We start from the raw sequence: 72089 nt of genomic DNA, 5'->3' as shown, positions 1-72089 counted from the left end.
TTTAGACTTTATTTGTATGACTGCACTTGGAAACCTAAGTAGGATTTCTAGATATCTTCAAACATAGCTCTCTCTCACAAACACACACACGAAATAGCATATAAAATGGCCTGAAATAGACTGTAAAATGGCCGATTTGATACTCAATTAAAGGCAAAAATGACACAAAAAATTAATTTAATAAGAAATAAAATGTAATATTTCCAATGTTTTCTTAAAATTGTTATAAAAATCGTATTACATTATTAACAGGATTAAAATTTATTAAATGCTTGGAATTTTCTTTAAATAATTTTTAAAAAAGTTATAAAAAATAAATTTTATAAAAGTTATAATCATATCTTATCAGTTGAATTTTTACAGAAACTTCCTTTAAATATAGCCTGGAAATATCATTCATCAGTTTCTTTTGAATTTTTCAAAATATCTCTAGATAGATGAGCAATTGTTGCCTATTTAGACTTTATTTGTATGACCGTACTTGGAAACCTAAATTTCTAGATATCTTCAAAAATAGGGAGCAATTTGAGCCCGAGACTCAAATTTACAGCATTGCCATATTTAAAGGTAAAGCCGTCTCTAAACATTCTGACGATCCCTAGGCCTCTGAATTATTGGGCGAAAGACCATCCATCTCAGCTTTGGCTCCACTCAGTGATGGCCTTCCACTCGCACACCACCATCGAGCAGAGTCGCTCATATTTCGAAGAAAAGCATTCAATCACAAAGCCCCTCACCGGGCCGTACCGGAAAATACTTTCACCGAGACTCAAATTGCTCCCTTAAGGCAAAAACCTTAAGAGAGCGAACTCAAACTTTCGAATCTCTGCGTCCCAGGGGAGTAACAGCAACAGCCGAGCCTCAGTTAAACTTCATTGGAACAGCATTGCCATCCATTACCCTCAAAGGGTATTCATCCAATTCTACACCTACCAAGATTTTAGTAATACAGAGCTTATAAGTATTTTACCAGAAAAAGTTACCATAAGGTGTTTTTAACCTTATTAAATAAAAATCTCAGGATGAGATATAAATGTAGAAAGTATTTTACCTTGGGTATAATAAATGTTAAAGATACCAATCTATTTTAAACCTGGTTTTCCTCCATTTCCCAAGTAAGCAAACAGACAAGTAAGTCAAGTTTGCGACTGTAAGTATTGCAAGTCTAGATGACCCCACACGTATAATAATACTTGCAGGCGCAAACTTGACTTACTTGTCTGTTTGCTTACTTGGGAAATGGAGTAAAACCAGGTTTAAAATAGATTGGTATCTTTAATATTTATTATACCCAAGGTAAAATACTTTCGACATATATATATAAGTTCTTCTTTTAATTTAAAAAAAAAAAAAAATATATATATATATATAATATTTATATAAAAAAGATCTTTTAGTTAAAAAGAATCAGCGAAGTCCGTTTTAGGACTTCCAGGGTAACGGATGGCAATGCTGTAGCCAATGAAATTTTAGCTGAGGCTCGGCTATTGCCGTTACCCAGTCATGATTAGAGCTTTTAGCTCAATAACACCCCATCCACACAGATTTTCTCCATTCAGATGAATGGATAAAGAGTCAAGGACTCAGTCGATCTCCCAGTTCTTTTCAGGACCTGTAGTGCTTCTTTTGATTTAACCTTTAATCTCTCTCTAGATATATGAGAAATTTTCAAATATTTATATTTTGAACAAGGAGAATATTTTATTGTACTATATATTCATATTCAGACTTTATATGTCTGAATATGAATATATAGGATATATTCAAAAATTGATATCACTCTCTTTCTCTCTCTCTCTCTCACACACACACATGCGCGCGCACAGCGTATAACGAGAGTTACGTGCACACCAACCTTACTTCTGGTAAAATGGCTGATTTGATATTCAATTCGATGCAAAAATGACACAAAAGATTGATTTAATAATAAATGAAATGTAATATTTTCAAATTTTTCTTGAAATTGTTACAAAACTCTTATTGAATTATTTATAGGAATGAAATGTATTAAGTATTTCAAAATTTCTTTAATTTTATAATACAAATAATACTCATATCTTACCAATTGTAGTTTTAAATAAACTTTCTGAAAATAGAAGAAGCTCAATTAGACCAAAAGTCACCTTAATTTCAAGCAACGAAATGTGATCTCCATGCCCCTCTCAGGGCGAGCAAATAACTCCTAAATCTTTCCCCTTCACTGTATCCCTATCAGATAGGGGAATATAAAAGCATTTTGCTTCACCCTTGTAACCAGTAACGTTATGCGACATCATTTCTGATGTTTCAGTTATTTGATAGACATATCTAAATATCTGATCTGAGCAATTCTTGCCAGCAAATCATGTTTTACTAGCGTTAAGGATTGTAGTGATGATAATGTGAGGATGCAAAGCATGAAGGTGAAAGAGATGTTTATTTTAGCAGGTAAAAATTAGCAATAGTGAACAAGTGTAGTATGCGAAGAAGTAAATGTTATGAGTCTGTTACTATGGTTTCTTATCTAATAAAACAGGCCAACCAACAGAACCCGCACGCTGTTTACACTTCAATGTATTAGGCTAAGTGAGACGAAAAGCAATGATCGCGAATGAGGTACTGGAAGATTGCACAGGAAGTATGGCGTGGACTTGGTGGATGCGAGATTTCTCAAGTGTAAAGTCAGGGAAAGTAGAATGTTTAGGGGGGGGGGTACAAGTGAGCATGGGTCCAGGCAACCTCGAAGTTAGTTAAATGGGACGGGTAATCACGTGATGCCAAATGTAGCACGCCAAGTTCTTATCTGTATTGGGCTAAGCAACACAAGATGCAAAGAAGGTTGTGGGATTAAGGGGTGTTGCAGTTTGTTTTTCCTAATGCCAGAAGTAAACGAAATAAGAGTGAGGAATTTTGGGCATTGGTCAGCCACACTTGGCCAAAAGTGACAGGCATCAGTGAGACTTCGTTGACAGAGGATCAGGTAGGAATAGGAAAAGAGGGAAGTTCGTTCGAAGCCATCTGGTGTGAGATAGAGGCGAAATGAACGAAATATGCAATTGGTTGCTGCCATAATTCAGTGGGTATACAGGAGGATGTAAATGACATGCACTGGCATATTAGCATGATGAGTGCAGGTCGAGTAATTATTACGGGGATTTCAACTATGCGGACATACATTGGGAGAAGGAATGGTCAGAGTGAGGCAAGAAAATAGAATTTATGCATCTGCTGAAAGATAATTACCTAAAGCAGCATTTAAGGGAGTTTGATAGTGCTGTATCAGATCATAGCATCCGGGAATAACAGTTACCAATCTACAGTATTTTTTAACAACATGTACATGATTTACTTATTCTAAATAACTCTGTATATCGTTAGTACTTATAAAACAAAGCTGTACCATAAATTAAATCAGTATTATTGGTAAAATATTGAAAAAATGACTTATCTTTCAGCAGTACGAACCAACGATGTTTCGCCAGATATCCTCGATCTCAAAAGTGTGATTAGTTCTTTCTCTTTTTAAGCATATACTGCTACTCCGCTATTAAATAACATCCATTTCATTAGTAATTCTGATCAGTGTAACAATGATCAAACTAATTTCAGTATAATTTTCGTCCTGTTAAAAATATACCTTGAAAACATACAAAGGTAAACTCCGAAAAAATAAAACGAATTATGGGTTAACTGAATATTTGATCAAAGTCGCTCACTCGCCGCAGACTTCTTATTCTACGACTTCATTTGTCTGAAACTCTGTTTGATTCAGAAATTATAGAAATATATGAGAAATGGAGAAAATATAAAAAGGGGATATTTTCGAGCCATCTGATTTGAACATGAAAACCAGACTGATGAACTCGTATAAAAAGTATGTGCGTTGGATCTGGCTAAAGAATAATCGCATTTTTTTACAGGCAGGCCGATCTGCTAGAATAGTTATAAAAATACTGGTCGTTTCTATTTTTCTTTGTTTCTTTTTGTATGCTTACTGCATTTAATATTTCTATTGTACAATGTGTGCATTGTAAATGAGCATTTTCATATGGTAAATTATTGACACAACAGAAGACAAAAGTGTGGGTGGGTGGGTGGTTGTCCATCTAAACGACTATCGCTTTTTATTTTCATAGGCAGGCTGATGTAGCTATGACTCGGTTGAACACGCAAATGTTTTTTTATAGGTAAAAACATTTGTGTTTGGCAACTTTCAATGCAAATAATGAAAGAATAAAGAAAAAAACCCAGAGGAGTTGAGAATGATGAAAGAAATATGATGAAACGAATATGAAAGGAAGAAAATGGCAAAGGATGCGTAACTAGTCTGATTTGCTGTCCGATCTTCTCTTGTTGAGAATTCTTGAAATTACTGGCAGAAGAATAGAATGAAACGAACAAAAATATTTCAGAAGTGATTGAAACATAAAACAAGACATTTTCGATACTTCTAAAGTGAACACTAAAGAAAGGGAAACGTGTTTGGACTTGGCCGAACAGCAATTCCTTTTCTAATTAATAGTTCGGGCTTTCCACTGTTAGGAATCCATTTCGCGACACAAATACTTCTTAATTCATCAGCCCTGCCTGCTTGTTCAGCTACCCTTCGTGTTTTTAGTGGTTTTAAATTTTTTTTAAATATATCATCCTCGTTTCTTCACCAATTCTATTGTGAAAACATACTTAAGTGTTTTTTATTTTAAAACAAGAGCATATGTTGAACTAAAATAGTTCCAGAATGTCGGATTATTGACTTATAAAAATAATTTACAATTGTAGCACCATTTGTAATAAATATCGATTATTTAAACAATATCTCATCAATTACACTCTATCCATAAGTAAGAAATATTTATTCATGTATAAAGTCCCTATAGTTATAATTATTTGCAGAAATTTATAATTATCCCACAGAAACTAAAACATCCCTAATTGTTTCGAGCAGTGTATAATGGCGCAATGACAAATATAATGTGTTGCGAGACTGGCATATTTTATGATTTTAATGATCGTATTTAATAGTTGGCGTTATTGACTGGCAGCACTTTAGCTTCCATTTTACACGAAACAAAATCTCTTACTGAAAGAGCGTATAGAAATAGAAATGTATATATTTTTACCACTAACATGTCAGAAATATCTTCGGAAAATTATGATAGGAAATTGTGAGAAATAATTTAAAAGGTATATCTGATTTCATTAATTGATGAAAACCTTAAACAATAATGTGAAATCCATACAAATGAAGATAACTATTTTTTTAATAAATCTTAAATAAAATTATAAACAACTTTAAAACAAAGAATTATTTAAACTTATATACGCTTAAGAATTAAAAGTTTTATTAAAATTTTGTTATCGATTAACACACCTATTTAGAAACATTGGAGGGTAATGGATGGCAATGCTGTAGCCAGTGAAGTTCTAACTGACGCTTGGCTATTGCTGTTACCCTCCTGCCATGATCAGAGCTTTAATAGCTCAATAACACCTTATCCCTACACTTTCCTCTACAGATATAGATAAAGGGGAAGATGAAAAGCATTCTTGCTTCGTCCCTTTAAGCCAGTCCTTATAAGGATAAGGACAGTTCCTAGAATTTTTTTTTAACTATAAAAAAATCACTGTGCACTGCTTCTTTCTATTTAATTTAATTTGTAAATATAATTCCATCATAAAATATACAGAAAATGAGTAAATCAAAGCCAGCAATATTAAAGAGTGACACATACTCAACATTTAGATTTAGATATGATCACTATCATCCAATGGTGTGTGTGTGGGGGGGGGGTAGGACTGATAAAGTTTTAAAGTTTGCGATCAGCATCACTTTCAATCAAGATGCTTCGGGAAAGAATATCTGTAAAAGATCCTTGGGCGTTATTAATCGCCATTTCAAAGCAACTCTCTTATTGGAAATTGAATGTCAATGGAAGGTTTGAAGGAATCCGAGGAATGAAGGCAATTTCTCCGATACCAGCACCTGTAAATATGAACAGCTTCTATGATATTCGGTCTAAACGATTTTACTTGAAGCACACTTCTATTGTAAAGATTGGGGGGGGGGGGGGGAATGCAAATATCAGAGCAACATAATAGAAACATCTATTTTCAATTTAATCTCATGACCAGTCAATTCGGGTGGATTAAATGAATTTAAAATTCCTTCGGAAAATGAACTGCATCATCTACATCCACAGGAGTATCTGCTGATTTGTTAAAAAATAATAATAATAAGATTTATGTAATCTTATTAAATGTGTATCCATAATGGAAGATTGAGGCTTATTATGATTATGATATAAAAGACAGAATTCGCAAAATAATCAAACTGTGTGCGAGGTGACAACAGAGCATTTTAATACGAAGTTCGTAAGTTCCATATATTCCGGTGATATTTTGAAATATTCTCTTATGTACACCATGGAGTTCGCATATTTATGGAAAGGGGAGGAAATAAGAGCATGAAATAAAAAATAATAATATGAAAGATAACAAGTAATAATAACGAAATTGTAATACGATAACGGACAGTCATCACTGCTACAAGCCGTTTTCAATCATTCGGGATTCAAAGGCAATTCGAAATCAGGTAGAATAGAAGTTAAGAGCACTTACTGCGTATAATCTTCGTCTTCATTTTTAGCATCTAAGAAATCTTTTTTTTTTACTTTATTTTTTATCAAGAACACTTTACGTTACCTTAGAGAATTATGTCAGCAGTTGAAGCAAATGTTTAACAATTAATCATGAAAAGGAAAACTAATTCTTTTTGCGATAAAATGTTAACAATTAAATACATTGTTTTAGTGTTTAGCATTTGCGTATTGTTTACTAAATTTTGACGTTTATGTCCACGTCACTGTTCCACCTGAATTCAAATTCTGTAAGAACAGTCACCTTTCATTAGGTGAAACCTTTGTCAGGACACATTTGGATTTCTAGTTCAATACCAACGGATACATTTATTTTTATTTTTATTTTTATCACCATTTTCAGTAGAAATATGGGTGTAGACTAAATTAATCAGGTCATTGTATAGTCTAAATACGAAATGAAATAATCCAGTATTATGAAGAGAAAGCCGACACTGGAAGCAAATAATAATAATAATAAAAAAAAGTTTTCAGTGGGAAACCTGTTCAAAAGATATTATGTTCGCACTGTGCACAATTATGTGAATAAAGTAATATAAATGCATATAAATAAATACCTGCATTTTATATGCATCTGTAATAAATAATACAGATGCATATAAATAAATAAATACCAGCCAGGATTGGGTACATCGTCTTCCGTCTATCGATTTCGATTATGTGCATCGATTAAAATCGAATTCAAAGAGTCTGTAGTAAAAGTTTATACCTAAATTTGAGTATTTTGCTTGAATATTATTTACTCCACATTCCCGGTTTCTGATAGCTTTTTTCTCACACCCCTCCTGATTGAATTCCTCATTAATACATCCTAACACCGTTCTGTCACTTTTGTTTCATTTAGTGGTCTTTTAGAGTAATAACTCCAAACATTTTGAATAATTTTACCTTCAGCTTTCACGCGGCCTTTGTTATGCACTTGAACATCTTTACTTGTGAGGAATTTGTTAATTCACTAAATAGTTCTTTCGGTTAAACTTCGATTATTTTTATTTCTACCACATCGCTTCAAACTTCTCACATATACCACCAGGGGCGCACAGAAATCTTTACATTACTAATTCCAGTTAATATTGCTCACTGTTAATACGATACTGCCATGGATGCAGCCTGTTCACTCACCCTATTTTTATTCCTCACAGTCCTCATATTGGTCTTCTTTAGTTTCTGATGAAGTGAGTTATTTCTAAGCCAACCCAGATTCATAAGTTAAAAAGTGGTTTGAGCAATGTCTTTTTTACTGCTAGTTTAGTATTTGGTAAATTGATCTTATGTTTTTATTTTATCCTATTAACTAAACTCGATATCAACACTGATAATCAAACGTGGCCTTTTGTCTAGTAGCTGGTTTCGTCAGGAATTGTTATAAATCCGAATACCTATAAAAACAGATGTTGAGATAACCCTTCCTGCGTAGTAGCACTGAGAAAATTCTGTTTGAATCAATGGCAGGTGCCAGAAGAAATATCGTTATAATTCGATCTATTAGCGGAGTAGACGCTCTCCCTCTCTCTCTTTCAGTCTTCGGATTCGGATTGAATTTCTTATTCGAATTGCGAGTTGGTTGATTTTGCTGATTTTAACTCCATATCTCAAAAAATGGATCAAGCAATTATTATAAACAGTATTACGATAGGTAGGTAGGGTTTATTACCACTAGATGGCAGCAGTTATATGCTGTTCTCTAGCTACAGACCATCTGTCCTTTGTTTTCTTTAAAAGAGTTTTTATGACTAGATAAGCCGTAGATATTACCTATTAGCAATAAAGGCACTGGAGATTTTTTTTAAAAATCTTCTGAATCCTGAAAGATAGCCCAACATTATCCGAACTGCAATTAAAAATGACACACTTGATATCGTGCTGATATATCACATGAGTTCTTCCTTTGATCTGTGCGCTATCACGACTAACATAACTTAATTCTGTGTATACAGCTCTTCTTGTCAGCGAGCTAAAAACCTACGAATACATCTATAAACAAGCACTATATATATATATATATATATATATATATATATATATATATATATATATATATATATATATATATATATATATATATATATATATATATATATCAGTCAGTATAGACGACACCCTTTTTCTTGTTAGGAAAGACCGGGATTCGATTCCCGTAAGTAAAGTGAGCAACTTTTATCTGGTGGTCTCTTTCGAATAAAGGTGAATTAGCCGGTCTCATACGAGGTAGAGGGTTTTTAATCACCGGGAAACTCGGGTTTACTCGTTCCCCAGAACGAGCAAACCGACTCCGTGAACACACGTCTCTACAGACATAAGTAAACAACCTATTCCGTAGAATTTCGGTTCCAAATAACCTACACGTTTACGGTGGAACTGTAAACGCGTAGGTCTACGCGTGAGCGTAAATTAGGATTAAAATAGCTATATATATATATATATATATATATATATATATATATATATATATACTTAACACGTAATTATGAATTTTGAGTTGTTGCAGTCCAGTAATGTACTCTAGATGTAAACCTATGATCGGTTGTTTATTTACATAAACTCCAAACTTGGTGAGTCAACAGTTAGGTTTACTGTAAGTACAGTGAATGAATTGAACAACAGGCATTTCAAGTGTAATATACGACTTCAGTAAATTAAATGCATGTAAATAAGAGCATGATCAACTAAGAAAACTAAACAAGATAAACTAAACAGCTAATAATAGAAAAAACTACTTTAAGAGAAATGCTTTAGCATTATTATTGACTCCATGATACAATCTTACTCTTATCTTAATGACTGCTCCGATTAAAAATTGCCTTCTAAACGCTTTAAAAGTCTTAAAGATTCTTGGTATCAGGAATGTGAAAGAGTATTGCAGTATAATGTTTCTCGCCTGATATAGTTGATGGCTACTGATACGAATGAAATATTTATTTCGATGTAAAACTAAACGAATATTCAATAACTGTCTGATATTGAGAAAGATTAATCTAGAGTTGTCAAGGATATTTTAGAAGTTTTCCTCCAGCTAGCTGGAAATGGCAAGACTATCATCATTATCATTAAAGGTAACCAAGAGAAAGAATGATATACTCATTGAAGAATGATATTGAGATAAATGTATACAATGGTTGTTGAATGTATACAATGGTTGTGAGGTTTGAAACATGTTCTTGGAAGGATTTGTCAAATTAGTTGGAGGAATGATGTTTAGAATCTCATTACCAAATATATGCACATGATTATTGATCTTTGAGAGAAGGTCGATTTTGAACAGCAGAAAGAAGATAGGTGGTAGACCAGATCCCTACTGTCTTTCTGTATTGGGGGAAAAATGCGAAGAAAAGAAACTATCTGCCATGGTATTCAGAATTCAACTCAGAATAAAAAAACACGGCTACCAGTTATAGAGGGTGGGAAGTAGATGGCTGAAACGGTTGTAAATTAAAAAACAGACGTAGATAACGTGTTGTCGATGTGCGAAAGCAACAGTACTGTCTTCGTAAAGGTTTTCCATAGCATGTAACCTGTGGTGAGTCGAAAGACTAAGAGATCTTCCCTGGATCTAAAGTGGCAGAATCAATAATGTCGGTCATTGACTAACTGATACGCCTCTAAGTGGTGAAGGAATTGAATTTGTTTATGGTCTGTATTATTATAAAGAGGACTGCAATGAGAACGGTGGACACGCAGGTTTACGGCTGACTTTTTTCCGTTTATAGGTTAGGTTGGATGCGCGCAAGTATCCATTTACTTGGATAAGTGTTAGAGGAATATAAAATAGTATAGAGACAACGCAGGAAAGATATTAGTTTTGGAGAACAACTTTTCACTACAGCGAACAGAAGATATCAAAAGGACCAAATTGACTTTTTTGGAATATTTTTGTTGATGATTCTTTCGATGGCATTTTGCCATAATAGGAAGCATGATTCAATATTTCTGATATGATTGGCTGGTAATTCATTCCGAAAAGAATTATTTCTGGTGTTAGGTTTAGGTGCTGTCACAGTGATGCTATCTGGAAGCAGAAGCTTAGTAGAACTATTGCGCATGACTTTTCTGAGAACGATAAGGCACAGAAAGCAAGTTTTCTGTTGTTGATCCAAGTCTGAATTGTTGAAATGGGCTTTGTTATGCATATTTTGTATGCTTCAGTGTAGATCGCGCATGTAGCTCAGCATCCTGTCCACAAAGCCACCTGCTGTAAGCTGACTTTTTTCTTGAATTGCCTTAGTACACCTGTTGATGAAACATGACTTTGAAAATAGACGGGACTTTCGGTTGGTTTGAGGAATGTTTCATGCCAGTAAGAATAATTTCTATAACTGCTCAGGTGTATCAATTGGAAGGGATAAAGGTAGTTTGACCTTAGAAAGGAAGTCCCCGAAATCTTCTCACTTGGAATCCTTGTAATAGCAAAGGACACGAGGATAATATTGGCTTGGTGGCGACGTTGATGTAATAGTGAAGTATTATTTTGAACACAATTAAATATAATTGTGTTCTAAATTACACATAAGACAAATGACCTCTTCGATATACATAGAAGGAGATCTGGTTAAAAAAATTTCCAAGTATTCTGAGAGGTGAGAAGATTATCGGGTATTCTAGTTGATAGGTGGACTATTTGCTAGTTGTTTCCCATGCGCATAAGACAGTGTAATATTTTAAACGACGGTTTCACAGATGTAAGAGAAAAGTAAATACACTTTAGTATTTCTATATATTTCGTTCAATATGAATGGGCTTTTTTCAAGGAGAAGCCAGAACTGATAACAACAGTTACCAGTTCTGCCTGACTCATTCTCGTATTCAAAGTTTAACAACATTCGGAATACAAGAATGAGTCAGGTATTATGAATATAATATCATGTCTCGATCGCAGCTATACAACGCTATTAGAGTTCGGAGAATAGATATATAATAAATTAATTAAGTAAAAATAAATAAATAAAAATTATAAACAATTAACAGCAATCACTTCTCAAAACTTTGAAATAGGTATACAATCTATCCTATAAGATTAGGACGGTGGCGCAGCGCTTCACACAATTCAAAAAATAGACATCGACTTTGAATCTACTGTAGTGAAGCATCTTGATATGGTTCCAATGAACTCTATGTCTAGTGTCGATGGCATGAGAAGCAAGGCTTGACCTTCAAAATCCAAAAATCTTATATAATCTTGATGTTCTTCGATTCTAATAGTAGCAGAAAATCAGCTGTATGTCTAGCGCCATCGACACTAAACATGCAGTTCACCGGAACTGTAATAAGATGCTACACTGCACTAGGTTCAAATTGGGTGTATGTTCTTTCGTGTAATGCTACGCCTCCGTCCTAATCTTAATCGGACAGTCTGTATGCCTATCTCTAAGTTTCAGTACGTCATTGCTGTTAATTGTTTATCATTTTTATTAATTTATATTTTCTTTTAATTTAATCAGTTAGTTGATCAATTATACATCTATTCCCAGGTCTCTGAACCCTAATAGTGTTGCCTTCTCTTGGACAGCTGCGACCGAGACGCGCGATATTATATGCATACTGTGTTCTGATTCGTTCTTGCATTCAGAATTTAAATTCTTGTTACCAGTTTTTCTGTCTTCTCCCTGAAAGAAGCATACCTTGGTTGGTGGGAATGGAAAAGAAAACTGGCTGTGTCGTTAACAATAAGAAAACCCTAGGGAAAGCTTCTTTTCTTTGGAAATTGGAATGTAAAAAAGTTTGTTTCAAGGTAATCAGTAAAATATATCATAGTTATTAGTAGAATTTCGACTGTTAATCTATAAATGTTACTGATTAAAAGAAGAACAAGCCGCAGAAGGTGGGAAAAAAAGAAGATCTGGCATTATACTGAAAGCAATATGGGATCTCAGAGAAAAAAAGTGTGCCACCCTTGTGGCCGAAGGTATCATACTGAATACAACATGGACAGTTAAGATGGACTTTTGTTGTAACTAAAATTTGAAAGGCTGAGTCAAAAATGTGAGGTCCGCTTTAAAATCATGACGTATATATATACATATGTACATATGAAAAGTAATAATATATGATGCATGTGTAGTTCATAATATACATCATTTATGTTAGTGTTAATGCTATGAATATATTGGGGGGGGGGGGGAATGTGGAAATAATTTTAAAGGCGTTTTTTAATTTTTATTAGTCAGTTTTAAGAGTTTTTTTTTTCAATTGCATCGATACTAGGCCTGTTTTTTTTTGTATTTTTTGTGGTGTGTTTTTGTAAATAGTTGAACAGATATCGAACGCGTAATAAGAAGACTCTTGGATTGTTGTGCATTTATGGAATGATAAGTCTTCTTGCCATCAATGCATTACTATTGAACTGAATGTAGTTCGCAGAGTTTCACCGCAAAAATTTTTCCAAAACCTTATTTTTAGTTAGATGTAAGAAGGTTTGAAATATGACTTGAAATTTAAACGTTAACTTTCTTAACCCTAGCAGAAAAGCAATCCTAGAAATTTAAACAAAAAACAAAATTATCAACAATTCATATTTATTATTTAGAAAAAAAAAAAAAAACACGTCGAATCATATTACTTAGTACATGTGATTATGACATTATAATGCATGGTGAAGTTGTAAACATATACTACGCTAAACGGTTTTATAGGATTGATGCAGGGAAAATATTTCAGTAGTGGGATAGTGGTGGAAAAACAATAGGTCATCCCTGGAAATTGAGTAAGGGGAGACTAGCTATTTTTTTTTTTTTTTTGGTTGGAGAGTGGTGAACGCGTGGAATGCGCTTGCTAGAGTCAGCTGTGAGTACTTCGTTTGTTAATGAGTTCAAGGAGTGTTATGACAGATATTGTGTGGAGAATTTGGGTCTCCCGCGATGAGTTGACTGACTCCTTGGAGATGCCAGTATTATTATAAAATAAAATCATGTAAACCGCTTGTTTTGATTATTCTCGCTATCAGCTGGGGATGGAATAATAAACAAATCATTATCTAGTGTCGCCATCTTTTGAGAAAAATTTAAATCAACAAGAAATATTTTTAATAAAAAATAAATTAAATCACTCCAGCTGCATTCTCGTACAAGTGAACTCCGGTCAATTGAGCCAAATCGAAACATAACAACATAATCTGGTTTAATTAAGTGTCTGCTCCATTTATATGCAATTTCAAGTCAAAAATTAAAAAGTGTATGCATATAAGACAAAAGACAATTTTTTTCATTTATTTAGTAGACAGATTACTGACTTTTAAATAAAACTTAAACAACTGGCTTTAATTAAGTAGTCTGTAGAGTTATTTTTTTTCTTCATTAAAGCTGATCAAAATTAGAGCAGGTAGTAGATAGAAATAAACACAGACAGATAGGCAGCACAGGTGAACAAAGATTCCAATCGAATATCGGGGAAATCGGAGAAAGTAGTCAAGAGAAAAGGATAGGTGAAAATAGGATACTGTATGGGGTACAGCATGGTTTTGTGAAGGGTGGATCATGCCTCAATAACTTGCTCACGTTTTAAACACAGTCACAGTGACGGCTGAACTGAATAAGGGTAATGGGTTTACAGTGATTCTGCTGGATCTTGCTACGGCCTTTGATAGGATAACACATGGAATTCTAATCAGTAAACTGCAGCATATGGGAATGGATATAGGGTTGGTGAGATGCATAGGAGGGTGGTTGATAGAGAGATATCAGAGAGTAGTTTATTTAGGGGTAGAGTCCAAAAGACGACCTGTGACTAGTGGTGTGCCGCAGGGTTCTGTTCTTGGACCATTACTGTTTAATTTGTTCGTTAATGATATAGGAAAAGATCTAAGAGGAACTGTTCATTTGTTTGCTGATGATGCAAAGTTGGGTAGAGCAATAGTGAATGCACAGGATGTCAAAGTTTTGCAGGATGATTTGGATAGTTTGGAGGACTGGGCTAAGGAGAATGGATGTCAATTTAATGTGGCAAAATGTAAGGTTATGCATTTTGGGGTGAAAAGATTAGCACCAATATACCACAGTGGTGGAACCGTACTCCAGGAGATTGACGAGGTCAGGGATTTGGGAGTGTTGGTGGATAGGGATTTGAAGTTTAGGAGGCACATTGCAAAAGCGGCTAAATCAGATCATCAAATCACTTGGTTACTGAGGAATACTTTGACGAGCAGAGACAAGTAAGTTATATTCCTCTGTATCGAGCCTTGATAAGATCCCATCTAGATTATTGTGCCCAGATATGGACTCCACGGTTTCTTCTTGATGGAGAGGATCCAGAGACGAGTGACCAAGATGACAGCAGGTATATGGAATGAAACTTATAAGAACAGGTTGAAGATTTTGGGGTTGCAGAAATTGGTTGATAGCAGGAGAGGGGGGGATATGATTGAGACATTCAAATTACTGAAGGGTTTCTATAAGATTAATTCAGAAGATATTTTTGAGAACAGGACTGGTGTCGGGATAACTGGGGGCCATCCATGGAAACTGGGCAAGAGTGTGATTAGCAAGGGTGTTAAAGCTAGAATTTTTACTTGGAGAGTGGTGCATGAGTGGAATAATCTGCCAGAATCTATTGTGGGTGCCATGACTGTGAAAGAGTTCAAGGCGAAGTATGATAGATACTGTGTGAATGTTGAATAGTTGTTCTTGACATGTTGTTAGGGCCTCACTCGATGAGTGAGTCTATGGACTCCTTGGAGTTGATTGTAATAATAATAATAATAATAATAATAATAATATTTTTCAGATAATCTAAATGAGGGTGTACTATGCAACTGTCAAGAACCAGTATTTTCTCCATTTCAGTTCTAATTCTATATCCCATCTGGAAAGCCAATTCCTAAAAATAAAAATAAAATAAAAAATAAAAAATAAAAAAAAACGGACCCCATCCACGGATTTTGTTGGCATGGCAGAACTGGTAAACACTCGATTTCAATCCCTTTAAAGCATCGGTGCTGAACCTTTTGCAATATTAACAGCTTTTATTTATCAGTTCCTGACATATTTTAGCAACATTGCACTGTTCACGATCCCTCTCTTTCTTTGATCCAGCAGTGATGGTTTCTTATGTTTATAATATAAGAAACCATCCTGTGCGGCACTATAAAATTGCTCTGTTTCATCCGCATTGCAAATATGCAAATATCATCAGCACTAAATTTTTCATGCAAGATTGGCAATTTTGTCATTCTTGGTGTGTTAGTTTTGAATTTAATGCCAAATCGCGATTTTTCCATCATGACAACGTCCATCTGTTGATATGAATTCGCTGTTATCAAACATGTTGATTAACTAATACTGCCTTTCTTTTCACCACCGGCCACTTATACGAAAACCTCATCCAGTCATAACAGAGAACCATTGATTGTGAGCCTCCTCAATATCCGCGTCCTTAACTTCATGCTGTTTTATTTTCTGGGCCAACTTTAAAGCCAATCCTCATTCTTAAAGCTTTCGTTGATAGTGAGTGCAAGCTAACAGTGAGCCAAGGCATTTCAGGGGAGCGAAGGAGGGAGGGAAGACAATTGCTGCCATGTTGTGACCATAAAAACCTATCATTCGTATTAAGGCCTGTAATTACTGATTCAGCGTTAAAAAGTCCAGTTTCAAGATAAAAACTACTTGTTCTTGCCAGAGAACGATTATCTCAGAATATAAGAAAGGTCATGAAAAAGTAACTCTACGTGAATGCAAAGTAGATGCAATGGTTACTACTCTATACTCTGAATCCAAGTGGAAAATGAAATGTCGATGTCAAAGTTAAGTACCCTATGAATTTGTCAGCTTTCTTGGCTAGTGGTTAGAGAATCTGATCAAAACCAACATTCAGCAAGTTCGAATCCTATTCTAGGCATGCATGTGTTGTGATTGTCTTGAGATGGGAGATAAATTTCATCGCCCGGTGTCATTATCGCCGTGAATATTGGGATACTCAAATTGCTTTAAAAAGTGCTATATTTTCTCTTTAGGGCAGGGTTTCCTGAATGATTTAAAAATGCAAAGAAATAAAATAACAATAATAATACTTAAAGATAAATGAATAAAATAATAAAACTTTAATAAACATTCCTTACCCCTATTCACAGTATTGTAGGTTTGCAAATTTTCGTCGGTGGAAGCAGTATAACAAAAGGAAAAATATGAAATCCAGGTTTCCCAGAATCTTTCTATATACCTAGGATTCATTTCCTACTAGCCTGTTTTAGATCTCTATCAAGAACAACCTTTTCCATTTTATTTATGTTAGCTGCTTTCTGTAATTTACCCAACAAATTACATTGCTTTTATTTCGCGAACCTTTTGAGGGATCATAGGCACAAATAGTTTCATTGTAAACTTCCTCATTTTGAACTTCGCTCACATAAATGTTCCTGAAATTAACTGCTAAACGTACGTGATCTGCCTTGATCACTATTGGTCATTTACAACATCTTATATTTATTATTTTGCTGGATCTTAGCTGTTTAGTTTTCTTCGTCTCAGTAACACCAATTTCGTCCGCCTGATAGTTCCTTCGTTCTGCCAGTTTGATTTCTTTTTGGTTAATATATGTCTAGTGTTGATTCGATCTGTAATCCTGCTAACGTTGAGTTTGTATTGTATATAAATGTCCAAAGTCCTTCCGTAAATACAGAATTGCGTGTTTTTTTTACACTGAAGTCTCATTTTCCACGCATCAACCCAAACTTTCCGTGAAAAAAAATCATCTTATGTATCATACAAGATAATTCTTCAAGTTAAGTTTACAAGAGTTAAAAAATTTGTTAAATATTATTAAACACACACACACACAAATATTTTAGCTACTTCTACTGCTCTTATTTAAATTACTGCTAGCATTTTCTGCTTTTTGTTTTCTCAGAGTGATGACTTTGTATGTAAGAGGGATGGCGAAGATTTCATAAGACACATTTATGTATCATGCACGTCTAAAAACTGAAACCGCATATTAATTCATGTATTTGCAAACTTGAAGGCATTTATTATTACAATAATATCGATTTCTTTAAAAAATATACAAAAGAGAATTTCAGAAATATCAGGGGGATTTCCACGAGGCCACAGCCTCATTTTGAACTGAGTGTTTCACTGATTTGCCTCATATGCTGAAAACAGTAGGTATTTAAATTTGGGAAGTATTTGCTGTTTATTGTTCAAAGAGCTGTTCTAGGTAAATTTCTTTACAATGTATCATCCATTTTTCGATAACCATGGAGAACAGGTTCTGATGACTCCTTCTGACCAAACTCTGAACCATCGCTGCCGCTCTTCCACGTTGGATAGCCGTAAGTAAAAAACGAACGATACTCAGGATTCCATTCCACCATCTTTTCATACATTTGTATTCCGGTAATTTGTTCTGCGTTTCCGCCATACTCGGGAGGCAAGTGAGAAGGAGGAATGTGCTGATGTAAGGAGTTCCAATCGATTCCGTGAAGAATTATCTGCAAAAGAAAAGAAATAATAATTCACATTCAAAGTAAATAAATACCATAGGCAGAAAAACATACACTTGAATAAATAAAGAAATAATAAGTGAAAAAAATGACCGCGCAATTAGTATTACCAATCGCCATCACAATATCATCCATTTTCTGATGTGTAACCTTAAAGGATATATATCCTATTATGATAGCACTACATGATTATGCCCATATTACTAATATCCTATAAGTATTCTTCCTGTATCCTGTAGCATTATTCCTTTATCTAGTATCCAAAGAAAAAAATAGCGTTTGCAGGACATTTGATGAGGGGTTCTTCTGGAGAGCTTCCCAGAATAGTATTGCAGGGGATGATGGAGGAAAAGAGAGGAAGAGGAAGACAACATCAAAGATTGCGCGGGCAAGAATCTTATAGAAGCCAGAGATAGAGAGGCATGAAAGCGGACTGTTCATCAGCTGCAACCCTCTTAAAGAGGAAGCCACAGGATTAGATTTAGATTCTTCCCTGTAAATTAACCTATTACTTATCAGCACTCTATTATTGTCATATCTAATAGATCGATCTTCATGTGACACTTTTGATCAGTCCACTTAAATCCTTGTCTTCCACCTGAATATTTTCTATTGATCTTCATTTACTGCATGTTTCAATCGAGAGCTTTTTTCAAGATAATTATTCCAGGTGACTAGATTATCTTTATCTTCAGTTGTAATGTAACCCTTTTCATATTTTATCAGTTATGAAATACTATTATCTTCAAAAATATGCTTCATCGTTGGTCTCCAGAACGCGTAGAAAGGCTTGTGTTCGCAGCACATGTTAATTTATTTTCATGGAATCGATGACAACACAATGATAGCAAAATAATATTTATTTGATGATATTTCGCTGGTATATCCAGCATCTTGAGAGCACAAAAACAGTTTGCCACAGTACGCAGAACAAACTAGTTGGTATAACAGTGGGACCGCCCTCAATACTGTGATAATAAATTTGCTTGAGGTTTTGGTACGCTTTCTTCTTTTCCAGGATCGATTTTTTATTTATTTTTGTCTAGGATGGTGTTCTTATTTTTCTATCTCTCAGGCACCTTCATTACGTGCCTCCCTAGCTGAATCGGTCAATGTTTACTTCAGAGTTTGCCAATGAGTCTCTGAAGTTTGGTCCTTGTTTTAGAACTGTTTCATTTTTCTTCAGTAACTTTTGCATAACTGAACTCTAAAATTTCACTCTAAAATCTGTTCAATTCTAATTCTTTTCAACTTTCTTATATGTGGTATCCATTTTATACTACTTTGAAATAAGTGATGATCACTTCCAGTTTCAATTCTCCTGCATACTCTTTTGTCATGAACCAGCATAAAGATATCACTATCGTCAATAACACAATCAATGAGGCTTTTCTTATCCCTTGTTTCTTCTCATGTAAACTTCTGCATATCATTATGTTGGAACATCATGCTGGTTAGGACTCGTCAATCGTAAACGGAAATCCAGAAAGCACATATTATTATTAGCCTTCTACGTTTCTCCAAATTTTCTCGAACATTTTCAATGTCTGGTATTCATTTCTTACTCTACTGTTTGGATCTCTAACATGGACCTATTTTTCCGTTTTCTTAATGTCAGTTATTTTCTCTAATAATTTTCTCTATGTGGCCATAAGCATAAATAAACTTCACTGTCCATTTCCTAATTTTGACCATAGAAATCTACTTGAAATTAGCTTTTAATTAAGGCGTTTATCTCCATGTTTGGTGATGAATATTATCACTAATACTTCCTTTCCTTGATCATTATTGCACCAATATAACATCTTATATTTATCATTTTGGAGTACCCCAATGGATTTTAGTTTTCTTTTCTGGGTAATACCAATTATATCGACGTGGGTACTTTTCCAGTTCTTCTCTAGGTTTGATTTTCTTTCAATCATTGCTCCTATATTCAAGTATGCCAACAGTGTGTCTGCTCCAATAGCTGACTTTGCTCTGTTCTCTGGCGAAAAACTGAAGGCTTGATTAACAATGTTCAGCAGTTATGAAATCACATTTTGTTCTATCATTATATTTATTTCTGGAATTAGCAAGAAACAGGATACAGTCTGATAGGTTAAGTCACGAACTTAAATCCCATCTTCGTTGTTTGGTTATTTAGTAGATACCTACGAACGGCGCGCACTGCGGGAATATGAGAATTGAGAATTTGAAATCATGTCAGAAGCCTGAGAAGTTTCTTTACATTGCCTTAAAGGCTATGTAGGGATCACTTCTTGCTTTTATGGCTCTGAACCCGTATTGTTCTGAAACAAATATGAATAGGCACTCAACATATGATATACTACATTCCATTACCAGAGTAAATGGAATGGCACATTTACTGCTGGATAGGTATTTTTTATTGATAACATTCCCAAATTCTGAACGTGTAGTTAACTTCATTGTTGTTTTTTGTTTTGCGAGTTCGAAATAGAGCGTAGCTGTCAGTTTGAGACCGTTTTGGGAAAAGATACCATGGTTTAGATTAAAACCATGGTATCTTTTCCCAAAATAGGTATGAGAGAGAGAGGTATAAGTATATCTGTTTATTGCGTTCATTTTCCTACTACGTATCATCATCATGAACAACCATGGGTCCAATGCCCGTAGGTGTGTGCTGCCATCTTGATATGATTCTTCCATTGTTCTGTTTTGTGCAAGATGACTCAATTTGTGTATAGAGTTTCTGCACCATTTGACGATGTCATTGCCCCATTCCCTGTTTGGTCTTTCTCTTTTGTTCTTTCCTTCAATCATTCCAAACAGCGACGCTTTTAATTTTCTCTCATCATTCATTCTACATATATGGCCAAATAGACGTAGTTTCCTTTTGATTATTTTATGGATCAGGTTTTCTTTTGGTTGTATTCGTCTGTAGATTTCCTTATTGTTCACTTTCTAGATCCAGCTTATTCTCAAGATCTTTCTAAAGCACTTCCTCTCAAATGCCAATATCCGCCTTTCAGGAGTACCTAGGCCTCGCATCCATAGAGCATGCTGCTGAAGATACAGGTTTCTACAGTGCGCAGTTTAGTTTGCATCTTTATAGCTTAGCTCTTCCATATTTTGTCCATGGCTTTTAAAATAGTTGTTGCTCTCCATATTCTAATTTTCATCTCTTTTTAGGGGTCCAAGTCATGCGTAATTCAATATGTGTGAAGTATTCCACATTTTCCAGTTGAAATCTGTCTATCGTAACTCTGTTCAGTAACTCCTGTTGTCCGAATATCATTATTTTAGTTTTTTCAAAGTTGACATTTAGACCATATCTTTTTCCCTCTGTGTTTGCAATGTCTGTTCCAGCCTTGCTTCGTCTTCTTCAATCACGACGATGTCATCTGCAAAGCAGAGGTAGTTTATTCTCATGCCATTTATTGAAATGCCTCCACCTTCTTCTTTAATCTTATCTAGTGTTCTTCCCAGATGTGTGATGAAGATGAATGGTGATATTGGGTCCCCTTGCTTTGTGCCTTGACTATTGGCAAACCAATCTCCAGTCTCACCTGCTATTCTGATTTTTGCTTATGCTTGGCTGTTATATCTTTCAGCAGGCTCATCAATTTACTGTCCACATCATAGGATTCCAAGACAGCCCATGTTATATTTTGGTCAATATCATCAAATACTTTTTGGAAGTCCACGAAACAGCAATATATCTTTTTGTTCTTTCCTCGAGCTTTCCCTGCTATCAGTCTTAGTGCGAGTATTCGTTGCGCTGTACTTCGATCTTGTCGAAATCCGGCTTGCTCATTCAGGAGATGTGCCTCCATATGCCCCTTCAGGCGTTCTGTTAGTATTTTCATTAGCACTTTTCCAAGATGACTAATTAATGCAATAGGTCTGAAATTGGTGCATTCTAAAGTACTGCCTTGCTTATTAAGAACAACCAAGAAAGATTTTTTCCACTTTTCGGGGGAATACCCTGATCTGCATATTTCATTACATAGCTTATGTATTTCCTTTGCAACTGATTCTCCTCCATATTTTAGCATCTCGCCTATTATGTTTTCATTTTCAGGACTCTTGTTATTTTTCAAATGTTTTATAGCCTTATTCACCTCCTCTTCCAAGATGTCATTTTCAAAAATCTCTGCTGGTGGATAGATTGCGTTCAGTTCTTTGATTACTTTTATTGCAGTATCATTCAGTTCATTTTTATATAGTTCGCTGCAATATCTTGTCCATCAATACTTTACCATTTTCATCTTTGACTGCTACTGATCTTGTTTGCCACTTCCTATTGACATTTCTTATAAGTTTGTAGACCTCTCTAGTTTTGTGTTCTCCATAGTACTGTTCAATGTCTTTGCACTGGTCCTCCAACCATTTGGCTTTATCCGATCTTGCTGTTTTCCGTACGTCATTGCATTTTTGATGGTATAACTCATCAGCTGCCTCTGAATTATCTCTTTTAATTTTCAGTTCTCTTTTCTCTTGTATCAATTTTAGGGTTTCCTGAGTTATCCATTTCTTGTTGATCTTTTCTCATTCAGGAATTACTTCCTCTACTGCTTTTTAGCACTGTAGTCAGTCGTGCTGCTCTTGTATTTATATTTTGTTTTTCACTTGGGGTCTTAAGCTTAGTTTCCAATATGTTCTGATATGTTGTTCTTAGCCTGTCTTCATTTAGTTTTAAGATGACTAGCTTCTTGGAACTTTTCTTTGTACTTCTGTTTCAGTTTTATATTCGCAATCACTAAGCTGTGCTCAGAATCAATATCAGCTCCTTGGAATGATCTGCACTATTAAACTGAGGTTCTCCATTTCTGGTCTACTAATATCAGGTCAATCATATTCCTATGTTTGCAATGGAAGGAGCGCCACGTCCATTTACGACAATCTTTACGGTATACTACGTATACCGCCACTGAATTAGAAACCTTTATACAGGAATATGATTGACCTGATATTAGTAGACCAGAAATGGAGAACCTCAGTTCAATAGTGCAGATCATTCCAAGGATTCGGACCACAGCCTAGCGATTGAGAATATAAGACTAAAACTGAAACAGAAGTACAAAGAAAAGTTCCAAAAAGCTAGAGTCATCTCAAAACTAAATATATGTTATATATAATAGTAATTTGCATGTATGGAGCGAACATGCAAATTACTAGGTCACGTGCATCAATGCTATCGGAGTTCGATAAGTGGCTTATTGTGAGTGCCCGTCTGGCTCAGCCACGATTTTGAAAACAGCAACGATGACTGGTTTCTCAAAAGGTGAGATACCCCGAGTGTTCAATCAGTGGAAATATAACCCACATTGCTTGTCTAAGAGGCGTGACTGTAGTCCCAAGATAGTATGTCAGGGACGAGATCGCTGTCGATTGAGGAGCCAAGTACGGCCAAGCACGAACAAATACGGAAACACGGTATTAAATCAAAGTTTGTAATTCAGTGGCCAGGTAGTTTGTACGTTTGTGGAGTGCGAGGAACTATTCCACTCCCGGAGAAACGAGTTGGGATTGGCTAACCTTTATTTAAGAACGCTCACATAAGCCCTTGTGCCCCTAGAGTGGGAATCGAACACAAGTCTAATAAGAACGAACGACCACTCGTAGAGAAGGGTCAGAAAATAAATGTACCGGAAAAAAAAGATTGTCGCTTTCCGAACAATATGTTGTTGTTGTCATTCGGAATTACGCTTTATTCATCATCATCATAGTTAACTTTCTTCTTGCGTGAAACCTGCTCTATTCAATATCTTCAAAGATCTGTTATTACAGCTATTGATGAAAATGTCTGCTGTTTTATTGAAATTTTTCATCTTTGATGAATGTTTAAAAGAAAAATGAAAAATTTCTAAATATCAAGTGAACCGGTGTGGATATCTGATTCGTTTGCTCCGTCTATACAATTATGTAGTAAACCGATCTACTTTGTTAACACAGTTACGCCATATTTACATTTCATCAAAAAATTCATTTATATTTTATTTATTGTTTGCTTTATGCAAATCAGCTGCAACTCAGTAACAATTACGGAGTCTTAAGTTTATGAAAACTACTTAGCCTAATGGTACTCTAGAAAAATGTTACTTATTATTGCTCTATTATAATTTTCAATCTCTCTCTCTCTCTCTCTGTCTATCTGTCTGTGTGTGTGGGTGGGTGGGTGTTTTGTTGAATAGTAGATTGATAGAAGTACATATGACGTCGTAATCGAATTACATTGAAAATCAAACTATCATCACTCTCCATTCCAAATATTTCTTACGTTTTTAAACACTTACTCGTTCTTGGAGTTTCCTACTCAACAGTGGTTTAAGAACACACGCGAAGAAAGTTTCGAAGGTTTCTGTGTTATTCACAATATGGAAACGCTTGTGACGAACAGGAAGACCATTCTACAAAAGAAAACGCAGTATGATTAATTTCAGAAAAATCACAAAAATTAAAATGTTTCGCAGCGGATTTCATAACAGCAAGCTCAAAATGTTTTCATGTTTAATCGTTTTCATTTCATTGAAATAAAGTGGTCATATGTTCTGAATGATCATCTCATATTTCTACTCCATGCATTGGAAGCGTGACCAAGTGAACGATAATAATGCACACTCTTTCAGCTCGATAAACAGATACTCACCCTCCATTGCAAAACACTGAAATAATAGCAACCTCCACTTGCTGAGGGTGAAACGTTAAGAACGAATGGACTCTAGGCATATCTTTTACACGATTCTTGTTATATACAGTCATGTGATTCTAATGGGTTGCACCAATCTGATTTTTAAGTTGTGCGGTTGGTACTTCAGAGGAGGATCTCTGCTCCAAACGTATGTAAACTTGGATCGCTTCATCAGTTCTACAGAATAAGATATGCGTTTAAAGTATATCAAAGCATTATAACACCATGTACCACTCTGGAAAACAACTTATGGACTTCATTCTTCAACAATATAAAAATATCGGACTTGTTTTGGTTTGTGTATATATTCTCTTGACGTTAATGCACCATTTCATTAGACCATGTTTCAACATAAAGATGGCAAACGGAATATAAATATGGGAGAGACACCATATATCCACCCGCTTGTCTACACTCACACATACCATAAGGGAAATCTTGTTTGTATTATATCTTGATAAAGATGTCATTGAACTGTTACTGGATACAAGAAAACATGATTTCGAACAAAAGAAAATACGAAGTAATTTAATAGAATAAAATGCATTTTATTAACACATTTCTCTGAAAAATAGGCTAACAGAAAATAATGAATTGGACAACAATCGCGGATACGACTCAACACATATTTGAATATTCAACTAGTGTTGAAGGGGAAATGAAGAAAACATGAAACAAATATCTGATCCATGTCGGATATGGAAAGGGAAAAGTATGAAAAATACAGCAGATAAAAGAAGTCATTTAGCAGCATGCTTTGAACTCAATTCAGAAACCTAAGAAATGGAAATAAAGCCCAAGCATAAAAGGAATGAATAAAAAAAAAGCTTTATATAAATATATGAAGACAAGTATAGTGAATCTCTTAGTAATTACTTAAAATTATCAGGTGATGTACCATGTGATAAAAGAAAGGTCAAAAACTATGCAGGCAGAGGTAGGTCCTGATTATATATCAAAACTGGTCGTAAAAGCAACGAGAAATCCAAATGAGATGCACTTCTAGCTGAATTCGATCATATTAAAATTTAAATGCTGATAATATGATGAAATGATACTTTTCCTGTGATCAATTTGAATAATCCAGAGGATGTAGCATGTCGAATTCCAGATGAATGAAGCTTACCACGTTTAGTACTCATTTGTAAAAAGAAAAAAAAAACAATATGGGAATTGTTAAGTAATTTCTCTAATGTGTTCCAAAGAAGGATTTTCTCAAACATATCTGAAAAAAAAAAAAAGAATAATATAGTAGTTAAGGAAAATTTTGAGGAAGCAATAGTTGCATTTACGGCAAAACGAGGTTGTTAGTACCTGATTTTTACATCACGATAAATAGTCTAGAAATAATGCAATAATTTCTTATGGATATTAACATAAGAAATATTACATATACGCCCAATGGCATTATTAATTTAATAAAACTAATAATCTCGGCAAGCTTCTTCAAGTTCAACAAAAACATGTATATTCAAATCTTCGGACTCCCTATGGGCCAAAATATCAGCGGACAATTAGCGGAATTATGCCTAGCACACATAGAATCACTCCTACTCCCCCTTCCCCACCCCCGGCATCACCTTTTATGGCAGATACGTGGACGATATTCTGTGCACCACCTTAAAAGTGTCCCTAAACAGTTACAGCAACAGACTAAAATTCACCATAGAAATCAAATCAGAACAAATCCATCAATTTCTTAAACTTGACATTAATCAGAACATACAACAAAATAGCCACGAATATATACCACAAACCCTCTCATATAGGAAACTACCTCCATTTCCACTCATACCATCCATATTCCGTTAAAAAGTCGGTCATCTTATCACAATTCATAAATACTTACAAATTTTAAACCAATCATAGTTATCTAAACGCAGAAATAAAAAAACTAACACAGATCTTCAAAAACCGCAACTATCCTACACAACTAATAAATTACGCAAACATGACGGCCAAAACCCAACACAAAAAAATTATCAAACTACCATACACCCAAAACACATACAAAGCCTATAAATACAACATACTGACTACAAACTAGTATTCACCACAAACCAAAAATTGGCAAATCTCCTAAAACCCACTAAATCTCACACACAAAAAGAAAGATTTGAACAGCACAACGTAGTCTATAAATTTCCCTGCCAAAAAGACTGTGATATCACCTACACAGGTTCCACCATCAGGTCTTTATGGGCAAGACTACAAGAACACTTCCGCGATTGTAACATCCCTATTCCAGAAAATTTAAACACTAAAAATCGCAACATCAAAAAGAAAAATCGAATACAAAGCACAGGAAAAACGGAAATAGCTGTTCACGTCCTTGAACAAAAACATACCCCGCAGATCGACAAGGCCATCATAGTAGACAGACAAGACAATGAAACAATGTTTGGAATATCGGAAACAATAGCCATAAAATGACGCGAACTCTATCAAAGTCCACAGGCCCTACATAATCTCCGAGTTTTGGAAGCTTCACAACATAAAATTGTGGTCACAACCCCGACCAATAGGCGGTAACACAAACACTTCAAAAGCAGAAGCACCTAACCAACCTGACATAGCATCCACTTCCTCCATGTGTTCAGACGTCGACCAAGCATAGTCGAAATGGACCGCACCCCGTCAACCCCCTTTTCCCACAAATCCCCTCTAAAATCAGTTGCTGTTTTCAACTCCTTTGACCCTTTCCCACCTATATAAAAAAAACGCTCCGCCCATCCCTAATAATATAATATACATGTATATATATAAATTTATTATATAAAACAAACCCGGCTTTTTTCCATTTTCTATTTTAATTCTCCCACATTGCCTACCCCCCCCCCCCACACACGCACACTTCCTTCCCTAACTGCAGTAGTTTGCGAATCGCAGAAAGAAGAAAAGCCACAACACTCAGAAAAAGGTATGTGTAAATTTCTCTTATTTTATTCTGCATATATTTATTGGTAAATACACATCTGCAATGCCCTAAGCCAATGACATTTAAACAGGGGCATTCCTAAACAGAAGCGGCCAAGATAGCTGTAAATATAATAAATGAAATAATTTCTGTTCAACTAATCTAGTGAAATCATATAAAGATCACTATATAAGCTCGCTTTGTCATCTTGAAGAAGAAACACTTAATAAAGGCTAGAAGAAAGATCTACTCAAAACAAAACATTTATGGCATAATTATAAACATATTTACACAGACTGACAATTTCAATTCGATTATTTTTTGCACCTGATCTTCAGTTATAACGAAAACCCAGTTATAAGATGCTATATTCGCTCATACGACACTTGCAGCGAAATGGTGCTCACGTGATTCAGTCGTCGCGCAGTTTTCCTAAACTTTTGATTTACGACGATATTGCTTACTACAGGTAATCGTTAAAAAATGGTAACACTGAGCTATAGTGTGGTGTTGTCGGTAGTGGCAATTTAGCGTCTACGATATACCAAACCCATTTGCAGTTCATATGCAGATATACTTCCGACGTTCCTAGAGACGTGTGCATAAAGGTTAACGGAGGCCTGCTGCAGTTTAATGCATGTTAGAATGTAATCCAGAGAGGACCTCAGTGACTTTGAAAGAAGTGTGATTGTTCGAGCCGAGCTGGCAGGTGCATCCGTGTCCAGAACAGCTGAAACTGCTGCTCAGTTCATAAAATTTCTGTTCAACTTCGCATATGATGTTTGCCCTGGCAGTCAACAGGGAAAACATCACCAGCGAAATGCAATAGTACAAGAAAGTGATTACTGCATGAGAGGGACGTTCGAGCATTAGTGCACTTTACCACCAAAAATACTCGGGCTACTGCTGAGCAATTGTGTGAAAAATTCAGCACGGTCGAGAGAGACCCATTTCATCAAAACCTCTGCACTGGGAACTACACGAGATGGATATCACGGTCAGGTTGCTTTACACAAGTCTTTGATCGCACCCGTCAATGCACGTCGTAGCGTTCAATGGTGCAAAGGTCACAGGCAGTGGACTAGACAACAGTGGAGAGATGTGACATGGTCCGATGAATCCATGTTCACACTTTTTTTCTGCAAACGAGAAATACGTGTGTCGAGTCAACAAAAGGAAGCTTACCTGTCAGATTGCTTATTTCTAACTATAAATGGTTTTGGTGGTTCAGCAAGGGTCTGGGACATATTCGCATGGCATGGTTGGGTCCACTTGTTGCATTGGAAGGCAAAGTGGATGCTTCAAGTTATCTTTCAATTACAAGTGATCGTCTGCATCCTATATCGACACACTTTTCTCATACGCAGCAAACCACGTTTCAACAGGATAATACTTCCATTCATCGAGCAAATGTGGTCACCAGGTGGTTTGCCGAACATGACGGTGAGGTGTCCTGTCTGCCATGGCCATCTCAATCGCTAGACTTAAATCCTATAGAACATTTATGGGACATTGAGCGAGCTGTCATGCAACGTCATCCACCTGCAGATAACAAAGGCGAATTGATCCAGTTTCTGTCTGGCGAATGGTGCAAAATTCCTCCTGTTGAGTTCAAAGCACTAACAGGGTCTCCCCCTCGAAAATTACAGGGTGGCTGTACTAGACGCCCACGGCAGACCAACGCAATATTAGTCGAAACGTGTCACTGTTTCCATTTTTTATCTATTACTTGTATATCGTTTTGTATTTTAGTGTTTCGCAGTGAATTATAAACAGTCTATATAAACTGTGAATAGTTATAATTTTACTATACCGTTTTTAATAATGAGAGATAAAATTTAGAGTAAGGGTGTTGTTGCTTCCGGTGAAAAAAAATGCGTGAAGCTATTGTTTACTTGCTAAGATTCAAATAATTAAATTTAGTGACTATGGTGTATCGAACACTGATATAGGCCGCAAGATAAACTTACCTCGCACTATTATTATTATTACAGGTTTAAAAAATAAAGAAAGTTCTTAGTGAAGAGTATTACGCTAGTTAATACTGTAGTCATCCATAAACATGGTAATCTTATTGCAGAAATTCAAAAGCTTTTAATGGTGTCAGTGGTTGATGACCACACTAGTTGAGTTGGTGTGTTCCCTTAAGTCATTTAATCGAATATAAAAAGGATGTTATATGGTAGGGAATTAAATCTTAATACATGTAATTAATTACCGTGTGATTACTTCAAGTTTTACTTTTTTCGCGTGCTAAATTAAAAAAAAAAAAAAAGATTAATGTATTTGAAAAGCAAAAAAGGAAAGTTAAAGAGATGGTAGTTTTAGTAGCAACGAGTGATTTTTCTGGTGATAAGCTCAGCATGAGAAGGGATACAACTGTTTGAAGAGACGACAAGGAAAAAGAATAAAGTGAAAACCGATGGTATATTATCTACATATGATAGAAATGAATTATTACGAAAAACGACTATAACGCTTGTGATTCCTTGCGTAAGCAGTGCAGAAAGAATAGTTGTGAGTATTTAAATATGTGGAGGAGTCTGGGAGCAAGAATTGATTTGTATAAGAGGGATGGGATATACTTACATTTCAATACGTTTGGTATCAGGAGCTGGAAAAATTAAGTTGTGTGACACCTAACTCTTAGAGTTAGAGGAAGCAAGATTATGATGAGAGGGATGGTGATAATCTGTGCGAAATAGTAACACTGGTATGGAACTGTATTAATAAGAGGAATGTACGTTATCCTAGAATGGTTTATGAGAGAATAGAAGGGGGTGCTGAAAAAAGGGAGGTACTGCTAATGATATTAGCTGATTTGAGTTCAGCTAAGATGGAAATTATGATTTATAGTATTAGTAAGAATATTCTGTAGCAATGGGTTTGGAGTATGTAGTGTGAAGTTCAACACGATCAAATAAATGGTAAGGTTTGCATCAGATCTAGTGGATAGGTTGTTAGTGACGACGAAATGCACCAAATAGACCTGATGGATGTGAAACAAGTATCGGCACCTTTAATTATCCGAACACTGATTGAACAGCTGTGAAATCTCATGAGAAGAATGAAATCGCATTAATTGAGCTGTTTCTAGATAACATCTTCAAGCAACGACAGAAAGAACTCGAAATATGTTAGATCTAATTATAGTGTCCGAGGGGTTATTTGTTAAACTCTTCTGGCTCCGATTGACAGTAACATTGTGCTACTGACTTGGGAAAAGGCAACGTTTATAGGTGTTCCTCTCAGAAAAGGTTACAAGCTGAACTTTTAGTAGGAAATTTTCACTAACTGAGCAGTATACTAGATTCTTACATTAAGACGGTTATCTGAAAGGATGAAGTAGAAAATACTGAGAAGAATCTTTAATTTGGAAAAATTTTGGAGCTCATTACATATATACTAAATCTTCAATCTAGTAGATATCCAGTCTACTAAAATAGTTTGTGGAATTATGACTGAAGTGAATTAAACTGTACACAAATTAAAATTGAACCAAAAAATCAAAATAAGAACTTCCTTTCTTAAAATTGAAAATCCAACAGCGGATACTGAAAGTGATGACTGAAAGAATGGAAGAGTCTGCTTATCTTAGGAGTGTGGCACATTCAAATAAGATATCTAGAATGCCCATAAGATTAGAAACATTATCAAAATCAGCATTTCAGAACCAAACAAATACAAGAATGACTTTATATTCCACTGAAAGCAAGATTGAAGATATAAATTATCGATGTATACAAATTATTGATATTGATCCAAGACGGATATAAATTGTGGACATAAAAATGGACACTGGGCTTCTATTAGATTGGTAATGCTCAATGCATAGCCTCTGTCAACTAAATGTCATCCTTTCCACCTACATGTTATGCAGCCCCGGAGAAAACAAAACTCTGACGCAGACCATTAGCTGATTAACCGTGACATCTGGCACGTGACAACTTGCCATTCCTTGTAGTACTCTGGAGGCCAAGATGGCAACCATACCACTACACTTACCCAATTTTGACTAGTAACTCGAAAGTTTAACAGTCTAACAGTTTATTCACATCAGGTATACAATATATACATATTATACCATTCAACTTGTATAATTCAATGTACAATATTTCACAATACAATTCAATGTACAGTACAGTACAGTATTATAGAATAAAATTCAAGTATTACTATCATATTCTGCTGGTACTAACACTTATTATTGGTTATTATTTTATTATATTTAATACAACGTTTTCTCATATGCAAGTAGAGTATAATATATTTCGAGTGTTTCGTAGTTTATAATGTTATTGGTTTTAGTGATAATGTAAGTTAGTTTATGTATTTATATTACCAAGGGCCTTAGCCATACTGGTTACTAGAAACGTAATTAGCTTAAAACAGTCGCTGAGAGTCCGGGGACCGCATCTATGAGGGCTACCTTACCGGTTATGATAATATACATGTTAATATGTTAATACCTAATTGAATGAACTAATTTGTAAATCAATTCCTTAATTGGTTATGATATATGAGTTATAATGATCTCTTATAATATACGTTTAAAGTAAATTTCACCGTTGTTTAATCCCATGAGGTAGTTTCTCAATCTTTTTCTGAATGCATATTCTGAGGTTATAGATTTAATTTCATTCTGAAGTTTATTACAGCTACTCGTCGCAATGTACTCGAAAGATTTACGAAAACTTTCTTTGTTAGCCTTAGGTACTTCCAGCGTGTTTCGACCACAGCGCAATCCATAGTCTACATTATATACCAAGAAATTTTCAGCGTTTCTAGTTGTTAGTAGTTATGGCTCTGATTATTCTGTTTTGTATTCTTATTAATGGAAGCAGATTGTTATAATAGTCTCCGCCCCAACAGGTAATGCCATATTGCAGTGAGGAATTTACCCACGAATAATATAAACATCTTCATAATGCTGCATTTACAAATTTTTTAACGTAATATATTCTATTAATTATGAACGTGAACATATTTGTTAAGAAAGTGGTGTGGGAGTTCTACTTCAAATTGCTATCGATATGGAGGTCCAAATACCTGAGATTTTTTTTTTTTTTTTTATTAAGCTACAGTCACGATATAGAATGAATTTCATCGGACAGCCATTTTGGATGAATATGCAGGATTTGATAATGGTTACTGAAAAAAATATGTAAGAAGAAATACCAACTGGAATATTCGGAGTATAGCAAATAAATAAGAGGACCCAAATGCAGAACCAAAAAAAGCAAAAGTGGACGTGACAATGATTACTGAAGCATAAAAACAAAATTAAGAAGAACAAAAGAATTAAACATTATATACAGATATTATATAATCTTCTCAAATCCCGCAATATTTCTGGAGAGGTTTGAAGAGAAGAGAGAGATAAATGAGGATTAATGATATTAGTAAAGAAAGACTATGAAAAAAATATTGATAATTATAATTATTTGATTGAAAGGTTATTACAATAAAGACAAAAAAAAGTCATCTAACAATTACAGGAACATGTCCAATGGCAGGAGGGGAAGATGCAGAAACGAAAGTATTATTCAACTTAGTTACAAGATGCATCAGATAAAATAAACCCAAATGACTTTATATTAATAGCACGTGAGTTATCTGAAAGAGTAGGCAAAGAATCAATAGAATGAATGAGTACAAGTGAATCCATACCTTGTCATAATCTTCGATATTTTGGCTCGTGATAACCTATGATTTTTGCCGTTTAGATTATGGCAGCTCATCTAATGATCATACCATTTTAGAGGTATGGTCATTGCAATGCGACTTTTTTTATGATATAGATTATCATATAGCAGTGCCATACTCGATGTTGAATTAGCTGTTGTGCAGTTAGTATGCAAAATCTCAGACCTTAGTCATCTCCAAGAAGTATGATGATTGGAGTTCAGATTACAGCAGCTAGCGTAACCAAACACGGCAGAAATCGTAAGTGCATTTGAGCCACAGTATCGAAGATAACGACAAGGTATGGAAACGGATAAGACGTTGTTTCCAATCATTTCCGCCTGCAACATCACTGGCACAGTTGGGACATATTTTGTAGGAAGAATGGTCCCAAATTACATTATCTTATATACCTAACTTGTATCAGTCTATTTCACGTCGAATTCATGGTGTTCTAACAGCTCAGGTGGACCTACAGCTTATAAATAACAAACGTTCTCCAAAAAATTGTGGGTGTTACCACTATTTTTATAAGCCCTGTAGATTAGAAAAATGTATCACATTTGATGACGGAACTGTGGCCTCACTTCTGGTATTTTATATCTCTACTATGCACCTCGATGAGCTGTTCGAAACATTTCTTTGTCTGTTCACAGTATGAATTCTTCGTTACAGCGTATGCGATAAACTTCTGGTTACACCAGTGGAGTGCGTCATAGGGATAGTTCTCTGATGAAATGATCAAATTCTCTTTTCATGTCATATATGTCATTGATAAGTTTTAAGGAGTGGGATCAATATAGGTAGAATAAATAAAATCTTTAGATTCCTAGTTATCAGGGAATGTTCACTTATTTGGATGAAAAGAAGTCCAGAGATGTCATGTTATTACTTCAATTTCGTAAGAAAGAGGGTTTTTATTTTCAGAAACTACCGTCATTTTAGCCTTTTGATTTGTTTACGCTGTACTGCAAAACTCAAACACAATAGAACATAAAACTGCATTTCTAGCAATCTCCAAGAAAAGCAGACGGAATCTCGTTATTAATCTGTTGATATATGCATCCAAAATAAAATACTGCATTTTTTTTACTATACCTTTCTCAGTTCTGATATCGCAAGTCCCATCTTTGTGAAGTATCTCAAAACTTCGACAAAAATTCTACAGTTACAAGACATGTTTCATATGAACGTGGCAGGATTTTTTTCTCTCAGAGGAGGCACAATCGATTTACATACAAATATACTTCTAGGTAGTGCTTTTGTTCTGGCGGTATGCAACGGTACGTAGTATCGGCACCTTTTTTCTTAAGTGTTTAAAAATTTGCGATTTATTAACAGCAAAATGTATTATAAATATTCCGGCAGATAGTACTGTGTTCAAGAATTGAATTTTCAGTTTTGATTACTCATATGTTGGTACCCTGCTTTCCTGTTGCATAGGTTGGTACGCAACCGGAAACAGGAAGTTGTGTTCACTTCCTATTGCTTCCGATATCAGTTTATCAGTTCTATATTCACTATGCAATAGGCAGATGTTCACGTGAGTTTTGAATTAATCTAAGTTGAATTAGTGCAATCATTGTTCAGAATGAGTAAAATAAGTAGTTACTTTATGCCAGTGAGTAAAAAAAAGGAAGGCTGAAGAAGCAGAAATTGTTGAATCTACTTGTGATCCTGATCCACTTGGTAAAGAGGATCATGAAACCAAACCGAAGATCCACGTGGTAAAAGGGAAGCAGATTCTGATAAAGATTGGCCCGAATGTTCGACACTTTTGCAGAAAAATGACTTCTGCGATAGAAACGAGTGGTTGTATTCAAGAATAAAATGTTAATACCAAAAGCAAGAAGCGATCTAGAGACGACGAGGGTATATCGGAGGATATGATAAAAGTGTGGATGTTGATGTAATAACATCTTCATGGTGAGTACCCGCACTTTTTTTTCCAGAAAAAAAGCACTGCTTCTAGGTATAGGGTTGACGTTTTATCCTAGAAATATGCTTACGAAATCCAAAGATATATAGGAGGTTGTGGGCGCTTAAATACCTATTAAACCCATTGATGATGGAGATGATGATCACCACTTCCGGTAATTTCGAATGGCATCTAATTCATGGTTTGCATCCGTTTGAATTCAACTCAATACATCATTCAGTCATCCTGAGTGATGTATTGAATTAAATTCAGTCAACATTGGCTATCTATCTACTACTTCCTTCATGCCTCATAAAACTGAATTGTCGAACAGTCTGCTTCCAGAATCATTACCAGGACTATTTAGTCCCTTGTTAAAGATATTGGCATATTCTCTCCAAACCTGATTTCACGTTCTCCTCTTCGTTCAGCTATGTTTCCTCCTCATCATCCGTTTTCGCTTCATATGCACATATCGTACTGTGGAGACCGAACCAGAAGGCAATTTTTTATTCTAATAATCTGCTATGTCTGTTATTGTTCCTAGCAAACAAGGTAGTTGCTAGTAGCGAAACAAAAATCCCGAGAACTTTCATATGAGACTGCAACCTCAACTTCCGATCACACAAGAGATCTTTGATTCGTAGAAGAGATTCGATCTCAGTTATTTCCATTGATCTCGAAGTTCCTGAAATAAAAATTATGCAGAAGCCGGAATGCAACTGAATAATTTAATAAAATAAACTAAAATTTACAAACAGATGTTTCGTTACCTCAAGTTATCATCATTACAGGTGTTTAATAATACAAACTAGGTAAGTAAATACAGGGAATGAAATGATCTCCAGAACAAGGAAGACCACATGCAAGTTGCGCTCTTTCTGATAATTTCTGTATTAATGCTGAAGAACAGAGGGGGAAGTGCACCAAAATCTAAACAAGATTACATCATCAGTTCTGTTGCAGTTAACTGGATTTTGTAGAATCCTATCACTTCCAGGAACAGTTTGTTTGATTTAATCTAAGATTTTTAGCCCTACCGAGTTTTGGTTGCTTGTACGTTTGTGTGGGGGGATTACGGTAGACAGAACACATTAGCAGCCAAATCTGTTGAATATTTTAGTTACAAAGGAAGTTATAAAGTCTTTAGGAAGGAACGGATTCCTTGCCACAGATTCAAACAATTCAGTGTTTAAGTTAGCATTGGGATGAAATTGGGAATTCCGTTGTTACACCTTCAACTTGTTTAAAGAACTGGTTTCAGCTAAACCATACCAATTTGAGACAATTCCTGAAGAGTTCGCAAATATCATGGTAATAAATTTTGTAAACGAAAACTAGTGTATCACCTACAGCAAGATTTGGTAAAAGAGACAACACATCGATGCTCACTAAGATATCGTTCTCTTCTAATTCTCTCAGGGGAACGACCTGGTCTTATACTCCATGTATAAGACCAAGTCGTTCCCCTGTATTTGTTGTTCTGATGCAGGTGTTTAGTTAGTTTATAGGTAGGACAATTTTTTTGTTCAGTTCTTTTCAGCTAAAGTGAATCGTCATTACCGATGAAAACGCTTCAGTATTACCTTGAGGGTTTTTATTATTGGTTGTTGTTTTTTTAATTACGCTCGAAGCAATTAAGTCTATGAGGTCCAGTGCAATGTGACTAATTTCCCCTTTTTTCTCGTTGTAAACATAACCCACTTGCATCATTTAAATATACTTATTTTAACTTTTTATAGCGTCATTATAAATGTCATAACAATATAAATACCATACTTTCAAAATTTGATGTGCTTTATATTTTATTATTTCATAAAAGTCCGCACGGCTAGCCTAGTGGCTCTGCGCTTTGCAAAAATATGCCTACGGAAGGAGTATCCTTGGTTCGATTCTCTTCGACGACGTGAGGAACTTAAGGATTTTCCTCAGCCGTAGCCAAGTTAGCCGGTCTTTAGCGTAGAGAGCAGGGTTTTTCCCCAGTTTATCCTGGGGTTTTTCTTCCCGCAAGCAGGCAAACCGACCCCGTGAACACACACAGGCTACAGTCATATAGTACTTAATCCCTCATTAAGCTCAACCAGTCCTAATGGACGGTCGAGAAACGGGGGGAACCTCACACGAATAAATAAATAAATTTCATAAAACATTTTGAAGAAATTCGAAATTACTTCTCCCCCTCCTTACAATATGAGATAAATAATTCATTCTCCTAGAGTGGATTCTATCGTTTTTTCCTTTTAATTAATATAAGGTTTGTTTTGTTTAATATGTATTCTGCTTATGAACGGTTGTAAAATTACAATACCTGATTGCCTTGAGGGGTTAGGGGTAGATAACCGAAATCATGTTCTACATACACCAAATGTCGCACGTGTGGTAGTTCAGGCTTCCAATAAGTATACTGGTGATGATTGAGATCGCGATCCTCGTACACGGGAATGAATTTCAACCATTTAAAAGCATTATTTGCTCATCTATTCAGCGGCGTTTCAGTAGGATTTTAACTTGCGGCCCATTGCTACAAGCGAGAAAATAACTATGCCATTAGAGTTCGATTCAGTAAAGTTATGTTAAGCGATCTGTTCGTATTGTCATACATATACTCATCATCAGTTTCAGTTGTTGTGGTCTTTTCACAATGTATTTGAAATCAAAACAATAAAAAAGTAAAGAAAAATTTCTTTACGATCTAGCGTTGACTTAAGTTTTGCATTACCTGAACCACCTGAACAGCAGATGCAGCTAAGCCAACCTGAAGCCATTGTTTCATGTGCTTTAAGGAAAAGTCCTTGAAATCGCAAACCCAACGAATTCCGTTGATTGTACAAGGTTCAAACTGAAGACACCACTCAAAGCATAAGAACGCTGTTCGCAGAAACATGGCTAGAGAATGATTGACTGGATCAGTAGCACCTAAAAATAAGAAGAAAATGACATATCACGAAAGGCAGTACAATCAACATAAAATGTGCAACGTTTATTTGTAGAATTGTATCAAACATTTTAGATCTCCATCAGTTTCCTTGAATATAAACTTTTAATCTGTAATTGCCAGAAACCTAATTTATTTTTACTCCGTAAACAGAGAACGTCTCGTGTACTGTTTACGGAGAAAAATATTATATTTTCTGAAAATAGGAAATTCTTTTTGAGTATAGATGACTATAGTGAATCATTCAATTGACTGATGTAATGAGAAGCGTGTGTTTAGAAGTGCCTTTAATACATAGCGATGCACACCAAAAGCATTTCTGTACATACGGTTAGGTTCCAGTTGCGATACACACTGATGTTTGCTAATTTAAACTTAACATGAAATAACGCATAGCATCGCACCAATCACATTTAATAAAGTTATAAAAGCTTTGAAATTTATTAAACTGTTCATTCTAAATTGATTTCTTTAAAATAAATGCACTATAAATTATGATAACAAAAACCTTTCCAATCCCGGTTGGATTCTAGGAAGAGGTTTTTAATGTTTTGGTTACAAAGGCATATTTATTCATAACTAGCATTCTATATACCAATATTCCTCTTTTATTAAATAGCTTTATAAGATTCAATTATATTCTGTAAGGTTCAGATTATTTAAATCATCAGTGAAGTTTTTAACATCTTTGCTTCCTAGTTGATTTTAAGCAAGCAGTGCTCTTTGATCTAACTTGAAATAAATTTCCAAGCGACGTTAACAACCAGTCAAAAACGAGTGTGCGAAATCAAATATTTCAGTATTTAGTGCAGACGATAACTAGTCCACAAGAATAATTTTGATAACGATAATGAAAATATCTTCTGCAAAATACTCATGTGGAACAAAGTAAAGAACGAGTATTTTTGTCAAACAAGCAATTCAGATATTTATAACTCATCCACTCGGAAAGAAATCGTGTGGCACATTATTGCTCTTTCTGGCAAGACGTATTTTTATTATCTTATTCACGAAAAAAGTGGTCATTTGAGTGAAGAAGAAAGTCATAAAAATTAAACCAGTATTGGTAATAAAAGTGGCGGAAATGGTGTTCATTCCGATAAAATATCCACAGTAATTATTATTCATATTTTTCAAATTACTTTATTTCATATTATTTCAATAACTATTATTTCGTGGGTCGTTCAACACCTAAGAAAATACTATCAAATAATGGATCATTCCACGTTCTCGAATGCATGGGTGCACGCGCTAGAAAATGGGATTACCGAATCTTCACAATCAGCAGACACATCCCCTCATGTTACTCTAGTCTTGAAGAAGCTGATTACTTAAGGATGACTTCGAGTGCACAACTAAATCTCACTTTGATCTCCACCTGCTGTTCACCATATTGTCGCGGTCGAAGCGAGTGGCCATTAGTGGTTTCGAGGATAATATTGAAGAATGGGAGACTGTATTTGGTTATTTCTCTACGCATAGACCCTATTGTTGCACTTTGCAATTGAGTAGATTGCTTCAAGTATTCAAAAAATAACTTGCTTCTCTGTAGAGTAATCGAACTGTAATTCCATTTCCTAGCGAGTGCGTCATAATACAATGCCAGTCTCAAATATACGGAAATGCACTACTTAATCATAGCAGTTTACATAACTTATAGACACAGAGGGGGGGGGGGGGGAGAGAGAGAGAGAGAGAGAGAGAGAGAGAGAGAGAGAGAGAGAGAGAGAGAGAGAGAGAGGAAAAACCCTCTGTTCTTCCTGGAAATAAATCCTACTTTAAGATATATTAGGAGAAGCGAAAGTAAGAAGATGTTAAACTTACCCATGCGTATAACAATAATCGTCTGCCCCTCAGATGCACGGTACGGCATGACGGTAACACAATTGGTCAAGAACACAGAGCGGATTTCATCAAGTCCTGATGGCTTGAAGGATTCCGGGATGTTCATTCGTGTCTTGTAATATAACTGGATGGTGTTGAAGGCTCTCTGGACGTCATACTTTCTGACACGAAGAAAAGCCAAAACGAAATTGGTGTCTGTTCTTGAAACAAAGTCTTTTTGCTCTGTAAGAAATAAGGAACTTTGTTTAAAATGTAAACCAAGTACTATTATAAAATTATTTTTTTTACTTTCCTGTTCAGAGGGGGATTTCCAGTAAAACGCATCATGCTATGCTAGTTTTCAGCAAGTGGAGGATGATCGCTTGTTATCCCTGAACCCAAAACCTAGTGAATGGCATTACAATACAACACAATACAAGTAGGGGTTTATTCTAACTAATCATAACCGTCTAAGTGAAAACATCGGACTACTGATTGCTCTAAAAGAGACATTTTCTTAGCCAGTATCTGGTTTATCGAACAAAAATAAAAAACAAAAACTAAAACAGAGGTAAATAAACGATATACGTGTTAATTTCCATCCAAATGACTTATTTTAATATGACATGTAGCATATGAATGAATGTGAATGACAATCACAAACATCCCTATCCTAGGCGCAATTCCAATCCTCAGTCTTTTGGCTGAAGAGCCGATATGCTAACCACTCGGCAAACAAGGTTGGAGTTTATTAATAACTAATGGATAAAACTTCTGTCCGAACTCAATATTAAAACATTTGATTATTTATTTTGGTTTTTACAAATGAAAAAACAGCAAGTTTTTATAGCTACATTATCATTGATGCCGAGCCTCCGTAACTCAGTCGATATAGACGACGCCCTTTGGTTCGATTCCCGTTATTGATGTCAGGAACCTTTATCTGGTCTCTTTTGGCGAAAGGTGAGTTAGCCGGCCTCATACGCAGGAAGGGGGGGCGTTTCACCCAGAAACACGTATTTTTTGTCCCCCAGAACAGGCAAACCAACCCTGTGAACACACGCATCTACAGACCTAGGTTGTCGAATGCTTTATTGACGAAGGCTTCTCTGAATCCATTCGGCAGGAACGTTAATCAATTATCTGCAGACGTTCATCAGAAGGACAAAGAATGAGTAAGTTGCATTAGGGCAGTCATAAACACAATATTTTGACAAGAATGACTGACTATGGCTTACTTGGGTCTTCTTCCGAAATCCTAAAAACTATAGGTTCCTATCACGTTACGGAAGAAATTTCAGATCCAAAATAACTATTTGGTTGTTTTCTTCTTTTTCTAAATCGAATTGCATTCTAGGATGATCGCCATTTATTTTGGATACACGTTGTCAAAAACTTCGTCGATGTACGGGAATTATTTATTTATTTATCGTATGGCAAGCTAGATACAGTAAAAGGTAAATATAAAATGTAAATGACGAACAATTAGAGTAAAACATAGGCAGTTACACTTTCGACAGACAAATCACTTACAAGTTTTAAGATCAAGTTCTCTGATCCGGTCTATAACAGGCGGTGTCGCCTCCAGTCACACTCTGGTGAAGGAATTTTCCCCCATTTGTACAGAAAACTTGCACATCTTCCATGACCGGTACGAATCCTGTTCAGTGTTATCCACGTCTTTCGGCTCAACTCCATACTTGGAATGTTGAGGCAGTGTCTATCAAACAAAATTTCGAGTTGGGCATTAGTATTTATGTTCCACACTCGTTTCCATTGAGCTTTGATATTATAGTTAGTCACTCTCAGATGTTTAGCTTCACGAAGAGGGGGCTTTCTTGATTTCAATCTGTTAAGCTATAGTTATGATATGTCATTATGTATAGGCAACTCAGTATTTCGTCATATTCTTATAACAGAGCGTCATTTCTTCGTAGATTTGGCGGTATTATGTTACTCAGCATTGGAAGCCAATAAATAGGAGTTGTTTTAATGGTTCCAGATATAAGTCGCATTGTGGTGTTAAGCCGACGGTCATTTAGTTGAGCATGGCAGCTATTGAGCCAGACTGAAGCACAGTACCACCGAAAAAATCACCCCGAATGCAAAGGTCCGAAACTTGTTTGCTGCTGCACCCCAGGAAGTGCCACATAATTTCTGAATGATGTTGTTTCTAGTTCATGTTCTTCCAGATGTGTTTTCCGCGTGTGTCTTTTATAAGAGAGTACGGTCGAGTGTAACTCCTTAGATACTTAGGGTACGACTGAATTTCCGAATGGGATGTTCAACTCGTTGTGTAGCAATTTTTTATTGAGATGGAAAATTGACACTTCAGTTTTACTTTGGATTGGTTGTAGTCTCCATTTTTTAAAGTAAATATGCACAGAGGCAAGGTAGTTGGTGAGGGGATTCCTCCATCCGTCTAAGTTCTCTATTTCTGGTAGCTAGCGCTATGTCACCTGCATAGCAGAATTTTCTAGATATTGTATCTGGCATATCAGCTATATATATAAGCTATATAAGAAAAGGACCAATACTGAGCCTTGTGGTAGGCTGTTGTTAAGTTTCTTCTGGTTACTGATATTTTCTCCAAGGAGAACACGAAAATATCTATTGCTGTGCGTATTATTAACAAGTTGTATTGTTCTTCGTCACGTAGTACTTTCAGTAACCAACGAAATGGATATTCAAGTATTCAATTTTAAAGACAGCAAAATATACAGGGTGATTCAAAAAGACGGACGCAATTTCGCACGGCTATATTTTCTGAACTATACATCGTGCGTGAATGATATACATAACATTTGAAAGAGGAGGTCCTAAAGTTTGAAATACTACCGCTGGAGCGCTTGCCATAGTAGCAAAATGGCTACTATGCAGCGCAAAATATTTTGCATTCGTAAGTTCATTAAAACCGAGTCGGCGACTGTAGATTTCCTGATCTCACATCCTGAGACTTTCTTGTTGGGGGGTCCGTAAAAAAGAAGTTTATGTACGACTTCTACCAACAACTTTGGTTAACCTAAAAAACCGTATGACAACTGCGGTGAAATCAGTGATGCAAGACATCCTTCTTCGGATAAGGGATGAATTCAGCTACCGTATTGATATTATCCATGCGACCGAGGGGGGCACATTGAACATCTATGAATTTTATTTAGAGTATAATCAAATATACTTCACCTCATATTTATCACTAGTTCTATGTTTGATATATAGACTTATCAAATTGAGTCCATCTTTTTGAATTACCCGGTAGAATATCCCTTTCAGTCTTTAAATTGTAATTTTTCAATGTGCTGAAAGATGAAGTCCTCTGGATGAGCTCATAAAAAAACTAGGCCTAGCATTAAGACAATAGGAAACAAAAATGAATCATTTGGTTAAAAATGCTCTGGAAAAAATCTACCTGAAGGAAAATGTTTTCCTAAAATTACTCACTTCCCAACATGTCCTTGAGTTTGTTGATGTGCTTGTCCCTTGTCCTTGGATCCTCATTAAGTTCATCAGCAGCTTTTTCCATATCAGAGAGGGTGAGTTTCGGATCATCGTATGCTCGGAAGGCCCTGCTTGCTGTTACGCATGGTATAGAAGCCTCCGAGATCATGGTGTAGCTGCTACTCGACAAAAGTAATAAGAATGCCTTATGTGATATCGCATAGTACGAGTAAGAAAAACATAATAAAAAATATTGCTATAATCAAAATAATTATCATTATGAGCAAGTTTAAGAAATAGTATATTATGAAAGCAAAGCAGTTCAGGCTACTATCACGCTTGAACATTCCAAGAATTCGGGTAAATTGAAAAATGTAGCTCGTTATTGGTAATAACAGCTTAGTTTTGCTATAATAATGTCCAACACCTTGATAAGTTTACTCCTTCATGAAGTGTTCGAAGAATTATAAGGACACTTAATTCTCCGAGTAATACGTGGAACAACCAAGCATAACGAAATTGATGTATTACTAGAAACAGGAACCATTTCATAATTAATCCATCTCCAGTGTACTGTTATAGTAAGTTATAAATATTTTATTAGTCCGTTTGGGTACCTATAGCACAATTAGAACATTCTACATCAACCACATCTGATATAACTATAAATTCACATGTATGCCACATTACCTAACTTTTCAATAATATGCATATATTTCGTGTTAGGTATCTTAAGACGAAATATCTTAGGAATTGAATTTAAAAAACAATGAGTGCGCATGCTTACATTGGAATCCCTCTATGCATACAGTAACGTGTTTGAGGACGATAAACTATTGGGCTCTGTTTTAATTCAATTAAAATTAAAATATATCTGATAACTTTATTTTATACAATTGAGGATAATATTTTCCCAGACGTTTTGGATAGTGAGACAGTCATTACGGTTCAGATTGGGTCTATGACTTAATACAAATGCTCATGTTTATGTAAAGATCTATGTAACAGCTTGGTGTTTTGCCAGTGGATCCTGTGGTTTGCGTTTACAACTCCATATTATGCGAGGCAAGATTTGCGAGGTTTGATAAGTCGGATGTTGTCTTGATATTCAGAGATGCGTTTACTTATGGATCTTCCTGTTTGTCCATAGTAAGACATTTTACAAGAGCATGGAACTTCGTATACGCCAGGTTGCATCATAGGTGAAAGTTTGTCTTTTGGAGAAGTTAACAAATTCTGAATCTGGTTGATTGATTTATTAGATAGCACGAGTTTGTATTTCTTAAACATTTTTGACAATAGTTCAGAGATGCCTTTGTTATTAATGTCCAACACCTTGGCAAGTTTACTCCTTCATGAAGTGTTCAAAGAATTATAAGGACACTAAATTCTCTGAGTAATACGTGTAACAACCCGTAAGAGTCCTGCGGATTTCTTCTTGTTTGACTGGATGTGTAGGAAAGTGGTTGGATTAAATCCATTTAATAAGTCGTATCTTTAATAATTTCCAATTTTTGTTTTAAAGATTCTTCAGTGGATCACAATTCGTGTGCTCTGGATACCAAAACTTTTATGATGGTAATTTTTGAGATGGATGGTGAGCCGATGAATTGTGGATGTGACGACCAGAAAAAGTTGGTCGTTACAGACTACTTAATGAAAAATTCGTTATTTTTCAGATGTCCAAGTAGTCTGCATGTGATAAGTGGGACACTCATATCATTCTTATTTCTGCATTATTTCTTCATTGCAAAGACTATAGGAACCAATATGATTATAACTCTGTAATGCGTGTGTGTGGCTCACCAAAAAGTATAGAATTTGGAATAAACGTTACAAGATCAGTTTCTTGTTATTCATCTACCTAGCCCGATTGTTTATTATTATTATCTTCCTCTTTCTAACGAGGAAGATAATAATAATTATACGACCTTATTAAAGTCTTCGCAAGATGACTAAATCTTAAACTTACAAACAATATAAATTTATACTTTATTCTTTCGAAAGCACATGTTAGCTTCCACTAAATACGTTCGTTTTATGAATCATCTGCTGAATCATTATTACTGTGGCCAAACACGCGATTCAATACCAATAGATACGGGTTATTTTTCTCCACCTCATCTTCTCACATCCTTAAAAATAAATTAATCTTCTAATGTCTTTTATGTTCTCTACTGGAAATAGACGGAAACTATTTAGTTCTAAATTTTGTAAACAGCTGGGCAATTCATCTACACTTTCTATTTGTCATTAGTCCCTTAGAAATTCAGAGTTCATGTTTCCCGACGAATTAGACTCTTACACTCGAGAGTGAAGAAAGAACTCTAGCCATTCTGGTTGTTCTATTTGTAGTTTGGAGTTATGGCCGAATATACTAATGCTATGAACCTACCGTATTACTTCAATTCTTTGGACTGATTTATCGGTATCACGGGATAAATATAAACCGACTTACCTAAGAAAACAAAATTACAATTTCGGTATGATAACGGCAAAATGAACTGCAACTGAAACTCACTTAAAACGTTCTGTGCATTTTAGACGGAATACAGCTGTTGCCATCACATATTCCTGAACATTAATGGTTTGTAGTATTCTAAAATAGGAAGTGGAAGTTATACAGCTGGTTTTGCTGATCTGTCAGATAAAAAAACACGAGTTTTGGGAAGAGAGCTCCATATATTTCCACGACAAACATCGATTAATTCAGGAACCACCTGAAAACAGGCCTGGCTATAACATCAGACAATATATAAGGTCTGTTTGTGATAGTCTAGTGTTACGGATGTATAAACCTTTACCGGAAGGCTGTTGTTGTTTGAGATTACAGCTGACGAGGCTAAGTGCGTATGAGGCTAGAGTATTATATCTACAAATCTCACATGCTCTTCTGCTTGGTTTGCTTGTTTTTCGGGATGAAAAGTCTGAGTTTGCAAGTTGCAATTCCCTGCTACCGACCTATGGAACCGGCTAACACACCTTCAAATGAAATAAAAAACAAAAACCTTATAAGGGTTTTTGTGTCGTATACCGGATTAAAACCCAGGTCTTTCCGATCACAGACGGCTACAAAGAATCCGTTGATGTTTAGGCTTTTATTTTTTACTTAAATATTTGGACAAGAACATAACAATAATATTTGCATGCAATGTGAAAAAGAACGTGGCATCCTTGTTGGCTGATTGAATAGCACATCTGCTCTCAAGCATCAAGCTGTAGGTTCGAATCATTCATCAGATAAATGTCAGTATAAATGTGCTTAAGTGAAATTTTCTTACTTCTTCCATAACTATTGTGATACGGACCCTCCCTATACTTGGAGAATATCGACTAGACTTTCGAATGTCTTGAAATCCATTAAGACACCTTGGTGATAATAGTTATACGTCAAAATCTAATATTAGTCAGATCAAAAAGAATGGTATCATAATTCCTTTCCTTATAAATTACGCTTCTTATAATTCGGTCTATTGCAATGATTTTCTTTTCTTTGTTTATAAGCACAGACTCACAAATATGTGATCCTCTACTTTGAAACATCCATTTACCACCACAGGAGTTATATTAATCAACTATATAACTGTTCCTCTTCCTCCTTTGTATTGCTTCATTTGGTAAATATTTCTTGCCTTGTGCGCAACACTTCCTCTTTATTAATACTTTTTTTAATACTTTTTATGTATTTTTAACAGCTCGTTTCTTTGTGAACTTATTTATTCATCGAACTGACTCTGAATTTATCATGAAACTCACGTTCATGAAGTAAATAACATACTGAATTATGCAAAATAATCCTTAATGCTACCTAATTTGAAATTAGGTAGCATTAAGGATTAATGCTACCTAATTAAGGATTAATGATAAAGCATTAAGGATTAATGCCGTGCCGTAGACGACACTGAATAATTCTCTTAATCACATCTACAAAGTTGCGGATGTTCATCAGATCAGATTTATTGCCTTTTTTGTTTTATGATACTTCTGGTAGCTTTAATCTCTTTCTAAGGTCAAATGATCGCTTATCGCAGAAAACAGGTTAAAAGTAATTAATATGTACATCGTCAATCCTATCCTGCTATTATAAATCGTCCACTTTCTAACAAACGTAATCCACAAACTAATAAAAACTAAGTTATTGACTACATTTATGTAGTCAATAACTTAGTTGAAATCCAATTAGCAGAATTCTCTGATCATGGGTGTCACTGAGCTTCAAATTGAGAATTATGTTAACGAAGCAACTTTTTACCTTTTGACTTAGCAGCAGACATGAGTGCCAAAAATGCTCTCGTTGTGTTTCTAAATCATCCGCTTAAATGATTTCATACCTCGCTATCATAAATAACTCGGAATTTAAGTAATTTTCTTATAGCATACCTTTATTTAGATCGTGTACTCTAGCTCCAGGCAAATACTCGGGTAATATTCTTAAGAGATAACACACATAAGATATTCACTCCGCATTTAATCTAGAATTATGATTATAATCATCTACAACCAATTTGTCACTTTTCATACTGGAATATCAGTCACTCTCTCACTCATCCGTTATCCCCCCCCCAAACAACCAATTCTCTTGAGTTAAACATTTTCCAAATTTTGTTGATATACCACGAATTATACCTCAATCACTCCCCCACCCCTGACGTGTATCCTATACTATTTCTAAGCAGTGTTTTCAAATAAACTAAACATTACCCATTAGTTTCCTTAACAGTGGTTGGCATCATCCCGTATGTGACCATCAGCACGCTATAGCCAAAATATTAAAAAATTCCTCTTGCCTCCATTTTCACTTCGGTTTTCTGCGCATGCAAGTAAAATAAAGCATACTCACGCTAACACTAATATAATACTGTTTACGAAACTGCATTACTCATAATTTAAAGTTACTATGAACTAATCCTTTATTGCGATAATTCTGGAACGATGAATTTCTATAATATAATAAAACAAAATACGTGAACAATCAAAAATTGCGAAGTTTAGAATATTTGTTCTGTTGCCTTCACACGCACGCCACCTGCGTGTAATAGTTTTAATGCTTTCTTCATTAATTCCATTTTAATCGCATAATCAAAATTACAAATTAATTAGTTAGTTGCGTTTAAATTGTATTTGGTGTGAAACATTCATTTGAAACAGTGAATATGATACAAATTCAGTAAAGAAGAACGTCCTTTTTGCAAAAAACAAAATAAATTTTTAAAACTAAAATTTCTTAGAAAGAGAATTTTAATGCATAAACCATACGTTGCTTAATGCATCTGTTTGTTATACTTTCCAAAAGAACAGCACTCCAGTTATGTAAAAACGCCCTTCTAAAACCGGAATGCTGTTCTTTTAAAAGGGTTCTTCTGAAACTCCAAGCTGAAATACAGACCATAATACAGCTAAGGAAAAAAAATTTAAACAGTCACAAATTTCGTTTAATAAGGCGTTAGTCCGCTGTGAGCGACTAGTACAGCTTGAATTCTTCCAACAGAGAGACCCTGTTAGTGTTTGGAACTCAACAGAAGGAATTTTACATCATTCTTCAGACAGAAACTGGATTAATTCACTTTTGTTTTTGGAGGCGGGAAACGTTGCCTGATAGCTTGCTTTAAATTGCCCCATAAATGTTCTATAGGATTTAAGTCTGTGCGATTGGGATGGCCATGGTGAACAGGTCACCTCACCGTCATGTTCCACAAACCACTGGGTGACCAAGTTTTCTCGATCAGTTGAAGCATTTTTCTGTTGAAATATGGCTGGCTGCACAGGAAAAAAGTGTTTCAACATGGGATGACGATGACCACTTATAATTGAAAGATAACATCCACTTTGAATTCGAATGCTACACATAGGCCCAAATCATGCCATGAGAATACGTCCAAGACCATGAAAGAACCGCCTAAACCTTTCACAGTTGGAAACAAGCACTCTGGCTAGAGTCAGCAGAAGCTTCTTTCGGCTGACGCCACATAGGTATTCCTCCGTTTGCAGCAAAAAGTGTGAACATGGATTCATGGGACCACATCCTACCAATGTTGTGTACTCCACTGCCTGTGATCTCTGCACCATTGGACGCCACGACGTGTGCTGACGGGGGTGATCAAAAGCTTGTATAATGTAACCCGAACGTAACAGCCAACTCTGTGTAGTTCTCGGCTAGGAGTTTTTGTTGAAATGGGTTTCTAACGACCGGTGTTTAATTTTTCACACAACTGGCCAGAAGTAGCCCGCCTATTTTTCGTGGTACAGCGCACTAATGCTCGAAATTCCCTCTCTTGTAGTAAGCACTTTCGTTCACTATTGCATTTCTCTTATGATGTTTGTCCTGTCGACTGCCATAATATCAGAGACCGTTCCTAGACTAACATGTACACATTCAGCTGTCCTGGTCACAGATGCACCAGCCATTCTGGCTGCAACAATCACGCTCGTTTCAAAGTCACTGAAGTGCTCTCTTGATTCCATTCCAACATGCAATGAAAGGCTGCAGGCTTAGGCTGCCTTTAATCATACGTCCCTAGGAATGACCGCAGTATATTTGCATATCAACTGCATCTGCGTTTGGTGCATCGTAGACTCTGCATTGCAACTAGCGATAACGCAACCCAATAGCTCAATGTGTCCGTTTTTTGTCCATTGCCTGTAGATGCAAGATTTAAATAACGGGCACTTAATGATCCACTCGCTAAATGACACATATTTATTTATTTATATTGTTTGCATTTGCTTCTTCCTTTGAAATAAACAAGAACAAAATTAAAATAAATGCTTACAAATATACTCGCAAATACATTATGTAGACTTCACCTCCTTACAATTATCTACACTTTGATGAAGCAACTAGACTTGTGCCTACCAGTGATTAAGTGCTATGCCAGCGGTAAATAAGCTACTGGTAGGGTCTCCCTAGCAGGGAAAGTCGTAAGGTAGGTACCAGACTAATAGAGAGGTTTGGTTAATTTTGATAATAAAAGGATACAGATTATTAAAATTTTATCCAGTGCGTGAATGCATGGATTTTGAGAAATCGATCTGAAAATAAATAATATTTTTTCACGAGAAAGACATAATGTAATAAAAGAAACGAGAAAAGTGAAAAAAAAAAAAGAAGAATTGAAAGCGGAACAAGTCAGGTAGAAATTGAGGCTGAAAAGAAGGTCAAAACTCTAAAACATCGAAGCAAATATTTTTTGCTCCTTTAGGCACCTGTGTAATAACCGCAGTTATGGCTGTACACTTATCATACCGACCCCATTCGCTTCAGTACAAAATGTCAGACAGCATGTTAAGTGATCTAGAACGTTTTCATTTATTTTTAATTGCCCCTCTATTAAACATTCCTCGTGTGATCAAGTGTGTGTCACAATGACCTCTTCATTCGTTAAGTACATTTACAGTAAATAAATCGTCAAAGGGTTAAGTTCTGTGTGTGCATGGAAAACTTCGGGTAGCAACAGAAGGAATTTGAATTTATGCAGGAAGCAACTTCGCTGTTCAGGATTTCATAACTTTCAAAAACTACTTTACTGAAATGGTACAAGTTCGTTAAAATCTTCTTCTTGGTTTCCTGTACTGGGCAATTGTTTTCCTGTAACGTTTTCAAGGGTTTAAAAAGTCTTCTGCCCATCTCCTCCTGGGTCTTCCTCTTGATAGGTGTCCCTTTGGTTTATATTTCGAAGCAATATTTGGCCATTTATCCTCATTCATTCTTTCCATGTGATTTATCCAGTTCTCTCTATAGGTTGTGATGTCTTCTGTTATGTTAGTTATGGATAATCGTTTTCTTATTTCTTCGTATCTTATCTTGTCTACTCTTTTATAGCCTGCGAGCGATCTTAGGAGCTTCATTTCTACAGCTTCCATTTGTCTTTTATCTCGTTCTCCTGACGTCCATGTTTCACTGCCATATTTTAGAATTGGTTTGGCTTAGTTTTATTTCGGTTGTTCTAGGAACTTCGTTTAGACATCTGTCTAAATGGAGTTAGACAGATGTCTAAATGAAACTAGACATCTGTTCACCGAAGTGACTATTCAAAATTCCAATGACTGCTAGGAATTTTTGCTTTTTCTATGCAATGTCAATTTCTCCATTGGGGCTTATGTAATTTCCTAGATATTTAAATTTGTTCACTTGTTCTATTACTTTGTTGTGGATGACTGGTTTGCATCTTTTAATTTCTTTATCTTGAAATGCTATTGATTTCGTTTTATTTATTGAGATTTTCGTGTCATACTGTTCTATTGTTTTGTTCAATACCTGTAGAGTTTTTTGTAATTGGTCTTCATTTCAGCACAAATAACTTGGTCAGCATATAAAAAGGCTGGTTAATTCTTTATTTGCTATTTTATTTCCTATGATATTGTTTTTCCTCCATTCTCTTGAATTTTTTCCATATATATGTATGTGAAGAGTATTTGTGATAATCAACTTCCTTGAACGAGACCTATATTGGCTTTGATTTTTTTCGGTCGTTCATTATTAATTTTAATATAGCTTTCTTGGTTTCCATTATATTTGCTATATGATCCACTGTTTCTTATGTGGTTTGAGGTGGAGCTTTCAATTCATACAGCATATTGATTAATTTTGTTCTGTTGATTTGATGGTATGCTTTCTCATAATCTAGGAAGGCCACATATGTTGGCAGATTAAATTCCATTCTTTTTTCTATAATTTGTTCGAGTATAAATATGGGATCTGTGCAGGATCTTCCTTTCCTAAAGCGACACTGTTCTTCTTCAATACGTTTCCTCCTTCCATTAAAAAAACACGTTAAAACTTCAATGAAAAACGATTAGCTTTCACCTTTCTCTCAATTCCTTTAGTAGCTTTGAAGATCGAGACACAGTTTTTTGAGTTTTCTTGCATCTTCACCAAGCGCCAGTAATCATGCGCGACCTTTCTTTCGCAACGAGTAATTCCAGGATAAATTGATTGAATTAAACATTTTCCTATTCTATATGATTTTCTGAAGCATTTGTTGTCAGTATTTAAGGGGGCTTTTTTTTCTTTACGAGAGACATCACAATACACAATGCATTTGACGTTCGTTGTTTACCGAAGATATTCGATCTGCTTACTGCAAGCAGTTTGTACATCATCAGTTACACGATGATCTGACACATGTACTTCAAAGACAGTTAAAGAAATGATATTGCATGATAAGGATCAGTTTGATTAGATGTGCATTCAGTCAGGACTACGAATGGAATGAGTAGTCAATCAGAATTACGTGTAACGAAGCATCTAGAAAATAAACTTGTTGGTGATTTCGAAGAGCAAAAGATATCCTAGCAATTGCTACAAAGTCACTCCAAACATACCTCTTTCCACAGATAACAAAATGATTTACTAACGATTTATAAACTAGACATTTTTCTGAGCTATTATCGAAAGTACAGGAAAGTAACTCACTCTGTAAAGTAGCGTGTCATACATTTCACTGAATATGGCTCATTGGTATATGCAGTGATGCGCAGACGATATTATAGAGGAAATGTGAACCTACTACATTCCGAGACACCACAATCTTTGAAATTCTATCAAAGAAAGCCTTACAGTAGTTGTTCTTGATGACAGTATAAAAATATGCACCAATTCCCAGCTCATACATTTCACATGAATTAACCTACGATAACATTACTCTTGTAAAAAGGGGAAAGATCAAAATCAAAAATGGAATGTGTCCCAGACATTTAAAACTTTTAGGCACTTTACTTAAGAATTGAATTTCATTTTGAGGTAATCTTGACACTAGTGCGATGAACTCCTACTTCTATCACAAATCCATCACAGAGAAATGGAATAATGTATATACAAATAAACAAAATTCGATCAACTTCACAAAAATAATCGAATATAGTTTATTTTTATAAACTATGTCAACCCATCTCTCTCAACTCTATCAGAGATACGATTGCTACAAATTTATTTGTACGAAATTTTCTACTTTCACTTACTAAACTTAATTGCTTCTGACGAACCTTGGAAGCAATTCCTAAGAAGAGGATGAAACATTCCACCGCTACATGAAAGCTATGGAAAGGAGATATCAAAGCAGAAAGAAGACAAACATGAAGGATAATTATAGTAAAAGGATAGAAAAATACTTCTTATAACTACAGAAGGCCACTGAAAAAAAAAAATGAATTTAATTAGCTGAATATAGCTTACCTACTTCATCACATCTTCTAAACTCTCAACCAACAGGTGTTGGGGTATTTTTCTCTAAGCGGGTGATAAATTTCACCGCTTGATGTCAGACGACCGATCTATTTACAGGATGCTTAAAGTGGTTTGAAAAAATTCTTGTTTTTCCTATAGCATAATCTCCGGCTATTTAAAAAATAAATCCATAAAATTAAAACGGAAAACGCGAAAATCCATGGCCCTCCTCAGTATTATATATACAATATAGGTTTACAAATCATCTTGGGTGGGAGTTTTAAAAAACTGACCAGCTAGTTTAAAATATCTAATAGCTGTGTACTTGTTCTAAGTTTGTGAAGAATTACGGATGGATAGCGAAAAATATTCCATAATTTAGAAAAAAAAAATATTCAATTAAATTGCAATAAATGGTTATTAACTTCAAAAACTTAATTTTTTTTTATTCTGCGATTTATCGCTGATATCTAAAAGTAATAAACCCAAAACCATGTCATCATGCCTTAATTGCACAAATACTCTATTTTCTGACCAAAGCAATAAAATGCAATCCCAGAAATCAATAACCAACAAGACTGGGCCGAATGCGGCCTTAATATCCAAGTGTGCTGAGAAATTATTTTTAGAATATGCTAATCTCTCTAAAAGGTATTTTGGTAAAAATGGCATCACAGGTAGGCACTCCTTTTACCTGCACTTTTGATCACACTTTGAAGGAAAGGTGTGATATTTGCCTGATTTGAATAAGTAAATTAAATCCTAACATTCCTAACTGAATCATAACACTGTTTTGGCGTCCTCAATGAATTTTGATCTCCTTACCAAAATCTTATTCGTGTAAGAAAACAAGCTATTAGTGTAAAATTATTTTGTTTAGTACAGGTTATCAGTAAAATGCGATTTTCATCTGGCTACTTCAGTAAGGCTGATCACAGTATAATAATCAACTCGGTGAGTTGAAGAGCAGTTAATATTATCCAGCACCACTAGAGAACGACGATCCTGTTAGCGTTATGAATGTTTCCTGCTGTTCATGGGCTAGGATCAATCGAAAAATAAAACGTTTACTAAATACCTTTGAATTTGTAGAACGTTTTTTAACTTGGGTATATTATGTATTCAAGATACCAAGTAATTTTATATAAATTTGTTTTTAATCCTATTTCCCAATAAGCAAACAGACAAGTAAGTCAAGTTTGCGCCTGCACCTAGTGCAAGTCTGAGGCAACGCATGGTACTGCCACTCCAGGCAACTCGTAGTAAAGGTGGATTAAGGTCTGATCACTTTCCTTAGTATTTATCCCTTAATGTAAAGCACATCCCTTGCGGATTTGTATGATGCTATGCATTAAAGGCAATGGTCACTACCCAGACCGGTTTCGACCTTTGTATAGGTGAAGCGGGCTCTAAAAATAAGACGATCCCGAAGGATCGCCCAACTCAGCGTTGTTCCACTCAGTGACAGGCTCACCCCGTCACCGAGAAGAACTTCTCAGCATTGGTTGTACCCAGTGGCAGGCTCATCCCACCACCAAGCAGAGCCATAATCTCAGCGGTGGCCCCACTCAGAGACAGGCAAAAACCTATCCTCAAGCAGAGCCTCTCAAATCAGAGCCAGAGCCGCACTGGTTTTTGAGGTCTCTTCAATGGAAGCCAGACCTGACAATGCTAATGTTGAAGTAATGCAGAGCTCATTATGAATTTTACCTAAACAAGTTGCCACAAGGCGCTTTGCCCTTATGAAATAAAATCTCAGGATGAGAGATAGATGTAGAAAGTTTTTTTAACTTGGGTATATTATGTGATACCAATATAATTCAAGATACCAAGTAGTTTTATATAAACTTGACTTACTTGGCAAACAGACAAGTAAATCAAGTTTGCGCCTGCACGTAATGTAAGTCTTAGGCAACTCGTGGTAAAGGTGGATCCACTTTTACCACGAGTTGCGTAGAGTGGCACTACCATGAGTTGCCTCGGACTTACATTACGTGCAGATGCAAACTTAACTTACTTGTCTGTTTACTCACTTGGGAAATAGGATTAAAAACCAAGTTTATATAAAATTACTTGGTATTTTGAATACATGCATTTGAATTATTACTTATTTTAAGATTATAATTGAAATAAAACACAAATCAGATTTGTTTATTTTTATTTTCGTATAATTATAGCTACTTCGTTCCCTGATTATTGTAACTGTTCGCTGGTGTGTTCTGAATTGCAGCCGAAGTAGCCGCGGCAATTAAGCCAGTCTATTGCTTCAGTTTACAGCCTGTGCTTCTGACCAGTTTGTCGGTTTTGGATAGTAAAAAAAAAGTTTCTGTATAGTGTAAAAATTCGTGCCACGTCTATATGAAAAACGTTTTAGTGAAAACCGAAGCAGTGGTGTGGCTTCCAAGTGTGCTACTTTCATCACAGTTTCCCGCATGTGCCTTCTCGGACAAGTTCGACTTCTTAATTATAGCTCTCCTTCTAGATAAAACGCCTCGTTTAGGGATCGTCGCCCAATCATGAAAGAGTACACTTCGTGCAAATTTGGTGCATGAAATGTACCAAATGTTAATTATGTGGCGTTTACAAAATATTTATTTTTTAATTGTTTTCTCATTATTCATACTGTAATTAAAATGGATTTCCTGATATTATTCTCCTACGCAACCCCCAGATGTTGACTACTGCACATCTTTCAGCAAAGTGCTCTCCGCCCTTCTGAAGACCACGCGGAATCAAAACAGCTCTTAAACCGTAACTATGCAACATCAACAACATTCATTCACCCTTTCTTAGGTTTTAAATTGTTTATCCTTTTCTGGTGTTTTAATCATTGATTCCTGTATTTTTAACCTTCACATTTTAATCTTTGATGGCTATCGTGTTTAATTCTTTCGTGACTTATTCCTTTATGGTCGTTAGGTTTCTTATGTTTTCATGCAATTTATCGACAATAGTCTTGTCTAAATTTAGTTCCAAGTTTAGAAATTTCACGTGTATGAAGACAGAAACAAAGTCCAAGTCCATCCCAAAAGCACGTGTCTCAAAATACATTATCAATGTCATAAGGGTTTTATCATTCAATCTCAGGTCAAAGCTAGCGTGTTCAACCAGAGAGTGCTCCTTACATTGATTTGAAATTAGAGGAATTACATGAAAAAAACTTCAGCAATAGTATATCATCTGAAAATATGGTGGAAAATAAAGGTTTGTTACTTTAGTCGTAACTAGATTCGACCTTATAAAAATAATATTTCGTAAAACAGAACTTGCTGTAACCCATGTTGTTCACACTTAATCAGTTAAGAGATATTACTTTAAATATGCCAAATGTTAATTTTAGAAAACTCCAGATCATTTGATTTATTATTCCTATCATGGGATGAGAAATTCCTTCCTCTACTTAGTCTGATATTTCTTATCAATTAACATCACTTTTCTTTCCAACATTTTGCAGTTTTAAATACAAACATGTTACACATATATGAATTATCAACAGGGTGAGTGCTAATTGCTGAATAAATGAGAATTATTCTAGACCCGACCAAGATAAAATCTTTCAAGGCACTTGCCTCCATACTATGAAAATCATCAACCATCTAAAGATTCTCACAAACGTCTAGACTAGAATGGATTTGAGTTTCTTAATGCCAATTGTTTGAAGATTGGAGACACTACTGGCTCAAACAGTTTAGACATGAATAACAAAATATATTTGCTACTAGTTTTCTATCTTAACACCATCATTTCCTATAAGTAAAACTCGAGGCATGAATGAATGAGTGTAACAAAAATACATTAATTTATAGCGCCGAATGAAATAAATTATTACAAAAACATCACGTACATTAGTGATACATCAAACTAAGATCTAAGTTCGTCATCATACTTAACAAAATACTTTTAAAACGATGACATTTTTTTAACAAGTGTCATTCCTTGGACAACGCATTAAATGAACTACGCAGTTTATATTTAACAAAATACCCCCGAGGGTAGTATGCGTGACCAACTTTGTCCATTAATCAGTTTGTGCAATTGCAGTGCAATTAGGATATCCGAGATCAACCATGAGTAAAGTTATTAAAACAAGCACACATTACAGTCACAAAAAGAGTCCGAAAAACGGGAAAGTGCTTTAAAGGTATGATATACCTCATCGGATACTCTTGACCAATAGCGGTTTATATTAGAATATGAAATACGCCCCTCGCCTTCTTGACCGAGACGATGGTGCCTCTGAACTCCAGCAGAAAGTCTGTGAGGTCAAATTTATCTGTGGTATGAATGTCCATAGATGATGGATAAGCTTCATTGACCATTGTGAAACGAATACACCAGCAGATGCAACTCCGCCATTGTCAACGTACTCATGATTTCCCCTGCGTTTAACTTTAAACGAGTACAAGTGTTTACTACAGAAATATATTACACCTACGTTCTTTCCATTTATTTCTATTGTTCTTTCATTCAGCTGTCAGTGAAAGCTTCTCAATATTTATCTATAAATAGTTACTTTCACTGCAGGTTTTCACGTTACACAGAACTTGAATATTTGACTTCTACAAATGGCAATGCAGCAGCATATCAGAAATAGCTAGAAAAGAATATTTGCTTTGGTATGTTATCTAGGCTCAATATCTTTCTTTAGATGTGTGAAAATTCAGTATAACAAGTGAGGAAGTTGTATAAGAGGTTTTTATACCCACAAATTATTACATTATTATTTTATTTATTATATAAGGTGCTTAAGGGACAAAGCTGTATAACTGAGAGGATACCTACACATAGCCCATAAAGGAATGCAGAGAACAGACCAGGGCTTCTGACCTAATGTCCAATCCTCACCTTCTCGTAGGGCATCCTGTTTGGTATCTACCCATCATTTGGTATCTACCTATCATAAATCATCAGCTCATAATCGTTCGTTCAGTACGATTATGGGCTGATGATTTGGGATTTAACCGACCAAATTGTATTGTTATTGGCTTAAACCAAAATATAGAATGATGGTACAGAATTTCATGCCGGCTGTGGCGTCGCTCGGTTAAACAAGGCCCCAGTTGTTTCCGCCAAGGAACGAGGGCAAACAGCGAAAAGTCAGCTACTTGAACGAAACCTAAAATGCACCCCAACTCAACATCACCAGCCAACAAGATCGGTGGTATCAACAAAAGAAGCCTGAATGGCAAAGAAATGGAACTAGCTGAAGAATTGGATAAGTACCAGATCGACATAATAGGGGTGAATGAAACAAAAAAGGCAAAACCTGGTGAGATCTTTCTGAGCAATAAATACGAAATATTATTTTCAGGCAATGCCAATCAAGGAAAAGAATGAGTAATCATAGTATTCAACACTAAATACGAGACCTAATCTTCTTGAAAAACAAACATTCTCAATTAGAGTGATGTGGGCAAATATCAGACTGGGGAAGTGGAAAATGAGACTTATTTGTGCCTATGGTCACACAGAATGTTCTACTAAGGTAGAAGTGGAGGAATGTTTTGAGGCTTTAGAGAAAGCAACTGAGACAATGAAAAAGGAAAAGTTGGTCTTGTTGGGGATCTAAATAGCAGAGTAGGAAATGATTGACAGACATACAAAAATATTTTGGGCAAATTTGGAGAAAAGAGCAAAGCTAATAACAATGGTAAATACCTGTCGGATTTCTGCTCAGGACATGGACTGGTTATTATTAACACAATGTTCCAACATAAAAATGTGCACAAATTCACATGGAGAGAAGAGGCAAGGAATAAGAAAAGTCTCATTGACTATGTTATTGTTGAGAGTGATATTTTCTCCCTGGCGCAGGACACCAGAGTGTACAGAGGATTTGAAATTGGAAGTGATCACTATTTAGTCTTTAGTGGGATAAAATTGAATTTCATATCGAAAAGAACATGTAAGAAAGTTTTAAAGAGAATAAAAGTTGAGTAGATTTCAGATGTGAACTGTAGACTAAAATACACAAACATCATTCAAGAAAAAAATTAAGAAGTTTGAGAACGGGAACCAAACCTTGGAGATTCAATGGCAAGCCCCGAAGAAAACACTGCTTTATTCAGCCAATAAATAAGAATAAAATGACGAAGGTGTAATTTGTGTATGTGCATGAAGGACGTCGGTAGCAACAAAATGAAACTAAATTTTCAAAGGATGCTAAGTGGTATCCAGAAAATTCACCGAAAAAGCAATTCATCGAACTGCAATTAATCGAAAACACAAATCATCGAAAGGCAATTCATCGAAAAATCACAATTCGTGGAAACTACAAATCATCGAAAGAACACATCGCTGAAAAAGGATTCATAAAGAACGTGAAGTGAAGTGAAGGGTGTTTGTCGAAAAGAACGGCAGTTTTTAATTTATTAACTTCTGATTTAGTTTATGTAGCATGATGCACCCTTTATATTTGTTATAAGACATGTGAGACAATTTTGTTCGGGAATATTCCTTTCAATCAGTATATGCCTTTCGTGTATTTTATGCTTACACAATGCGGAAACGATTCTGTCGAAAATCTTTATTATTGTTGTTATTATCCCCTCTTATCTTCTCTCTCTCCTCAAACGAAGCATTGGTGGGGTAGAAATACTATTTTAGTATGGAATAATTAAGGAACAAGATAGCTTCCCATTCTCTTCCTTTTCCGATAAATGTTTTAGTGCTCTGATATATGTGTATGGGAAGACCCAGTTTGGGGGATCAAACATCCGAGCTTTCGGGAGTCAAAACTCTGCCATCTCCATATGATACTGGATAACTCACCTTCAGTTAAAGAGAACTTATAAAATTTCTTCGTGATTTTTGGGAGTCCCAAAACCGTTCAAATCCCAAGCATGGGATTCGAACTGGGTTCTTTCTAACTAAAGGACTTCGTTTATACTATATGAACAACGGAGACTCCATTATTGGTAGTAGTAATAATAGTATTAGTATGTAATACTATTACATACGCATAGACACCAGTTACGTGGGATCTGGTTTGTTAAACCCGGATTAACTATATCCGGGGCTACAAAGGGATAGCATGTTGAAATTATATATATTGCAGTAGCTCTGAACTGAGAGAGTTTGAGAGAATTTTAACAAAATCGAGAATTTTTAAACATTCTCTTAAATTCTGAGAGAATGTTTAAAATTCTCTCGGAATTTGCAAAATGCAAAAAGGAGTCTGTGGTTCGGTTTTAGTTCCAACAGGTCACTTTTATTAGAAATTTAGTAAAGAAGTTTGGAAATGATATTAATAAGTCCGCTCTGGGTGAATAAATTTTAATGAAATTTTATACTTATGATCGATATTAGAATTTATTTGTTTTGATATCATCCTGATTATTGTTGTAAAACAATTAGATGGAACAAACTATTTTTCTACAGATGAATCACATCTACACGATGAAGTAGCAGGAAGACTTGCAGAATAATGCTGTAAAACAACATCAAAAGAATTATGACATCTCAATGACCATCTACATATGTTGTCTACAACTTGAGTCACGTTACGTGTTTTTTACGGAACACTTTATGACAATAGTTTAAGAAAATATATCTTTCGATGAATTATAAAAGAAATCGTCGAATAATTATTGGTCAGTTGTTTTTTCGATCAATTGCATTTGCGGTGAATTGTCGTACTTTCATCTGTCGTTAGATGAACTGTTTATTCGACGAGTTGCTTTCTCGATTAATTTCTTCCAACACTTTTGAAAACCGAAATATACTTTTGTGCGGGTACTTGCATTTGTTACATTTCAGAAGTATCATTAATTGTGTGGGCTTTTCTTTCCCAGTGAATAATTTCATGTTAACTTAACAGAATTAACAAAAAAAAAGCGCCGAAGAATATTTGTTCTTTCCTTTACGATTGAAGCATTTGTTGCCAGTTTTATTCCTGATATTTTTCTTCACGGGAGACGTCATAATAGACAAGGATTTCCGGTTTTTCTCCAAGATAATTTTTGCGAAATATCTCACTCCTTAAAGTAGCCCCTATTCTGAGGAATGTAGGTTCATTGGTATGTGCAATGATATGACGACGACTTTAAGAAGAAATGGGAACGTCTTATAATCCAAGTGTCCTTAGACCCTGAAATTCTTTGAACCGAAGCCTTACATTTATTATATTTTAATGACCACAGAATTAATATGAATCGATTTCCAGCTGATTCAGTTCATTTGAGAAAATAACAGGATAACATTATTCTTGAAAAAAAAAAAGTTAAAGATAAAAATAAGAACCGGAAAATGTCCAAGAAACTTTGAAATATCTGGTACTTTACTTAGCTAGCACTTTCTCAACCCTGAATTTTATTAAGAGGTTGTCTTGAGCAGTATGATGAACTCTATCATTAGGGGCTGAAATCCATTAGAGACACTCTTAAATACGTATATTAAAATAATCTATGCTACGCTCATTAGTTCGAGACTAATGAAGCAGTCTGTCAAATCTATCAGAGATAGGGTTGCTACAAATTCACTTGCAGGAAACTACCTACCATCACTTACTAAAAGATGAGGAAGTGATATTTCATTTATCTCCGAACTTAATAAGGAAGCAACTTTCGAAGAAACGTCAAAATAGAATGAGAGAGAAAGAGAGTAACCAAGATAATCTTCAAGGATCTCGTTAACATTTTGTTGCTGTATTATGAGCACTCACTCTCTATTTAAAAAAAAAAATTATTAAAACATATCTTGAATTTAATTCGATGAGTCTCCCGGCGAACCTGGTAAGCTGAAGGGGAAGAAGAGCAAAAAGCATTCCATCGATGTATAAAAGCTGTGGAGAGGAGATATCCAAAGGAAAGAACGTCAAATATGGCAGTTGATTATTGCAATATGTTAGAAAATTGAAGAAGGCCACTGATTAACCTGAAGCTTTAAACATTTGTCAGCCTAGCTGGCCGAGTGGCTAGCAATCTACAAGCTCATGATTGGAATCCTGCAACACAAGCATAGACGTGATTATTTTTTTATGTGGTACATGAATTTCATCGCCCGATGACTACCACGCTGTTCATAGGATGCAAAAAGTAGCTTAAAAAGTTAAAAGGTCCATAATTTACCCATTGTAACAACTACACCTAGTGTAGTTGTTACAATGTAAAGGTTAAAACTTTTCGTTAGTGGGAATTATAAAAAAAAAAAAAAAAACTAACTAGCTAATTTAAAAAAAACCTAGTTTAATTTTTGCATGTATGTCAGCTTTATTACATGTTAATAAACAGATTTAGTTTAAAAAAAACTGATAAGTTTTTCACATTATCGTATATTCCCGAAGAGAATAGGTTTGATATATTTCTATATTTGCGAAAAATTTCGAAACGTTATAAAATATTCCTTATTTTAAAAATTATCATTATTATTAAGCTGTAATAAATTGCCACTAACTTTCAAAACGTAGCATTTTTTTGTTTAGTCCTTAATTAATGCTGCTAATTTCGTACACTTGCTTTCATAATCATAGTGAAATGTTCGCCTCTATATACACCACTACCAATGCCGTTGCTTCTGTCTGCACAGTGTGATCAAGTAATCAGGCAACAATTATTATGTCAAAACAAAGAAATATATTTGGAATTGTCAATTACACAGTATTCAATATAATCTCCCTCCAACTTCACACAACATTTACCACTGCCGTACAGGTGTTCAAAGGCACGGTGGAAGTCCTGAACGGGAACTTTCTGCAGTGGCTGGGCCACACCGTGTTGGATGTCCTCGTCGCTGAAGCGCTCCCCTTTCAAGGCATGTGGGAAGAGGAACAAGTCTGATGAATGGGGGGGGGGGAGGGGATGTTTGATCACACAGATCAACCTTGAAGCCGAAAACTGTTTCACAAGCGGCGCACAACGCGGGAATGTCGTCGTGCAACAGAAACCAATTGTTGTTGTGGAAGGGTTCTTTCTGAAACGTCGCATGCGGATTTACGGACGTTTCCTGACTCCTAAATAATAGTGCTCGTTCACTATGGTGCCCTCAGGAATTATCACGCGGTGGTTAATTCAAATGAGCGCAGAAAAATATAAATGATTATTTTTCCTGACATGTGGTTTTGCAACCTGACTTTCTTCTGCAGGGGAGAAGACATTCCACACCATGGAATGTCACTTTTGATCTGTAATTTCAGTTTGATTTGGAAACTAAATGGAAAACATCAATAAGGGGATACTTGAATGGAAATGAGACTCAAAGATTGGAAATCATGCTTAATTTTGAGATCAGTGTCACCGACGCAGTTTTCTTCGCCTGCTGTAAAACTACCAGCAATTCCCGGACACATTTTGCATCCACCTGATAAATGTGTCTGGACACGTCGAGTTCATATTCCTACATTCTATGTAATCAATCTCGAGAATTTAGACGATCGTTTTTACATATCGTGAGAGCCAGAATTCAGTAGCTCGAGTATCTTCGTTTGCGATTTAAATAACACTCGCTAACAATTCTGGTGTAAAGAACACCAGAATTGTTAGCGAAATCCGTCTACTAATTTAGTATTCTTTTTACTGAATATATAAAAATCAATTTCTTATAAAAGTACTAGAAGTTTGAAAAAGTGCCATTTCTTACTTACAGAGAATGTTCTTCGAACGGCAGTCTTAAAACGTACCGTGAATACCAGAGTTCTGCTTTCCACGTGTGCTGCTTTCCTTACATCCTGAGTGAAATAACAAAGTAGGACATTATTCGTGACCCGTCTCTGAGACAAGCTCGACTTCTCAATTCTAGTTCACGGTCAGCTAAATAAAACGCCTTGCCTAGAGATCACAGCCCAATCAGAAAAGAGCATATTTCAAGGCTGAATATCAAATGGGTGATGTAAAATATGAGGTACTCCATGTAGTTGAATGAGGTATTCAATTACATTGAATGTCTTGATACCCAGTTCAAACAGGATCTTCCTTCTTGATTTTTTCTACTATTTATACTGTAATTAAAGTGTATATTTTTCACGGGGGAAAATTTATTTCAGTTGTTTTTAATATTAATGATACGCAACTGAAGTGATCCAAGGTATTCTATTTTATAAAATATTAGAATAATCAAAGAAAATGTGTTGAATGATTTGCAATTCTAATTTATTGCATGGAAAATAATTATTACCAAATATGAATTAGCATCATAAATGTACGTACTTTATATAATCTACAAAGATGTGAACACATAAAAACGTAATATAAATTATAAGAAAACTGTTATTTGAAAGCATTCACAAAATGAAAATAATTTTAAGGTGGTTCAAAATATTAGAATAATGCGAAACTAAATGCTCAAAGATTAGTATTTAGGTTCATCCTTTCATAACCATTCGTAAACGGTTGGGCTTATTATTTACTAGCGATTCACAGTCTTTTTTTTTTTTTTTTTAATCAAAACATGCTCGTATGGTCTCCAGACTAGAAACAAGTTCATTTTTGTTGCTTGCAGCAACTTCTAGAAGAGACGTTTCTTCATAATACCTCACAAATTCACAAAGGGGTTTAAATCTGGTGATTTTTCAGGCCAAGGAATTACTTTGATTTGCCTTTAAGCCATCTGGTAGTGGTGTTGCAAGTGTGACATATAAGTTGAATCTTGCTGAAAAAGGAAATGTTGAAAAATAATTAAAAAAGCACATCTGATTTCATTTATTGATGAAGAAACCATAAACTATAATATGAAATCCATACAGATGAGAATAAATATTTTAAAATAAATGTGAAACAAAATTGTAAATAACTTTAAAACAAAGAACTATTTAAAATAAGTTTAATATTTATTTTATTAAAATTGTGTTATAGATTAATTCTCTTAGCTATAAATTATCTCTTCAATTTCTAAATATCTATAATGAGAATTCAGTTCCGAAATTTTGTAACTTTAAACGCTAATTTCTATCAATAAGACGAATTTCCACTTCACTTAATTTGTAAATATAATTTTAACAAAATAAAATATATTTTCATTTATACATTTAAAGGATTAAATGTATAAAATATTCATTAATACAGTAAATGAGTAAATCAAACCAAGTAATATTAAAGAGTTGCACACAACATTTAGATTCAGATATCATCGCTAACAACCATTCCGAAAGGTGGGGGGAGGGACTGATTCTGCAGTTGGAAATCAGCAACAATTTTCAATCAAGACGCTTTGGGAAAGAATACAGTATTTGTAAAAGGCGACTCTGCTAAGACAATTTAGTTTGTTTGGAGGAGGGGTTGCTAAAACGAAATTCACGATCTGAATTAATTTATTTAATTAGAAAAACAAAAGTAAAAAGGTCTATTTCATAAAATACATAGAATCCTTTAATTTGTAATTAAAAGAAAGTTAGAAGAAAGTGATAAGACAGCGTTTATGTGTAATTCTAACTGTAGCGACGTCAGTGTTTTGTGCGTAGCTATAGCAAATCATAACTTCCCATAACGATTATCAGTCTCGCCATCTAGCGATGAGAAAACACGGAAGTAGCGGAGTTATTTTGGTTTGTGATGGAAACAGAAATGTTAACCGTAAGCACCATTATTATAGTATAAAAATTATAAACATCATATTATATATAATTAATTTTCTTAAATCTATTACAATGTTGATATTATTATGTGAATGGATAGTAAATAGGTAACACAATAAAACATATAATGAATGTATTCAAATATATAAACTCCTCAGGAGATGGAATATCCGAGATTTAAATCAATATACCTGAAATTTCTCATTTCTATTGTATATCTTTTACACAGTTTAACATATAACGAGAAAGATTCGTTACTGTGGATATTTCCGTTCTTCGGTCCAGATAGATATGCACCCTGAAGTGTAAGGCAGAAGTCTCGGAGTGTCGCTTAAAGGGCTGGGTATGGACAGCAGTGAAATATGACATTATTGATCCAACTCGTAATAACAATCCCAGAACTTGAATTATCTGATGATTCAATGTTAACGTACTTTGTTAAACTATAAATGGTGTTATTATTACCCACAAATCACAGAAACCGAAATAATGAATGCCTAAAACACCATCAATAAAAAGAACCAAAACAAATAAATAGTACGCGCGTATATATACACATACACACACACGCGTACTTAACTGTTTGCTTACTTGGGATTAGGAGTAAAATAACCAAAGTTATAAAATTACTTGGTAACCCTAATACTACATTATTCCGAAGGTAAAAAAACTTAATTAAATATATATATATATATATATATATATATAATTAAATATATACAGGGTGTTCGGGATAAATTTGACATATTTATAATTAATTATATTTTTCCGTAAGTTACATGTATTAACACACACTTCTCTTCATTTAAAAGTTTGGACCCTTCTTCATTCATATACAAGATGTCAGAAAGGATGGATACCTGGAACCCACCTGAATCATGGAAGAGAATAACTTGTATCATGATGATTCGTGCCCGCCATCAAAATAAGGATATTACGACTGCTGCCCAATGCTCCCTGAATACAGTAAAAACAATCAGGCATGAACTAGAGACTTGCAATGGTGACTACGAGGATGTAGCAAGAAGAAAGATCCCTAGCAGACGATCTGATTGCGTTCGTACAGCAGAATTCCTCGCAAATCTGCAGTAACAGGTGTTGAAGAACCCTGGCATTGGAATTCGGGCTTTGTTCGTGGAGTTGCTAACTGTAGTCAAGCCCTGGATAACAAGGGTAGCCAATGGTAGGCCGTATGTATGGCAGCAGGATTCGGCCCCTTGCCACACCTCTGGGAAAAGTCAAAAATGGTTGTCTGAAAATTTCTACGACTTCACCAGTCCAAATGTTTGGCCTCCAAACTCCCCAGACCTTAACCCCATGGATTATTTTGTATGGGGCGCAGTTGAAAAAGACACCAATCGCACTTCCAGTAATACAAAAGCCCAGTTAATGGATAAAATTAAAACAGTTTTTGCGGCCCTTCCCAGGGAGACTGTAGCATCAGCTTGTTCGAGGTTCCGAAGCAGAATTGAAGCTGTGATCGATGCTAATGGTGGTTATTTTGAGTAAATCTTGTTGATAGTATTGTAATTAACTCTGCCTGTAATGTTTTTTTGTCAATTCATTAAATTTAATAGATACAAAGACGATTTTCTTTTTCCTTACGAAACTGTCAAATTTATCCCGAACACCCTGTATATATATATATATATATATATAATTAAATATATATATATGATATATATATATATATAATTAAATATATATATATATATATATAATTAAATATATATATATATATATATAATTAAATATATATATATATATATATATATATATATATATATATATATATATATATAATTAAATATATATATATATATATATAATTAAATATATATATAATATATAATTAAATATATATATATATATATAATTAAATATATATATATAATTAAATATATATATATAATTAAATATATATATATAATTAAATATATATATATTTAATTATATATATATATATATATATATATATATATATATATATATATATATATATATTTATTTAATATATATATATATATATATATATATATATATATATATATGTGGCGATTAGTTTTTACTCGGTTGTTATACATTTCAAAAAATAGATTTAATGACTCCAAGACCGAGATAACATATAAAGATTTTAATGATAAATACTACTAGTTTCGGCATATAGCAGCCTTCTTCAGGTATTTATAAAGGAAAGGAATACTAATAAACATTGAATTATTTAAATAAACAAACTGGAAATTACAGGTACAAATTGCCTCACATAATCGATACATAAAAACGTTGTATTTTTTGTAAACGTTTTTTAAACGTTGTATTAAAAAATACAACGTTTTTATGTATCGATTATGTGAGGCAATTTGTACCTGTAATTTCCAGTTTGTTTATTTAAATAATTCAATGTTTATTAGTATTCCTTTCCTTTATAAATACCTGAAGAAGGCTGCTATATGCCGAAACTAGTAGTATTTATCATTAAAATCTTTATATGTTATCTCGGTCTTGGAGTCATTAAATCTATTTTTTGAAATATATATATATATATATATATATATATATATATATATATTTAATTATTATTAGAACAAAGTATTAGAACTTGTCTCAGAATTCAACTTCCGTGCATTTGCTGCAAGCAGTTCAGTACATTCTCGGATGTGGTGTGACCTGAAACCATTAATCAAAGGACAGTTAAAGAGATTAGCATCTGTTACAATCTTTCGTTTGAAGAATACAGTACAGATTTCTTACTTTTTTTTTCTTTTATTTAGATCGCATAATAAGTGAAGATAAATGTCAATTTCAGTAACAGTGTACCCAGTGAGAAGTAGGAATGAGAGAGTCATTCCAATCAATCACAATTCCGTGTCAATAGGTATCTCGAATGTAAACTTCTTGGCGTTTGTTTTCGAGAGTAGAAGACACAAATTTATCCTATTAACTACTGCAAAGTCACTTCAAAACCAAATCTTTCCACAGAAAACAAGTTGATTTTATAGCGATTTAAAAACTGATCATTATGGTGAGCTATTATTGCAAAGTATAATAAACTAAACGGTAAAAGTGCATGTACATTTCTCATTGGTATATGCAACGAGGCAATCCCCCTCACAATCCGAGTGACATTGAAATTCGTCGAAACGAAGCCTTACAGAATGCCAGTACCATAACTGAATCGATATCAGGCTCATTTGAACATACCGATAATAGTACTTTTGAAAAATATATAAAATTGAGAAACAAATCCTTAGCCACAAACGGTAAAAATGTAAAATAAGTTTATTAATAACCTTTCGTGGGTAGGAACCACACACACATTCAAAAATTAAAAAGAAAACATCCATGGTCCACCTACTGTAATATATCTTATAGGTTTACAACTATTGGTGGATGGGAGTTACGAAAATCGACCAACTAATGTAAAATATCAAATATTTGCGGTCTTGTCACCTTTGTTAGATGTTTATTAAAGAAATTAAATAAAAAGTAGTTACATAACATTTTTATAGATATTCGAGGAATGAGTGAATATTCTTGAAGATAAAAAAGGTTTTAGGTTTTTCTAAGCTTCCAAAAATATCGAAGCAATATCAGAATATATTACGTATTTTAGAAATCCTCGTAATTAAGTTGTAATAAATTACCATGAACTTTCAAATGTAGCATTAATTTTAATCCTTCCTCCTCAAAGGTATATCAGGCCCTAGTGGCCTATTATGTTAGTATTAGGCATAGTCTATTACGAGTCGAAACCGCGACCGTCTCGAGGATTTTTTAATCCATAGATTACTACTATTAATTCCATACATATAATGAAATTTTTCCCAGTGACGCTTCGACCAGCACCAACTAGGTCACTAAATTTTCAAAGAAAGCAAATATTATTACATGTACACTCTGTTTTACACTGGACGCATATATCGTGCATATTATAGAAAATAATAGATATTAGTGCTAAAATCTAAAAAAGAATAAACCTAGAACCAAACCTTTAATCTTTATTATTATTGCGTGATACCTTCAAGTCCAAGAACTCATCACTGGAGGCCCCTCCAATCAATCTCGCCCCAAACATCTCAGCATCTTCCCTACTACATAATACTCAAAATACATATAACTATGAAAACCCGAGTTTCCGTAAGAAATAATCCATCCTGCTATCTGTTACCTGATACCGATATCTTATTCACACACGTATATCCAGATTTCTCACCAAATCATTAAAATACAGTCTTAGAAAAAAATCGACTAGGGCCGAAAACGGTCCTCACATCCATATATGCCAAGAAAATATTTTCTTAATACGATAAAAAAAAACTTACCTAAGGTCTTTTTATAAAAATTATCATATCTACGAGCAGAATGGCCATTTGCTGTTGATCATTGTACACTGATTCGCTAACTTGAATCATGAGGTTTTGATGTTTCCGTCTGTTCATGAGCTGGGATCAATCGAAAAGTAAAACGTTTACTAACACGCCTTTGTATTATGTTTCTTGTAAAGCACAAATCGGAGGTGTTTATTTAATTTATTGTTTTAGTTACTTGTTCTCTGATTTTAACGATTTCTTTGCGTGTTCTGCATTGTTTCCAAAGCGAGTACGAGGTGAGTCTGTTACGGCATGTGCTTCTGACAGGTTTTGAGTTTTGAATGGGAAAAAAAAATAATAAATAAATAAATAATAAATGTATATTTCTTAAAGGAAAAATTCATGCCACGCTCGTATGAAATAATCTAACTCACCTTCAGTGAAAACCAGAAGAGTATTCCAGTCTGTCTAATTTTAAACAAAATGGCGCCCTCAATACGGACTGAACTATAGAGGTTGTGTTTTAGTATTCATTACGCTAAGTCATCGTTCTCTAGTGCTGCCGGAGGATATTAACAGCTGAAGTACAGGTTCATATTTTGCGTTTGTTTACAAAGGAAGCTTTAATTTTTACAGTCAGTAAGAATGAAGTAATTTATTTTGCAATGTCTAACTTCAGATTACGACACATGTTTTAAGAAGCGAAAAGACGAAACACAAACACAATCGTTTGTTTGCTTTTCTTTCTGCCCTTGAATTATTATTATAAAACTATGCATTGTATAATTCGAGTCGGGGAATAGCTGAAGCATGCCTTTCGATTAGAGCTGTTTGAGATAACTGACAAAGGTGATTAAATCCTTCGATGTTAGCATCGTTTTAGCGCAGAATAAAATAATATTTCATTTCAGGATGTGGAGAAAACTTTGTGTATGACGTACCTGCCTGTTTTGGTTCGTATGGTACAATCCAATGTATGTGAGGGGGGGGGGGGGGAGCGTGCGTGTCGAAATTCTAATCTGTACATGAAATGCATTGACCCCATCGAGAGCCGTTGTAAATAAATAAGGGGGTATGTGAATGTGAAAGAAACTCATGATGAAAATCTGAGAACATTTATTATTTCAGTTTAGAAAAGAGGATGTTTGTAAAGCGATTTATTTAATTGTCTTAGTAAAACAATTTTCGTGACCGTTGTACAATAATCTTCCGGCGGTTCATAGACAAATTTTTCATCCACCTGACGGGTTTCCTGGATACGGTGTAATTGTAATTCGTCCCGAATAGGAGAGATCTCTCTGACTTGCCGTTAGAGCCATAGTTCAAACATCATCGTCCAATTTACATAAAACTAGTTTTTGTTCTTTATATCGAATTGTTAGCGATATCCGTGTATCCTAAAAATTTAGTTTTCGTTTCCCGGATTTATCTAAATTCTTAACTAAAAAACTAGAAGACTGAAAAATATAATTTCTTACTTACAGAAAATATTCTTTGCACAGCAGATTGTAAAACGAACTGTTAAACGAGTAGGTGTATGGCTTCTAAGTGCACTGCTTTCATCACAATTTCCAGTGTGTGCCCTCAGGGAGGAACGAACTATGAGGACATACGTGACTGAGCTCGACGACTCAGTTATAGCTCTCCTTCCTCTAGATAAAACGCCTTGTCTAGAGATTG

At 34.9% G+C, this 72089-nt stretch overlaps 1 protein-coding gene across 3 annotated transcripts; it reads right to left on the bottom strand.

Annotated features, from left to right (window-relative positions):
- Positions 1-17578: 17578 nt before the first annotated feature.
- On the bottom strand, positions 17579-64296 carry LOC150106966 (alpha-tocopherol transfer protein-like). Of its 3 annotated transcripts, none has more exons than XM_090392851.1 (6): positions 64174-64296; positions 43436-43611; positions 39995-40237; positions 37955-38151; positions 24321-24434; positions 17579-18048 (listed from the first exon to the last, which is right to left on the bottom strand). In XM_090392851.1, the coding sequence occupies exons 2-6, from the start codon at positions 43599-43601 to the stop codon at positions 17785-17787; spliced, it is 984 nt and encodes a 327-aa protein (XP_090248977.1). In that variant the 5' UTR covers positions 43602-43611; positions 64174-64296; the 3' UTR covers positions 17579-17784. The 3 variants fall into 3 exon arrangements, with proteins under 3 accessions (XP_090248977.1, XP_090248978.1, XP_090248979.1); XM_090392852.1 differs by having other exon boundaries at positions 64170-64281; XM_090392853.1 differs by lacking the exon at positions 24321-24434.
- Between the last annotated feature and the right edge of the window lie 7793 nt (positions 64297-72089).

Source organism: Typopeltis vanoorti, chromosome 5 (genome assembly GCF_054136105.1).
Source record: "Typopeltis vanoorti isolate ZY-2024b chromosome 5, IOZ_Tvanoo_1.0, whole genome shotgun sequence".
Taxonomy (NCBI): Eukaryota; Metazoa; Arthropoda; class Arachnida; order Uropygi; family Thelyphonidae; genus Typopeltis; species Typopeltis vanoorti.
The sequence above is the reverse complement of the archived record's forward strand: the minus strand, read 5'-3'. Positions and strand labels throughout refer to the sequence as shown.

Bases quoted from the DNA above. Each gene is read 5' to 3' on its own strand.
- LOC150106966 (XM_090392851.1), bottom strand. From the start codon at position 43,601: ATGATCTCGGAGGCTTCTATACCATGCGTAACAGCAAGCAGGGCCTTC. The intron at 40,238-43,435 runs GTGAGTAATTTT...TATTTCTTACAG, and splicing joins ACTCAAGGACATGTTGGGAA to AGCAAAAAGACTTTGTTTCA. The intron at 18,049-24,320 runs GTAAGTGTTTAA...TTTCTTTTGCAG, and splicing joins GTAGGAAACTCCAAGAACGA to ATAATTCTTCACGGAATCGA.